Source organism: Daphnia pulex, chromosome 8 (genome assembly GCF_021134715.1).
Source record: "Daphnia pulex isolate KAP4 chromosome 8, ASM2113471v1".
In the NCBI taxonomy this organism is placed as follows: Eukaryota; Metazoa; Arthropoda; class Branchiopoda; order Diplostraca; family Daphniidae; genus Daphnia; species Daphnia pulex.
In genome coordinates, this window is record NC_060024.1 from 4,725,528 (window position 1) to 4,790,905 (window position 65,378).

Here is a 65,378-nt window from a genome sequence, read left to right on the forward strand (position 1 = left end):
GGATGGAAGAAAGATAAGTCCAAAGAAGAAGCACAGATTTTCTCGAACTACAAAATAAATTTAGAAAGATTTGTTGAAACACATTGTGTAATTCACATGTTAGCCAATATATTAACTCACAGACAAAAACATGCATAGTAATAATGGTAGGAGTATAGTATACATGTATGTACCAAGGGAACAAATAATAATGTGATCTTGAAGTACTTATCACAATTAAGTGTAAAAAATCAGTGAGTGAGGAAAAGGATTGACTTACATAAAAAAAAAACCAAAGAGAGAGAGAGGGAAAGCATAAAGAATTGTGTTTCTAAACGGCATCATTTGGTTTGGCAACCAAATGGGTTTACCCAACCGCACATGTTGGAAAATATGTTTCTTATGCGCAAAATTTAATTTCAACAAAATTTCAAAAACAAATTAAAACAATCAAATCTAGAAAACATGAAAGTGACGCGAAGTTATTTGGCTGATGTACCGGTATCTCACTCTTCTTCATTTTACACGAGTTAACAAACAAAAAAATAAATAATTTTCTAAATCCCGTTCACGATCAGTATCTCGCAGCCGATCTTCCAGTGGCATTCCGTATAGGGACAATCAATGCGTAATTGAAATGATCAATAAAAGAAGAAAAAGTAGATACTGAATATGGTTAAGTTCCGATAAACTCGATTAAATGATCTTTTTAAGAGTTTCCCCCAACAACTAACACTACAACTAATAAACACGCTACCGCTGGCTCTCTTCCTTAAATTTTCAATACAAAAACAAGCAACTGTGTTTTCTTTCATGATGAGTTTATGATATGGAATTGGAGAATTGTTGGAGTCCCTATAACATTTTTTAACCAAAAAAACGGAAAAATGACGTATACTGAACAAACACAAAAATGCGTTTATCTCGATTTATTATTTAACTTGATTGGTCTATTACAACATATGGATCTAGATAAATGGCAACGCGCATCCATTTAAAAAGAACATCAACACATAACTACTTCTTCTAAGTTTTTTAGCATAGGATGAGACGTACAGCCGAGTACAGGTAGCAATGGAGGAAATTTGGAAAGGACAACAGTCTAGCCAGTAATGTGATCAAATGATTTGCCCGAGTTAAAATAGGCTAAATTTACTGTAAATTTAAAAGTAATTGAATACAAATTTCTATTAATTTTCAGTTAAAATTTTTAAAAGCATTTTTTTTCTCAATAATGTACCTATAAGTCAACCACCAGATCGCAAATCCAAACAAATCTTTTTATCTCAATTTAACCACCAGTTTAACTTTTACTTTGCAAACACAGCTATTTAACAAGCGATCCACGAATCAAGTAGACCAAAATCCCGGAGCGGCTTTCCAGATCTAAATCCGGAAAAGGCCTTAAAAATATAAAAATAATATAATCATGTTCGTCTCTGCACGCCGGATTTACCTGCGTTTGCAGAAAGACGAATTTCCCACCCGTTTACGAGATATTAAGCGTTAAAGTGTGGGTTTTTTGAATTTTGTCAGAAATGGGGGGTGCTTTGACATCGCTTTTCGGAAAAGCGGGGGAGCTAGAGTAAAAACTAATTTTATAGAAAGATTTATTGCTATGTCAACCACCAAAATCCAAAAGGAATTTTCTTTCCGGATTTTATTGGTTGAGTTATGACTAATTTCCTGAGAGGCTCATTTTTCCCTTTTCCCTCTCTGTCTGGCAGCCATTTTTATTGTACTCTCCTCCGCGCCCCTTGCGGAAGCCAGCTTGGTTCCCCTAAATATGAAGGCCGATATAACTTCTATGGGTCTAAAATGAAGGCCAGCAGATAAAACCTTCTGCTTGCTTCCGCAAGGAGCGCGGCGGAGAGTACAAAAAAATGGCTGCCAGACAGAGAGGGAAAAGGGAAAAATGAGCCTCTCAGTAAATTTGCCATATCTCAACCAATAAAATCCGGAAAGAAAATTCCTTTTGGATTTTGTTAGTTGAGATAGCAATAAACCTTTTTATACAATTAGTTTTTTCTATAGCTACTTCGCTTTTCAGAAAAGTGATGTCAAAGCACCCCCCATTTCTGACAAAATTCAAAAAATCCACACTTTAACGCTTAATATCTCGTAAACGGGTGGGAAATTCGTCTTTCTGCAAACGCAGGTAAATCCGGCGTGCAGAGACGAACATGATTATATTATTTTTATATTTTTAAGGCCTTTTCCGGATTTAGATCTGGAAAGCCGCTCCGGGATTTTGGTCTACTTGATTCGTGGATCGCTTGTTAAATAGCATGACACAGACAACTATCTACATGATTAATCTCTTCTCCCAATCCGTTACATATTTAAAAAACATTTACAAATTACAAACTCCTATCAAGCAATCTGGCAACGTCGATTCCTTCTCATGTTTGGGGTTTACGATATTGTTTACCACTGTGTAGAATTAAAATTGCACTAGTCTAATTAGACTTATTTTGTATACGAACTCAGTAAGAATTTCTAGCACAATACAAAGTGCAAGTTTCGTAAACTTAGTTGACAAGAAAAAGTTTGTCTCAAGTGAAGACGGGTTTTGTTAAAAATATTCCAAACAATGATTTCCGAGAAGCATTTATTACGCCAAGATGTCACCCAAAAAATAACCACCACGACCCAAAATTTAAGTAGGTTAGCTCGCAAGTATAGATTTTTCTACGATCCATAGATAAATGGAATATGGAATATGAAAAACTGCACCTATTCACGATGTTATTTTTCCCGTTTTGTAGTCCTAATTTCCGGTACAAATTGATAGATGATGATATTTACTTTTTGTTGTGCTGATTGCCGGTTCAAATAATCGTAGGCTTCGGCTATATCTTATCTCATCCATGCACCCATGACTATGAGTTTGTCCTTCATGTTTGAAGACAACGCAATCGACAAAAAAACTGCAAATTACAAGTTGGTTTCTATCATTAGCTATCTCGGAGATTCACTCAATTCCGGTAATTTTGCCTATTAACAAATTTTCAATTACAAAGCTCTAAACTGATTTTTTAATGGTGTATGCTATATTTCAATAGACCATTTGGTTGCTAATGTTCTTTGTGAAGACGGTAAATAGTGCTGCTATGAAGATAATTACATATTTTTTCCTTGCAACATTTCCAATTAGAAATGTTCATATCTGTATTTATTTGAATGTGTAATCCTACTTAAACTTTTCCTTGTATTCCAACAATGAAAAATATAGCGTCAACATTCGCTTAACACAGTTTTCTTTAACGCACAATACTTATTACTGTAGCTGTGCATGCAATGACATTGTAAACAACTGATCATAAAAACTTCACATACTTTGGAATTTTCAAATTTCCTTTCAACCGGAATTAAAAATAGTTTGATCAATTACGGCTTCATGTCGGGAAGTTTCGGAACTTGCAATAAGGAACGGCAGACACCTTTCATTCCTAGTGACGGATGTGGATAACTTTTGATTTGGTTCTATGGGTGACGTTTGCTCTTCAAAACCCATTAGACTAAGGGATGAAGAAAGTTTTGAACCTATTTCACCAATATCTGTGCCTGTTTCTTGATTTGAAAAAAACTTTTAATCCATGCCCAACAGAGTAAAGTTCAACACAGTTGCCAGATGAAACAGCCTTGCAAGTTGATAGTACGTCTGACTCAAGTACTGGAATGTGATTCGAAGAAATGGATAATCCAGCAGCATCAAAGAGATTGTTACGTGTCGTGTTAAACTTCTGTTCATCACTATTTGACACGAGATACGCTGATTCTAAAAATTGCATTACTGAATAATTGTTAATGAAATTCAATTAAAAAACATTTCTCCAGTTATACCGTTTTCTATGATTTTTCTGGAAACCACATCAGAATATGATGCACTAAAACCTGCAATGACTTCATCATTGGTTTCGCCTAAGATGTTAGTTTATTCATCTTAAGAGCAATCATCTGGAGAATATTCACCTGAAAGGTATTCGTGAATGTGCTGAAGGATAGTTGGTTCAAATTTTTCCTCCACTCCTTCAGCAAAGACGAAAGCCAATAAGAGCTAGCATTGATTTGGTATCGTCATCTATCACTTTTACGTAATACACGACTAAACATGCGTGTGTTCCCAGCCTTGGCTTACACATAAAGAAGAGGGAATTGAAGAAGTTCTCCCAAATCATTGAAGAAAGCCAGGTAGTTCACAAGAACAGGCAAACATTCGAGTTCCTAACCTAATTTCCGGTTTAGTTTTCTGTTTTCAAATATAAATTCAAAAATTCAAAACACCTTTGTGGCAAAGGTATATCATTTCACTGTCATTTTTTGTTTCAACCTTCTGTTTAATCAATTTTGTACACGCCATCCTTTCTTTAATTACGATTTTCTGCTTCTCCTCTCCAGCAAGGAAGAAGTCGTGTTGAGTAGGATCTGTGCTTTATTTCAGATATTCTCCGTAGTTTTGCGTTATTTCGTCATTGTTGGTAATTGATGATTGCATTGAATTTCAAATGGATGACAATTATGAAAATTACAAATTAAGACAACTTTTTTATTTTTATATTTTTCTAACTCACAAAAAATATGGATCAGTTGCGTCAACAGTGTGGCGTTCTTGAACAACTGTAGGATTCGTGCTTCGGCTACTCACTGGATGAATTATCTTTCTTTGCAAATCAATATAACGGTTAAGATTTGCACATTCCTTTAATTGATATGCGGCAAACAAATTTTTCATTACAGGAAAATCATCACCATCGTGGAAATAAGAAAACCACATCTAAATTGATTAAAATCACGTTTTAACAAACAATTTGTAATATAGATAATACATAAAGTTTCGAATTCAAAGAACCATTGACCATAAACCCTGGTGAGGCTTACTTAACGAAGCCAGATGAATCACATTTGAATCCTTTACAAACTTTCTTCCGGTGAAAAGAATCTAAGGCTGAATTGATGTCGAAAATTGTCTCAAACGGAACAGTATTGCTGGGACAAGGCATTAGTTTTCCAAGTATGTAGAAAGACACAGATTTTAATGTAAAATCAATTGATGTGGCTTTCATTACGAAGGGCTGTTCGGTTGTAGGATTCACCAGCAATTCACAAACTACTATTTTTTTACAAGAAGTTCTTCTTAATTCACCTCGATCCATCCAGGTGGATATTCTATAATCTCTCTGGCGGATATATATTTAATAATACTTGTTCAAAATTTAACACAGAAACAGAATCTATTACCTTGTTAAGTCAGGTTCAGCAACAAGGGAAGGGTCAAGAAAAACCTCCATCATCTCAAAAACATCTATAAGTTGATGGCCAAATAATCGATCACGTGGACTGAAACTGCTTTCCATTTTGCCAAAATGTCGTCCGTTGTTAGCTGTACCATAGACTACGGCTGTACTTGTTCGGATGTAGTCTCATCTCACGCAGAAACTCTACAGAGGTAGCAGAGTAATTTTGTTGATAAATATCCCTGCAATAATGCTATAAATTTTTTTAGTTGGTGTTCAGGTTGGAGATCCTGTTGCAGAACGTGAGAACTCAACAAAGTCTGAGCTTCATGGCTGCCATCATGGCCACAGTGGTTTTGTTGCAGCCAGATGGTGAAAGGCGTGATCTTGTCAAGTTGAGCTGCTGCTGCTGCTGCATGCAGTTTATTGAGCTGGTGTTATCCTGAAGTGTCATTGCAGGATTGCAGGAAGACTTTTTGAAATGGTAAGTTGATTGAATTTATTGGTTGTAACTTGGGAAGTCTTGCGTCTTTTTTTTTTTAAATTCAACTGACAAGTAAACTCTGATCTGATGTAGACAATAAGTGGTGCTATTTCTTGCTTCCAAACAATAGCTTCCGTGAAAGATATCAGATAGCAATCAGCTTCCTTTGAGTTAACAACTTTCTTTTGATCAAACTAGAACAAAAATTTCCTCTCTGTATTGCAAACTTTTTCTAACCCTTAAGAATCAGATGTACAGAATTCTCTTTTCCTGGGATTTAATCTCCATTTAAAATTTCATTGCCAAATGCCAATGGAATCTTGGAAAAATGTCTGATGTCATTTGTTTTACACAATTTCTTTTGCATCTTATGTTTGATCATGGAAAATAATATTCCTTTTTCCCCATAGGACTTGATGATACTTAAACTATGCCTGTGCAGTGGTTTTTCCGCCTGTTTCCAGTTGAGAGATGTGATTATAGCTGATACAGGATTGAAGAAAAAGAACTGAAGTAGCTGTGCTCACTGGTGTTCACCTGAAATTGCTGTGCCACAGGAATTGCAGATAGCAGAGTTGCAGATAGTGTTTGGTTCCTTGTAGAAGTTTGTTTAAAGAGTCTGGAGATGATCAGCCACTTCTGATTATAACTTATGTAAAACTTCAAAGTTGTAAGAAACATACAAGTCAAGTGCTAAACATGATTTTATTATAAGTTATAAGACACAGCAAACAAAAAACTTTAAAAGGAATTGCTTTATTGTCCCACCTCCACCCACAATTCCACCACATTTTACAATCACATAGACACATAGACACATACATACACTTAAGTTAACCCGTTGGCTGCCACGCCATACAACCCGTAGGTTGTTCTCTACTCTCTACGCGCCATGTCTGAAGGATCCATGACCAAGGTGGGACTTGCCATTGCTGACAAGTCCGGGCTGACACGGTGACAGGAGAAGATGGAATGCACAACCTCTAGAATCCATCACCGCATCGACAAGGGGGAAGTCCCTATGGTGCATTGCCTAACGGGGCCTTTCGGCGAATCTGGGGCTGGTGCGACTGTCCGACCCCGCGGCATGAAAACCACGAGACCGAACAGCGCGGCCCGTGCTAAAGAGCTAGGGGAGAACAAAGGCGTGGCAGACAACGGGTTAACTAACAAAACATCATACCAATAACAATAGATGATCTGCGAAGCACATGTCGGATGTCACCGCCAAGTTGATGTCGTAGAGATGTCAACGCCAAATTGATGTCGTAGAGATGTCAACGCCAAATTGATGTCGTAGAGATGTCAACGCCAAATTGATGTCGTAGAGATGCCAACCCCCTTTCGATGTTCACCTCTTGGCTACTACCTACATGGAGATCAAGAACAACAAGATAATAACAAGAATTCAATTCAGGACATACCAACTGAACTTACACATGATGAGTTGACACCAATCAGGTTTCCCCAGTAGAAGTAGTAGTTCCCATTCTCAAGTTCTCCAATAGATGGAATGAATCCAGAGAAAATTACTTTGGTCACAGCTTTCTCTACGACAGAATGTTCAAGTTATGACACAACATAAAGTTTCATTTCTGAAATAAGAATATAATACCACAACACTGCCAATGTGAAGTTGGTTGAAAAAGATGTTGCTAAGGCCAACATTGGTCCAAACTCCAAACTGGGGTTATGGTGATCTAGCGAGCCCAATGAAAATCAGCCGATAATTGTGTTGAATCCTACCAAAGATGAAAAGAATATGTTTTAGCAATACTTTAATAAAGCTAGTGTTGATTAATACTTGTATGCTGTATCATTTGGATGACATATTCAGCAGGCATACAATGATTTTGGCAAAAAAAAGTTGACAGTAGCCTGCAACCTGCAAGCCTCTTTCACGTTTTCTCCTGCAAATTAATGATATTTAGGTTATCCAACATATTCAAGAAAAAGAACACATGCTCAGCAAATTCCACACGAAATCAATCGAATTTACTTACAAATTTATTGGTAATTTACGAAGAAAATAGCTACAGCTAAACTTTTGACAACGAACCGCCATTAGCCCATAACTTACAATCATCACGCCGTCTGTTTGACACATCTAAATCTCAGTATCTAAAGGGCTAACCTTTAGATAGTCACAAAACTTGAAAACATGATTTTTGTTTGCCAAAACCTAGCACGGAATCTTTAGAACTCTACCGAGAACAAAGCTCACTTGTTAGTTTTATGCAAATTTTCCGGAAGTAGACCGGAAGTAAGCGATAGCGCCTTAACCATTGAGCTGATGATCAAACAAACAAAATATTCGTGAACTCCATGAAATTTGGGGTCGAAAAGGTATAATTTAAACGAAATCCAGATTTTGGTCAAAATCGAGAATTTTCCTGAGACATAGAGCTGTATTTCACGACGGCGTGACAAAGACATATCATTATAAGAGAGTAGTAGATGTACGATGGGGAATTTCAATTGACTAGACGAAGGTAGACGAGAGATGGAACAATGGAAATAATATGCAGAGCGATGAAAAACGAGATATAAAACACTACGATGCAACGATACAGAACAAGTACATGCAATACATGCCATATAATTACATGCAAATCCATTAAGGAGCCGGAATATTGGCTTCCTGGTCATCCCCATGTCCGCGGATGTGGCGATGAATGATGGAGACAGATCCCTGGATGGCCATCAGACGGCACTTCCTCCGGAGGCGGCGCCAAGGAGCCGGGGGGATGTTGAGGGCGACGGCCACTGCGTTGTTTGAGGGGAGCCAGGATCCCAAGGCGCCAATAACGAAGGGCAGAGTTAACCCCAGGCAGCTGTATTTCTCTATTTTTCTGGCATGGCCAGCGTCGAGGGACTCGGGAGCGTCGAAGGTGATGGTGAGATCAATTATTGTTGGTGGGTCGGTCGAGGAGATGACTATGTCCGGCCTCAGGGTTGAGCCAGGGAAGACTCTGTTGACAGACGCTGCATGGCCGGCCCTGGTGATGGTTTTCACAATTTCCGCCAGCACGAGGTCGTGTCGGCGGCCAATGGCCGGAAGATTACTGCGGCAGTGGCTGGTTACGTGTGAGGTAGTCTCGGCATCAACCTTGCATCTCCTGCACTTGGTGTTGGGAGCAGAGTAACCAGGATTCCCGAGGAGCGGAAGCAGGCCGAGGCGGCTCTTGTGGATGAGATTCCACTCGTTGAATGAGAGGCAGGTCCGATGAGATGAGAGGCGGGCAATGTCGTTAGATGGGTCGAGTAGTAGCCCCCTTGCTACCCTGCCCTGATGCAAGGCATTTGTGAGGGAGATTGTCCAGCGTTTCCGGATGACTGAGCGGAGGCCCCTTACAGCTTTCAGCGAGAGGCAGGAGACGTCGTCGGCGATCACTTTGGTCGATTCATCGCCGGATACATCGATCCTAACTTCAAGTCTTCGTGCTGATTTCCTGGCACGGGACCAGGTATTGGAGCCACACCTGTAGAAACGGGTGTCGTGGAGTCCGCCTTCTACCGAACCAGAGAGGTAGTTAGAGAGGGGCAGCGGATCAGGCGGCTTGCCGTTGAATCCCCTGGAGATGTTTTGGCTGAGCTGGGCTCTGGTAGTGAGGCGGACCACCGGATCGTTGCTATCGAGGAGTTGAGCGGCACGAGCGATGATCCAGATGTCCGAATCTTTAGCCAGTTGAGAGGCACCTAAGCCGCCAGCCCTGCGATCGGAATAGAGGAAGCCGTTATGAGCAGTGTGGGGGACGTTGGCCACGAAACGGAGGAATTCGGCACAGCGAGCATCCATCTCGTCGAGAAAACCGCGAAGGACCCTCCCTGTGGCGAGATGGTGAGAGAGAGACGGCAGTAGGTGGGCTCTGTAAACCTTCAGTTTTTGCCAAGGCGCCAAGTCTGAATCGGCGACCTTAGTCAGCTTGTCGGGCAGATCACAGACGGGTCGAAATGTTAGACGAGTGCCCATGGGGACTCCTAAGTAGCACTCGCTCTCACCTTCCTCCAAGCAGCGAAGAGAGGTGCCATGAATGTGCAGGAGAGATGAGTTGGTGGCCTTACCCTTGGACAGGGAGAGGAAAGAGCATTTTGCGACGTTGAACCTGAGCCCAAGTTTCGCTGCCACAGCAAGCATGGCGTCAAGAGTAGGCTGAAGCTGATCAGGAGAGGATCCGATGAGGGCGACGTCATCCGCGTAAGCAGTGGCCTTCAGCAGGGAGCCGAAGAGAGTAAAGCCATGGTTGGTAGGAGCCTTGGCGCAGCGGATGAGGGGCTCAGCGGCAAGGTTGAATATGATGGAGCTTAGCCCATCTCCCTGACGGACACCGGACGTGGGTTGAATGGTGACCAGTTCCTTGTTGACAACAAACTGGAAGGTGCTGTTGGTGTAGATGTCAGTGAGGATGTCACGGAGCTCTGTCGGGATCGGAAGACTCTGAAAGAGTTGATGGAGGAAATCGTGGGGGAGCGAGCCAAAAGCGTTGGCAAGGTCAAGCCAGCAGATGGTAAGTCGGCTTTTCTTGAGCTTGGCCTGTTCGATGGCTGATTCCAGCAGCATGGTGTGTTCTTTTATTCCATGGACCCCAGGAAGGAAGCCCTTCTGCTCCAATGACAACCAGTCATTGTCGGACGCGACTGCGGTAAGGCGGGATGCAATGGAGCTCGAGAAGAGCTTGTATATGGTGGAAAGCAGAGAAATGGGCCTGAAATTGCCATAGTCGTCAGTAGGGCCTTTCTTGTATACCGGGATGGTGCGAGCCGATTTCCAACAGGCAGGAATGCCGTAGAGCCAGACCGCAGCGTAGAGGAGCTCAAGCAGCCGCCCAAATGGGTCCAGACGAAGAATGTCTTTGTATTCAACGCCGTCAGCTCCAGGAGAAGTATTGGAGGCCCGTTTGAGCTTGTATGCGACCTCCTGGCTCGATGGTGGAAGAGAGAGCAAGGAGAGGTCGTCATCGGACAGAGGGGCCCAGGAGCATGCGTCGTACGCGGCTTTCGCTTCCATGACGTCCGCTTCCGGAGGGCGAGGCTGCTCATAGGTGGCCTTGAGGAAGAGTGTGGCGGAGTCGATGGAGCCGGTGTAGCACTGCGATATCTCGCCCAGAACCTTGCGTACGGCCCTCTTCGGGTATCTTTTGAAGAGAGCTTGGAGTTTGCTGGCCGCCTCCCATCGCTTGGCATTGTTCTTCTGACGGATCCGCTGTTGTTGCCTGGACTGGTGCCTATTCGTGTTGGACCTTTGAGGTGACGTACGTGGAGGACGAGGAGGACGAGGAGGTCTGGAGGCCTCACTGCTAGATGAGTCGTCCTTCGAAGTGCGAGAGTGCCAGTCGGCAGCGAGATCAGATGCGATCGTGTCCAACTCAGTCCTGGAGGAGCACTCCACGATTATGGGAGCCCAGTGTTCGTAGAAGAGGTTGGCAGGAGTTGAACCGTCTTCGTCGTCAGGCAAGCTGCCGTCCAGATCGTCTACTCCTAGTTCGAAGGAGGGACTGGAAGCGCCGGAGTTCATGGTTGGCGAAGTCCCGAGAGGAGAGTGAGGCGAAGAAGTTGGCTGGTATGGAACGACGACAGGGCCTTGGTGAGGATCGCATGCTGGCAGATTGATGGTAGGTGGAACAGGAGCTCGTCTTGTCGCTGGAGGCGTTGGCTGTGGCCTAACGTGTGAAGGGAGAAGAGCCGGATGTGGAGCATCAATGCCTGCCAGTGGGAAGTTAGCCGTAGGAGTGATGGTGGGTGGAGCAGGGACTCGTCTGGGCCTGCCAGGTCGCATCGTGGGAGGAGAACAGCCCGGATGTGGAGAGGGGATCCAGGAATCATCCCCTGTCTTACTAGAGGATGTGTGCTCAGGCGACTCGTAGTAGTTTGGCGGAGTAGTAGAAGAAGCCGGTGTAGCAGAGGCGGTTCCCGGAGAGACGCTGCCGGCCGCTTCCACCAGGGCACCGTGCTTTTCGGCCCGTTTAGCAGCCGCGCGGATGACGGATGGGTAGCATTGCGTGGAGCAAAACTTCTTGTTTTTGTTGTGGCAGATGAAGGATTTGCTACAGGCGCTGTTGGCACAGGCTCTCTCCATGTTGGCGTGAAGGTAAGATGGTCGTGTCGTGTCGTACGTTCCCGCACGGTTTCTTCTTCTCTTTTACGGTTACTTCATTGGCTGGCATCAGGGGCTGGAGTGTCCGATACGCTAGCTGTGCCACGATGAAAAAGTTAGACGGAAAATTGCCGTATGGATCTGTGAGCTTAGAAAGAAAAGAAAGACAGCTGGCGCCTCGCTGGTCAGTGAGTTGTAAATGGCGTATAAATTGTCTTGCCCAGAGCTGGAAGAAATATTGAGAATATCAAGAATGTCAAATATGGGATGCTTCAGCTGCTTGCATTGGCCTTCACAGTTGATGTTCCCAAACAATCAATTTCGACGACTCAAGTCCAGTCTTCTTATGCACGCGAAACATCGTACAGCGATACCCCGGTAGCAGCATCCATCTAGTGGCGTTGTTGGAGTTCCGAAGAAGTGAGTGCCGGCCACCTGGCGGAGGAATTTTGAAGCTCGAGCCGTATCGTGGTGTAGTAGTGCGAGATCGGTACATGCAAGATAATGAGTGATGAGTAATGAGTATTAAATAGGGTGGATAAAGGCAGGCCCAGTAGAAAGCAATCGATCGATGGCTGGAATCGGGTGGGATCGAGTGATTGACAAGTGACGAGTGACGAGTGCGGGGCTAGAAAACCGCGGGGCCGTTGGACTGCCCGATGAGAGAGTAGGTGGCTGGCTTGAACAACTGCAAGCTTGCAGTTTGCTGTGTTGTCAAAATCGAGAATTTTCCTGAACTATAGTTCAGGAAAATTTTTGAAACCGGCAAACACTTGGTTGGTGGAAGAAGAAAAAGTTGGGAGATGGAAGAATTAACGTGTGATCGTCACGGCTGTGCTGAGCTGACTGAACGCGGCTCGCCACCGCCGTCCGCACCGTTCGAAAAGCACCGAACCGCAGGGCACAACGAAAATAATATGTTATAACGCTTTTTTCCCGTTTCTATTTTCAGGGCAGCAGCGCAGGCGCTGTGTGTACGACTACTTTTTTTGAGCACGTAAAAGGAAATACTAAACAATGTAAGTCAACCTTGAATTTATATACCCTAGATTGACGCGCGACCTAGGAACTTTCTCGGCTTCCTCGACTTTGTGTTTTGTTGCCATTATTTAGGGCTGTGGCCCGGGCCATGAAAGCCCGGGCCAAAGTTCGGGCTAAAGGAAAAAAAAACCCAACCCGACTCAACCCATCGAGGCATTTTTTTAACGGGGCGGGTGATGGGTCGAACCGCCGGGTCCGCGGGTCAACCCGAGATGTGGCGCCATCTATTGGTCAAATAAAGAATCTCACAGCTAGAAAGTGCCAGAAAGATCTGGAGGGATAGGATAGCTTAAATCCATGCATTGCAGATGCAGAGTTGCAGACATTCGATGTTCAGTCATCACGTTTTAAGTAGACGCTGACACGCGCTAGAGCTTCAAAAGGCAGAACACATGAAGTGGTGAAGGCAGTATGTCTAAACGTAAATCTACTTCTAATAATGGCGAGCAGTTATCGCGTAAACCTCAAAGTTTGTCTAAATCGAGCAATTCTGCTGGGAAAAAGAGATGTTTACCAATTAACATTAGCATTGAAAGTGATGATGAGAATGAGATGGATGATGCAGATGCGCTTCCTGCAACAAGCACAGAAATAACCAATCAGTCAAGTTCAGCTCTCATTGAAAGGTATCAATTAGTCTATCTTTTAATTTGCTGTTTAATGACTAGAGATCTCCTCAGCATTCCAGCGACAAGCGCAGCTAGCGAGAGGGCCTTTACTGTTGGCAAGGATATTTTTGGCATTTCGAGAATGAGCTTGAAGCCTGAGACCGTTGAAGCCCTAATCTGTCTACGTTCATGGTACAAAGCAGGATTAGTGGGGGTAAAAGAAGTCTACGATTTCTTGGAAGAAAACTTTGATACCTTACTTTTCAACTTTTGGAAAACGAAGAAGAAGAAGATTTTTAAAAACAATTTTTTGTACTTGTTCGATAACTACAGTTAATTCGGATTTTTGCTTCCAACACTTACTTCCAAGTTTCTTTTCGTTTCATTGATGTATGTTTGTTTACATCAATTCTCATGTATTAATTTTTTTTGGTTCATTTAAAACAGAATAAAAATTCAATTTTTATACGTTAGGAAATTTTGCCATTTATTGATAAACAGACTGAAAAGATGCTGAAAAAGTATGATTGACCCGTTAAAAACCCGGGCCGTGACCCATCCTGTTAATATTTTTTGACCCATGGGTTGGCCCGGGCCGAACCCATTTACTCTGTTGGCCCAACCCGCTCCAACCCGTGTTTGAAGAAAAACCCATCTAGGCAACCCATTAAAAAAAAACCCGCCCAATAAGCTCCGGGCCACAGTCCTACCATTATTACGTATTTAATTCGTTGTTATTCTTTTCTGGAAATTTTCAATTCATTTGGGATAGAGATTATTATGAAAAAAACCGTTAATACGTTTTTTTTCTCATGAAAAACGTAAGTGATTTTTAAATCAATCTGGCATCGCTGAAATGAGCAGACGACGGAATTGTCTTGTCAGTTGTCACATTTTTTTTTTTTACTAACGGATTCGACGCCGTGCCAGGCTTTTTTCGTTCCCAGTTACGGCATGTTTCGGGTTTTGATCTTTTGTTTTTGTTTAGATTAGGAATAACCAATAAACTATTGAAAAATGAGTGGAGTTTTGGAGAGAATTGCGGCTATCGAAGCCGAGGTATGATTACCAAACTTGACACATTTATTTAGGTTACCTGGTAACGATGGACTGTTTTCGCATTTGCAGATGGCTAAAATTAACGAAAACAAGCGACTGCTCAACATCTCATCTCAACGTCTGCTCAAAGCTCGTTTGGCCAAGCTAAGGAGAAAAGTCTTGACACTGAAATCAGGTGGAGGTGGGCATGGTGAAGGTTTCAATGTTGCTAAAACGGGAGATGCTGTATTGGGTTTGTTGGTAAATCCCATCATAGACCCTCAATAAAGTAAAATTTGTCATTTTAATGTGCTTCGTCAACCAGGTTTTCCGTCAGTGGGTAAAAGTACCCTTCTCACCTTAGCACTTTGGCAGGAGTTTATTTAGAGGTGGCTGCCTATGAGTTTACTACACTGACAACAGTCCCTGGCTGCATTCGTTACAAGGGTGCAACAATTCAGGTATTTAATGCAGTTATAGCTCCAATAATATGCAGCTATAATACCAAACATTTTCTTATTGATCTAATTCTTTTTTCTCCATTTAAATATTTTAGTTGCTGGATTTGCCTGGTATTATTGAAGGTGCCAAGGATGGTAAAGGTCGTGGTCGGCAGGTAATTGCTGTAGCCCGAACCTGTAGCCTTATCTTTATTGTGCTGGATGTCCTGAAGCCTCTGCAGCACAAGAAGATTATTCAGCGTGAGCTCGAAGGCTTTGGCATTCGTCTCAATAAACAGCCGCCCAATATCAGCTTCCGCAGCAAGGAAAAGGGTGGTGTCAATCTCCAAACTCTCGTAATTACATTCTATTCAATTAATGAGGAACAGAGTTTTCACGTTTCTTTTTGTTTCAAAGGTACCGCAAAGCGAGCTCGATTTGGACATTGTCAAAACTATTCTGTCCGAGTATCGAATCCATAATGCTGACGTCACTCTCCGCTCATCGCCACGGCCGATGATTTGATTGACATTATCGAGGGAAATCGAGCTTGCATCCCTTGCATCTACCTACTCAACAAAATTGGCACGACATTTTACTCTTATGATATTCTGTAAATATTGGTTTAATTGTTTTTGAAATTTCCACAGACCAAATCAGCATCGAAGAATTGGATGTCATTTACAAAATTCCCCATTGTGTACCCATCTCTGCCCATCACAAATGGAATTTCGACGACCTTCTCGAGAAGATGTGGCAATACCTCAAACTTATGTGAATGTACATCAGTTTGAAACTGTAAGAAAATCTAAACTGCGCGGCCCGGACCGGACCGGTGGGTATATACATCATCACTACTACTACTACTGGTTTTTAGATCTCAAAAAGATACAGGTGGTGGTGCGCCTGAAATGTACCTGAAAAGAAGATTGCGAAAAGGATCATCATCATCAGGATATTGTTTTTCGAGCGGGCTCAGTTTTCTCTCGGCGCCTAGCCTCTGGAGACGCGGAATTAACGGCCAACAGATTATCGACCATCACCGAGCTGATGATGGGCTTGGCGATTTTTGGCGCTGATCTGACCACCGCAAGTAGATAAGATACGATGGGAAAAAGAAATTAAAGTTGAGAAAACTCTTCATCTTTTAATTGTTCTGAAAAGAAAGTCTCAAAGTAAAAATGAAGAAAAGAGCCGCCCTAATTAGTATCGATGGATTGAGCTATTCGTTTAGTCTCTATTCGATTCTTCTTTTTTCTTATATATTTTCGCCCGTTTCTCTGCGGAGAACAACATAAAGATTCTAATTTCATCCGCCTACTTTTCCCTCTTTCTCCCCAATTCTCCCGGTTTATCATCTCCTCTTTTTCTTTCTCTTCCCTGCTGACTTGGAGAAAGAGGAAACTCCCACAAGCTCTAAAGTGGATTGATATATGGACCTACACCGTGTAGAGAGCTATCGTTGCCGGATCGACGAATGCAGGGCCCTCATCCGTAGCTTGAACATTGTAGCATGTATATAACCGCTTTGCTGGAGTAGAAAGAAAGGAAGAAAGAAAAAGAATAGAGAGAAAGAGGCACGTGCCCGATGAGCGCGCGGAAAAATACTTTACAAGTCCCAAAATTGCTCTTCCTTTTCCTGTGGAAGCAAAACACACACACATAAGTGGTTCTCCCAATCGAACTACTCCGAACCCCCCCCCCTCCCCACAGAAAGAAATTACATGAGATGAGAGTGAAAGATATGGTTGCGTGCTTGGACAGCGCACTCGCTGCTCAAGCGAAATTAACCAACAGCTCTTGGGATCTTACCGTATTTTATGGAACGGTGGGCGAAATGGACCGAACAGCACCAATCGGTCATAACTGGTGAGAGGCTGTGAAACATTCCTGTCACTCATCCGGACAATCTAAAAATTTGAAAAAAAAAATAAAATTCCTTTAGACGCCTGTGTACATCACTGTTGTAAATAGAAATGACTGTCAACATTATGGTCCTATATAACTGGAACTCATAGCAATTTTCTCCGGAGCAGGGGTAATGCAGTACGGGGGATGTGTATAAGAACACCCAAAAGGCGAAAGAAAAAAAAAACCGGGGCCCTGAACGCAATTTCTGGAACTTGAAGTAGAAAACGAGACCATAAAAGCATATCCCTCTCCTACTATTACAATTCTTTTTTAGGGGGGTTTTATTGCATTTACAGGGTAGAGTCGGAAGGAATCCCTTGGAGAATGCACCGAGCCCTTTATATGGCATCGACAACATCTTCTTAGGATCTAGGTTAAAAGTTAACGTTTTTATATTTCTGCAAAGCGATTTGAAAACGTTGCCGGATCGGGGCGGATGGAAGATAGGTGTAGTAAAGAAAAATGGTGGAATTCTCCGATTTAGTAATATACTCTGATCCTTTAGGGTCTTCCAGCTCATTTTATCGCCCTTATTCCACCCCCTCGTCTGATTTTTTACAGTCAACATTCGATTTCTCGTGTTTCTTTCCCTTCATTACACAACAACCAACTCTTAGCGGCTTGTTATAATTCCACGGTTCCTTCCCAATAGAAACGAGGGAGAAAAGAAGAAAAAGAGCTTGTTAGTCGTGTGCTTGCTGTCTTTGCGGGGATATTCCAAGATGCCGATGGGCTTGTATTCATTAGAAAAACTCACCCCCTTAACATCTCTTATTTCTTCTTACCTTTTGATGTTGGCTGGCCGGCCTTTCCCCTCAGTCCCTCTCGATAGAAAACCAACCTGGGCAATGTCTCGATTCTGGAAAAAGAAAATAAAAAGAATTGAGTGAGGTAACATTAGTGACTAAATATAAAATAGTACAACAACGAATCATTTACTGCCTGATTTTAGTCTTTAGTTGAAAGTTAAGATTTTATTACGCAACAATTAATCTCGACACTTTTTACAGTTTGGTTTTGCCGTTGTTTGGGTTGTTGGGAAATGTTGGCTCATCTGGTCACCGGCCCGATAAGGACGAGTGCGGACACGACTAACTTGCGACTAACGGCCTAAAGGGCAAGTCGATAAATGTTTTGACGTCTTGATAACAAATAAGTTTGTGAGCTAATAGTTGAAGTAGCAATAACTGTTGCTATAGAAAGACATTTTCCATCCATGATTGCCTATTGGCGCATATGATCGTCAACGCCAGGAATGCCCACCAATTGGGACGGATTCGATCCGGAAGACATGGCTAGTAGGAGAAGAAATCGTACACAAAGAATCAATGGCGATTGTTACAAAATAAATTTCACATCAAATTTAAGATACCCTTTTGAAACAGAACGTGTGAATAAGATAGCTTCAAAAAGTATTGGCTAGATGGCGGCAAACGAGAAGGAAATGAACGAGCGCCGTTTCATGAAATGCCTAAATAGCTATTTAATTTTTATCTAAAAAAAAATGATTAGCTGTACGATGAGATTCATCTTAATTATTTACACGTACCTTACATTTTTAGATTAGAAATGCCGATTGTCTACATCTGGTCTCCCAAAATGGGTAATCCGTATGGCCACGCCGCCCTGCAGACGGACAAGTATCACATCAGCTTCTGGCCCGATGGAGATGTCAAGAAAGAGTTGGGTGTAGTAAACACAGTTACGAATGGAGTTAATGCATCCCTCGTCTTCCATCAAGAATTGGATCTCTTCTACGAAGGCAAATGCCGACCCACTGGCGTATACGAAATCGTCAACGTCACGAATGAAGCCATTAATGGCATCCACGAAGAATTCCTCCATTACAACGGAATCAAACCGGCGGATGTCACATTGAAAGTAGCAGAAGAACACATCGATATTAAAAAACCAGAGATATCTGTTGGTAAAACGCCCTACACCTTTGTGGCCGAAATTGTTGGCCAAACTTCTGTATTGAACGTGATAAGTTCGACAAGTCTCGACGTCAGGTTCGTTACATTCGGAACCTTTCTATTACCGCAAACAGAGTTGCGTATCATTTTGCTTCAACCTCATCCAAATGGCCGATCCCAAACCACAAGGAATTCCATCCCAATTGACAGACATTGTTACGTCACAAGCGTTGGACAATTTCACCGTGCCGTGGTTCCAAAGTTACATTCAAAGATATTGGGTGAAAGATAAACATGCCGCAGATAATGCGTTTGGAAGAATCAAGAAATATTTGCTTGGATAGTTTAAGACAAAGTGTCTTTCTTTTATAACTGGGTTTTAATTATATCACTAGGATAGAAGACTAGAAGAGGAGCTTTGTAACATTAGATAAACATTTAGATTGACGAAATGAGAATGAAAATGTATTTTTTTTTTAATGATTTGATCGACTGCTGGATTGGCAATGTGGCCTTTTGATGGATAAAATTTAAAAAAAAACCAATGCATTTCCAATAATAAAAAAATGTCTTGAAAAAATGTATCAGCTCAACGATTTTTTGCCCTCGAATCTCCAATTAAGTTCGTAACCCTCGTAATGACAAGATATAAACCGTTACGGCCGTTTCCCGCAAAAGTTTTTTTTTTCCTCTTTTACCACTTATTTACCTTAATTGTTATTACATAATGGGGAATCAGAGAGCTCAGTAGGAGATTATGGTATTATTGTATTACCCTGATACGCATAACGATTTTCATCGATAAAATAGCAAATTTTTTCAAAAATATTCAATTCGAGATGGCAATGGTGTGTCATACCTGCAAATTTTTTAGTCCCCTCCCCCTCAAAAAATAAAACACGCCACTCGGCGTCCATGACTCAATAGAATAAGAACTGGAAGTGCTTGAAGTTGAAAATGTCTGACGTTGTTACGAGTGAAGTTAAAGAAGTTCGTCTTGGACTATTCCGAATCTGCTGGAAACACTTAAAGCTTACCCTCCGGAGGAGAGTCCCGACTAGCAAAGAGATTAAATTATGTGGTTCTCAGCTAGGCCGTTCTATAGTAATCTCGTTAGAAGTGTACCCACACCAGTATGTGATTACAGTAGTGACGCAGCCGAAAGTTGTTGACGAGGAATCGATTGACGGAAAAGAGCCAAGCAAGAAACAAAATAAATTGAATGAGTCGCTGGCATCTGAAGAAAACTTGGAAGATTTGGTAGTCAAACAGCCCAAAAAAGGTTTGGATTGAAAATGCTCCAAGTGTACACCACATTGAAGTGTTAGAATTACACAACTACCGCTACAATAATTCCTGGGAAGGATTTTTTCAGCATGAAACTTCTGAACTTGAGGAATGTTCGTTCATGATTTGGATAGATTATGGCACAAATGAAGTAAGACAGACCCACATGAACAAACAGATAGCTGAAATGTTACAAAGTCAAACTCATTGTGATGTCCAATTCCAATTTAAAAATGGACAATCTATTGGTGCCCACATCGTTATCCTATCAGCAAGCAGTCCTGTATTTGCTGCCATGTTCAAACCTGGATTTAAGGAATCACAAACCCGTGTAGTGGTCATTGAAGACATTGATGTGCAAGTGTTCAGACACTTACTGGACTATTTCTACACCAGTGAAGCTCCCCGAATAACAAGGAATGAAGAAAGCAGCATTATGTTGCTGTACAAAGCTGCCGACAAGTACGACGTCAATGATCTGAAAAAGGAATGTGTCGAAATGTTGTTGTTGGAACTGGACACTGAAAACGCCATTGAGTTGTTAATCTGGTCTGAATTCCACGTCATTCCTGAGCTACTTGAAGCAGCCATGAAGTTTACAGTGAAAAATTGCAAAATGCTTTGTTCTCATCCCTCATGGCAGAATTTGTTAAAGAATCACCCTGAATTATGCCTGGAAGTTTTCAAGAAAGTGGCAGACCGGTAGAAAACTGAATAGGCCTACTAAATGATTCAGCTAATATATAACTCCTGTTAAGGTAGAGTAAAAAGAATTTGTATCTCCACAAATATTTGTAAACACTTTGTCCATTCATTATATTATCATATTTGTGTTGATAGACTATTGTCCAGGTTTTTAAAGGAAGAGGCCATTTGTATCAACCTAACCAGTACATCCACTGGCTTATTGCCTGTTAATATCTGCATGGGAGATGCTCAACATTTTAATTTGCTTTCTTGAGTTTATTCATTCTTTCTTTTAATTTGTTTACGAAAATGCTGTTTGTACTTCCATTAAACTTAGAAAGTAATCGTGTTTTATATTCGTAAGCACAGCTACTATTGAAAATTTGTTATACAGTTGCAATAGTAAAGCAGAAATGTCAAAATAAATCGTTATGTTTAAACACTTATCCACACACACATTAAACACACTATCCTCTGACTCTGAGCTTAATGTCTTTCCCATTAGTGGATCTTTCTTCTACTCTGCATTGGTCATCGTCCTGTTACAACGTGAAAATCTAGCTCTCACCCACCGGCAGACGTCTAAAGCCCCTTTTCATTCCAACTTTTGTGACTACCTCGTTTGGAATGGAAAAAATTTCAGCTGTTCCTTTTGAAAACAAGTGCCACATCCTGGATGAACTGGACAAGACTGCTCATCATCCAAACGACCATTGCTACTCAACAAAACGTAATAGCATTGCTTTAAACAACAAATCGATTAACAGATCCTTTTTACATGTTTGAATAGTGCATCAGCATTTACAGGGCATCAGTATTTAGGGAATTAAGATGAGTGACATCGATACTTCTGTTCTGTGGGAACGACACGTAATAGAATGAAAGAACAGCAAGGCAAGTCAAATTTATTGCTGTCTTGTCATGTTCTTTATGCCAACAATAACATTGAAACACAATTTTTCTTTTTTAGTAGATCGCCATCGCGTCTTTTAGCCAAATAATTCTTCATAACGTTAACCATTCGAGGGAACTCGACTGATGAATTCAGAAGAACACTCCAGAACAACACAAGATGTTTCCGTTACTATTTCGACATACAGGTCCAGTCCTAATGCTTTACCAAAGTCATGCAGTTGTATAATCTGTATTATTCTAAAATAGATTGGAAATGGATCAACTTCAACCGACTGAATTCATTACCGTCAGCTGCACTTTGGATCTACTTTTCAAGACGGTGCTGTTCCATCGTCCGGTCTCCAATCTTTAAAATTACGTAAGTTTGGTGGGGGGAATCATCATTGCGTAAATTAATTTGTTCGAAAATCTCTGAACATTGCATATTACAGCAAACGAGCCATCTTCTAATCGAGTCTATAGTCTCAACGAAAACCACTTTAATCGTCACTGCGCCAGTCACTTTGAACGCAAGATGGACTGGGAACGATCCCACACTCATCAGCATCAACCAACGAGTTTGAAATAGCCAACTTCTCGACGGGCAATTTCTGACGGAAATATTCGATATCAATACAATAGCGAGTGGTAAGTTTGTTTTCATTTTCCGCCTCATTACAATATTCAATTGCAATTGATTTTATCAATCTTGCTTAGCACTGAGACGGGCAACTCCATTTGATCCTGATTTAACCTAGAGTTGTACCGCCTCTATCTAGCATTTGCCACTCCAGGATTATTGACAACCTCTTCCCTTTCGTCTTACAATGACTGCAGGTACAATGCCTCTAAAAAGGTCACCTGTCAATGGTCTTCTATAGTCTCTGCTTTGCTACGCCAGCTGGAGTAGCAGTTCTTTGTTCAGCATCGCCGAGAACACCTCTGCTGGATTCTAAGACGGACTCTATCAATTGAATACTACCCTGACGCTGGTATGCACCGGTGGGGGACATGAGAAGATGGCCAAACTGTTTCATTCCAGAAATGCCATCAACAACAAAAGAAACACGCGATAATGAAAACAGTTCACCCTGCTTATCCTGGCAGCCACAGCCGGACAATCAAAAAGTTGATCTAATTCTTGCTCAACCACAGCGTAAAAAATGAAATCCAATCGTAGGGGATGTGTCAACATCATCGGCTAATGAGAGAGAAACCAAGTCAAGGCCCTTGTCTGTCCATCTTTTACACAGCATCCAGCCATCGTCATTTTCACCGTGAAGAAGGTAGGAAAACATTCAGTTTACTTTTGATTCCTATTCGTCAATCGCCAATTGTTTCAAATAGCCGGCAAGCTCATACTTTAAGGTGAATTTGATTTTTCTGTTCAATCGACAGGTATGATATTGAAGTAAGTTGAAATCTTGAAGCCAATTGTAAGACAATTTCTAGTAAATATCAATCTTGGTTTTTGAAACATGTCATCCCTCTTCTGTAAAAGTCACCCTGGAAAGTTAATTTTATATTTATAACACATGTTCTAGTGATACAAATATTTGTTCTTATATTTGGCACTGTTCTGTAAATGTAGGAGACGCGAGCATTGATCATTCTTCGGGTCATGGATAGGCGATGGGATATTCGTTCAACAAGATTTACTTTGTTGTTGAATGGAAGTTAAAACGTAGATCCATGTCTGTAATTGTCGAATTGTAGGACCAGAATTCATCGCTCGTGCATGAGCCAAAGCATTTTCCATGGGATTTACAACGGTCAGGTCCAGGATAATTTTGAACAGGTGCGATGGAATGTCCTGCCACCGTGCGGCTACATCGAGTGGAGTGAGGCCGGCAATGTCTTTGATGCCAACATCGACCACAACCTTTAAAACACCGTTGACATCAGGTGTGGTGTGCTGAAGCAATTGCGTAGCAATCATCTCGGAACGATGAGCGAAAGCCAAATGGAGAACAGTTTTCCCGCGGCTGTTTCGTGCGTTGATTGTGCGCGGGTTGGATTTTTAGAGGAGTCTGCGGAACAGCTTGATGGGAATATCCCTCCAATGACTTGCGGCTGCGTGAAGCGGCGTCATCTCATCTCTTTCTGCATTTGTCGTCGTGTTGACGTTCGCTTCGTCGTTCAGTAACGTGTTGACTTCGGCCACTAGAGTCTCAATCGCCCGCTGGTCGTTAATTTCGATTGCCGATCTGGACTCGATAGTGCGATGCAGTCGAGTTCTCCCGTATTTGTCGCTTGCGTTCAAATCCATTGCTCATTCTGAGATAAATTGCAATTCAACGGAATTATTTGAATATTAATCGTGAAAATTCAAGAATTCCAATTTGAGTATGGCTCGTATGAGTTTACTTACTTGCACAGCTTTTGATTTTTCCACAAAGTCAAGTGTGGAATATTATTTGTGTGCTCTTTTTCAAAGGCGCCGTTATAGCACGAGTCCCACAATTCAATAGGTAAGCGTAAAGAGGCAAGGAATCCTGACGTGAATTCCGCTGAAGAGCAATAGTGTTTAAAATTTATCGCATCTCCACATGGGCGACGTTCAAGTCCTTTATAAGTTAAAGGGCAACCTCCGTAAGAAATCTTATTTGCTTTGGTGTCAAGTTTCTTCATGTGTCATTTGCTGATGTTGAAAGACACTCATCATCTTCCGATTGAAATTATCGGATGACGACGCAGAAAGTGTATACGAGTCATATACTACAAGTTGTATTGTTCCGTACGTTTCTTTCTCTCGTTACAAAAGGTAAGGGATTTTTAAAAAACCCCGGCTTCGGCATGTAATGTATAAGGGACTTCCTCCTATTTATTATTCACGGGTAGAACAAGGGACGTACTGCTGGCTATTTCCTTTTGTTACCGCTTTACATTCCTGCCTTTGTTTGAGTTGTTAATTCTCTAGATATTTATGTGATTTGCCTCAATCAATTAATGCTCGTTTTTTCCATCCGCAGCTTGATTCTTCACCTTGATTCTTTCCACGACTCAGCCAAGTGCTCCCTTGTTTTGGTGGATTGCCGATGCGACGTCAACTAATAGTTTTGTGAGAAATAGAATTTTAAAGAAAAAGAATTTGTCTAACGTTCTTATTATTTTTAATCGCACTTTACTTAATAGGATAATTTAGCATTTAACGCTCAAATCTTTGACAACATCGGATTAGTCATGGTAGTGAAGCAGACGACAGCACTGCCAACATCTTGTGGTATGATCAGATAACACTCTAGAATTTTCAGAACTTGAAGCTGATTACAATTAGACGACCAGTTTTGTTTTTTACAGTATCCTACCATTTGTTGCTGTCATCTCCTGCCCAAGAACTGTGAAAACACATACTTTTGTCTAACCACACCAGGCTTGACCTGCTGCCAAACTTGGGTCGTCAATCCCTCATCATTTATGTCGCCAGTTTTTGCTCAGGTCCTTTGCTTTTGTCTTATTAAGGTTAAATGACTTCTATGGTTGATTTTTGTCTTTATCTATCACACAATTTAAGGGTCAAATTGATTTGCTCATTTGAAGTCATCAACACTAACCTCGTGATTTTATTGTGAACCAAGCAGGTTGGCCTGGAACTACTGTGCGGTGATAGAAATTCATATTTCATAAAAGAGTTTGAAATGATGTCCTTTTTTGTTGGTAATGTCTCCCCAGTAGTCTTGACACTTCTTTACAAATCTCATTACTTAATTATTCTTTTTGTTCTATTTTACCGGATATGTAGCACCAGCACTTATGGCTGCCCTGATGCTGTTGTCGGCGGTGTTCCCCAGGAACTTTGACGCTAATTTTCTTCGTTTTTTATAACTCCCAAGTCTTCGATTGGATTTGAAATTATTCTCGTGCTCTTTCACACATCCAGCCGTCATCACTTTTACCATGAAGAAGGTATGAAGACTTTAAGTTTACTTGTGATTCCTATTCGTCAATCGTTTAAAATAGCCGACAAGATCTTTAAAGTGAATTTGATTGTTATGTTTTGTTTGATTGTTATACGACAGGTATGATGCCCAGCACAGAGCACACTCTCTACTGCCTGCTGGGTATCTAAATAATAGACAAGTGAAAGACAGTTAGATCTAGCCGGTCAATTGACTTTTGTCAATTGATCTTTCCAGGGTAGTGTCGTTGAGTTTTTCAACAAACTAATTTTTGCGAATTTTTGTCGATCAGAGAAACCTTCTTTTGCGCAATTTGTAATTTGAATAGTTTAACAGAATTTTCAACTATTTTTCAAAATGTAGGAAAGTAAAATCATGTTGTAAAGAAACACATCGTGTTTGATTAAAATTCATTATTCTTTCGTTTATTTGGTATAGCGTTGAGCAAAATTTTGGTGCTTGTATAGGTTAATGATTAACTTCTGTTTGTGTTGTCATTAGTCTTATTAGGTAGCTATTTGTCAAAAGAGGATTTTAGAGAAATGTCGGTTATAAAATAGATAATTAGATTTTGGTGTAAATTGATTAACATTAGTTAGTAGAACGATTAGTAAGCCTATCGCTTTTCTTAAATGAAAGTGTTTTATAAGAGAAAATTCGGTGAAATTTCGAAGTTTGTTTTTGAAACAAAAATTGTTTTTCCAGATTTTTAAAATTTACTCTTCTCTCTCGATGATTTCTCTCTCGATGATTTCTTTCCTTTTTATTTCAATCGATATTGTGCACTCAACACTTACTGACACTGAAATAATCTCCGACGCGAACATTTTTGACCAACCTGTCAGACGGTCGAGATAAAATCAAGTCGAGGATTCCTCCTTTTTCGTGTGTTGATTCCTTGACGTGTTGTACAAGGCCGTGCGATTTGATTAAGTCGAGAAAGGCTCGATCATTCCTATCGGGATTTTCGACGTGCAGGTTGAAGTCGCCTGTGAAGATTCTTTTGTCTCCATTCGACGATTCCAGCATGGATTCGAACTCTTGTATGAATTCATCTCTGCTGTTCCCCGATAGTCTGTAGATGGTGACGATTCTAATCTTTTCACTTGAACCGATGGTAAGGGAGACATCGAGATATTCGAACGATTTGTAACTTTTGTGGTAATTCCTAGTAATGTCGATGTTATCCTGGCAGAAAATAGTGACCCCGCCACCTCTACGACCTATTCTCGGTCTGTGCAAAGCTTGAAATCCTTTCGGACATGCGTCGTTTAAATCGGAATTATTCTCGAACCAGGTCTCTGTGACAGCGACAACGTTCAATTTCGATTGGACTATTAGTTGTTCCAGCTCTTCCCTTTTTTTGCCAAGCGATCGCACATTTACAAGTCCAAATTTGACTTTTCCTGTGACCACCGTTCCCGTCTTGTTGATTTCTTTTGCAGTTTTCTGGTTTTCCGCCACTTTATTTGCTTCTCCTTCGGCGACATACTTTTTGTTTGCGGCAAAGCGCATGTCCGGCTGTCCATCTGCTCTTAGTGGCCCGGGAGGATTTAATTTCTTCTCTACTTTGTTGCACTTGAATCGCATGTCTGGTTGTCAGTCTTTTCGCAAAGGAACAGATGAATTGGTTGGTTTTGTGAAGATAGTTGCCGGAATTTTCTCTTGAATTTTACCATGGTTTTCGGAGATATAGTTCTTGTTGACTGCATAGCGCATATCTGGATGTCCGTCTTTCCTTAGTGGACCGGAAGCATTCCAGTCCGGTGTTTTCTTGTTTCCGGCTACTTTATTTGCTTCTCTTTCGGCGACATACTTCCGGTTAACTGCATAGCGCATATCTGGTTGTCCGTCTTTTCTAAGTGGACCGGGAGCATTCCGGTCGTAACTGTCGTCGTCTGACGAAGTGAAGGTTTCGCTAGTGACGGCAGATTTTCGAGCGACATGATTACTACTGGCACTCTCGCGATTGCTCTTGTATCGCATGTCAGGTTGGCCAACCTTTCGTAACCGACCTCCCATTTCAGACGTTCTACAACTTATAATGTCACGAAAAGACTGTGGAAATGATCAAATCGCTTTCGATACTCTTTACTCGCCCTTCACCTTGGAAAATGAACAAATGTTGCAGTAGAAGTTATGTCGCAACAGGCGGAATTGCGTGAAATATAGACACGTTTCGATCTTCACGCCAATGTTAACAGTTAATTTTCTTTGGTTTAGTTTTGAAGAATGGAGTTGGATTTGGTTTCTGAATATTCTGGGGAAAAGTGGTCGAATATGAATGAAATGTTAGACATACTAATAGAATTCGATTTATGCTTTTTCTGTTGCTCACCTGTTTGCTCTTTGGTGGAAATGGAAAACGCGATTTCAGGAGATTCTGAGGCGCACACTAATTTTAGAATTCGTTTGTACTTATTTAGTAGTTAGCTTTTGGCTCGACTCTTTGGTGAAGTCAACTAATAGCCATACAGTCGAGAATCGCCTCTTTTTATACCTCTTGGATGATATTGCAGATATAGAACCAGAAAGAGTTCCGTTCATTGTTTGAGTTGTACGGTCACCAGCTAATGACGTGTCTTTTTTCTTGTTATCTTAATAGGTAGTTCCGGTCAACAACATTTCATTTATCGCGTTTCCCCATGGGCGTCATTCCTTATGGTGAATTTCAATGACGTATTTGTCCATAGACGGCGACCAAGTCCTTTTGCGTTGGTGTAAAGCTAAGTGCCAGTTGCTGCAATTATTAGATTACGAGTTTCCGCTTGTAAGGTTTCCCTGTTTATGTCAAACAAATGACGTGGCTATTTCGTTAGATTCTTACTTAAATTTCCTTTGACATGCCAAACGAAACAATGACTCACTTTTTACTACGTTATTTACGACTCACGTTTATCCTATAGAAAAGAGGTTAATCATTTCTCAATTATGTGTAGTGGTCGCGTTCTTTATAAAATGCTATTTATGCGTGGAATGACGGATCTAATGAATGTTCCAGCCAACATGTAGCTAGAATCTCTATAGTCTACTACAAATTTCCTTTTGATTCTACTGTATTGAATGTAAAGCCCATCTTTGATATTCGAAATTCCAACCCAATCAACCGAATCGATTCCTAATGGGTAGGCAACATCAGCTAGCAGTATTTGACAAATGTGAAGTTGTAGTTGCGTCACATGTCGTTACGAATCTACGGTCAAATATTTTTTAAAAATTATGTATTTATGATGCATTCTATTAATTAGTTAATTTTTATTTTACTAGATTTTGCTGAGGTGAAGATGCACTGTAGGAAGGTAATTGACAATATGTATATCTTTGTCGTTATGCAGCAGTCTCCGATTTGTTATCTTTGCGATAGCCTCAATGCATAGGTATGTATTTGTATAGGAACTCTCTTGTTGATACACAGATAAGCGTCAATTTTCTACCGTCCTGATAACGGAACGTTATAGACGGAATGGATCCCTCAAACCAATCAAAAGTTGAATCTTTTCGTTTGAACGAGCCACTAAATCGATTCCATTAATTGGACGCAAGAATGGAAAACATTTCTGTTGTAATTTTCTTTGTTGTCATTTCAGTTGCTTTTTGCTGGACCGTCCGTCACGAAAACCCAAATCGTTCATTTGATGTCAATCCTCTTTCAGCTCGGATCCTGTTGAGCAACAACTTTGAAAGTGGATCCGCCGATCCTTGGAACGACAGTTCAACGCCCTCCAGCGTCTATTGGAATGTCGAGGATTTCTCTACTCCGACTGAAGTGAATTACCCGCCGCCGACTCTCTCAGGCACCAAATACCTTCGAGCTACCCGCAACTCGCAATCGTCTGCCGGTCTTGTCATATTGCGTACAGTGACATTCACGGCCTTTCCCGGTGACACGATGACGTTTGACTTTTGGATTCGGTCCCGATACGCCAGCGGCAACGCTTTAGAGGTAAAAATGTTATGGTTGAAAAATTGTTAATCCTAAAACCAGTTTCTTTTTGCAGGTTGTGATGGCCGCAGTTGCGTTTGAAACGACGATCCTGACATTGACGAGTTATTCTACGGCCGAGAATTTTGATTGGCGCCCAGCCTCTGTCTCCCTCCCCGTGTCGGAACCGACTGGTGTGACAGTAAGGCACTAGTTTCCGTTGCAAACTAATTTCGTTATTTTTAATGTGATGGGTTTATCTGTTCAGTTGATATTTTACGGGTATTGTGGGTCAAACATAGAAGATGCCATCGCCATTGACAACATTGTGCTAGAAACCCAAGACATCTCTACAACCGAGATGGTGACAACGACCACTACTACACCGACGACGACCCCCCAGTCACCTATTAAGAGGACGGTTGTATTCATCTACAAGGTGACGCAAGTTGGGCAAGATTTGTTATTCGTGGAGGAATGGACGTCACATTCGTTCACCCTATTTGCCAGGATGACGTTAACGCAGAGACCTCAGCATGCGCCGTTTCTATTCAAGTAAACACTTACTGCTAAATTGTTCATGCGCATGTGCCAGGTTATTATTTATTTATTTTTTTTTACATCAAACTCGACTGGTTTGGGGCTCAAGCAGGACAAGGAACCTACATGGGTAGTCCTGCTTTCGGTACTCCTTTGGCCTGGACTACAAACAACCCTGCGAAACCCCAATATCAGGAACTCAACAAGTAATATACCGATAAAAAAGAAGTCGCATATACCTTTGTGAAGTTTCCAATGTTGTGTGTTACCTAATTTTTTTCTAGATGTGGAGATGCCTATTTTATGGTGGATTTTTGACATGGATTGCTCGGAGACGGAAAACGGCTGGTTTGACGTCAAAGCTTATCTCACTAACTACGGTAAGTTGTTGAGCTCCCATAGTCTTTGGTGTCGATGCATGATTTTAGTTTCACATTTTCGTTGTATATTGCATCAACAGCACCTGGATGGGAAGCCGACATTTCCCAATCAGCCTGCACTAGGACAGAGGAGGAGAATCACGAGATATTGGGCTTGACAAGCGATTCTTTTAAATCTGGTTTTTAACTATTACTAGGATAGAAGAACACTTTTTAACCTTTTTATAAACATTTACATTGACGAAATAATAAGAATGAAAATGTGTTTTTTGTTCCTGAAATGATATGACTAATGAAAAACGGATCGACTGCTGGATTGGCAATGTTGCCTTTTGGTGGATAAAATTAAAAATATAACCAATGCATTTCCGATAATAAAAAATGTCTTGAAAAAAATGTATCAGCTCGACGATTTTTTGCCCTCGAATCTCCAATCCCTTCAGCCCTCACAGCTGAATTTGTTAAAGAATCACCCTGAATTATGCCTGGAAGTTTTAAAGGAAGGGGCAGACCTGGTAGAAAACTGAATAGGCCTACTAAATGATTCAGCTAATACGTAACTCCTGTTAAGGTAGAGTAAAAACAATTGTATCTCCACAAGTATTTGTAAACACTTTGTCCATTCATTATATTATCATATTTGTGTTGATAGACTCAAACCCACATAGCACACGGCAGTCCCACGGATGTTCGCCAGATGTCGTACTGGGACATACAAAACATCCGTTGGATGTCCGAGGGATCGCCGCATATCCGCACAGGAGGGCGTTCGGAGGTCGGAATAACTTTAGAAGACCTACCCAAATCGGCGCCCACGGACGTAGAACGGACATCCAAGTTCCACTCCGTAGAAATAAATATTTATTTCCTGTCTCCTATCATTTCTTTTATATTTTCATTCTTTATTTCATATGTATATTTCATTTGAAAGCTTTTTTTCATTGAAAGAAGTTCAGACTTTACCGAGATTCGAACTCGGAACGACTGGGTGGAATCCTAGTGCTTTACCGTCACGCCATTAATTAGATGTAAAAATTATGCCAGTCTTGGGACATATTCTTACGAGTATTCTTATAAGTCTTTGAAATCAGCCTTCGTTCGCAATAAAGGCACATTTTCATGAGAATCCGAATAATTCTTTTTTAAATTTCAACAATGAAACGTTTACGGAATCAGTTAAACTAACGTGTCTGATGTGATATCTTTATTGCCTGAAATTTGTATGGTAAACTTATTTCGTTTATGAACTCATTTTAAAAAACAACCCGATTACGCAAATTTAATGTTATTTTTAACTTTATTTAAAAAAATAAAGTTTCTTCTCATCCATATCATGTCTGAAGGCAAACAAAATTTCGAAAACAATTTTTCTACCTAAAGGAATTTTTAAAATCGCGCCTTTGCGGCTGATATTTTTCATATTTTTTTTTTAAACAAGTTAAAATTCAACGTCTTCAAAGAAAATTACTTTAAGTGATATCTATACTTGGATGTATTATGGATGTCAATAGGATGTTGTTTTTGCTCATCCCAGGGACAACCAATACGTATAGCCATTGGACATCCATTTAACATCCCGTACGGGACATGGCTGTCAATCGGATATGCGGCTCTCATTCGGACATCCGACGGATGAAGTGTGCTATGTGGGAATAGGCCATCGACTTATATTACCAGTTGTCTTTGATGAATTAGTGCAGTCTTGAACACCCACTGCTGCAGGAATATCCAACAACACATCAGAAATTAGAGCACCATGACCGAAAGTATTTCCTTTTAATAAATTCATGTTTTTAATGAAGACACGATAATCTTTATGTTTAATAAATGAATATATTTACCAGTAGTGCTGATTGGTGCAATAGAACTGTCTTCTTTTGAGATGTCTGCTTTACCATTCAACACCACTTTTGCTGACAGATCTGTAGAAGCAGCACGGTAGACAAATGGTAATAGAATAGTTAGGTTAATCAACAGACAACTGTATCGGCATTGTTTAAGAAATGATTATTACCAGTTGATAAATCAGTGCAGTCATGAACATCTGCTGCAGGAATATCCAACATGAATTCAGGCATTGGAGCAATCTGACTGACAGCATTTCCTTTAAATCAATTCATGTTTTTAATGAAGACACAATAATCTTTACGGTTATAAATGAATGTTTTTACCAGTAGTGCTATTTGATGCAATAGAACTGTCTTCTTTTGAGATGTCTGCTTCAGTATTCAACACGACTTTTGCTGACACATTTGTAGAAGCAGCACGATAGACAACTGGTAATTGAAAAGTTAGGTTAATCAATAGACAACTGTATCGGCATTGTTTAAGAAATGATTATTACCAGTTGATGAATCAGTGCAGTCATGAACATCTGCTGAAGGAATATCCAACATGAATTCAGTCATTGGAGCAATCTGACTGACAGCATTTCCTTTAAATCAATTCATGTTTTTAATGAAGACACGATAATCTTTGTGGTTAATAAATGAATATATTTACCAGTAGTGCTGATTGATGCAATAGAACTGTATTCTTTTGAGATGTCTGCTTTAGTATTCAACACCACTTTTGCTGACAGATCTGTAGAAGCAGCACGATAGAAATCTGGTAATTGAAAAGTTAGGTTAATCAATAGACACCTGTATCGGCATTGTTTGATAAATGATTATTACCAGTAGTGATAGATGAATTAGTGCAGTCAAGAACATCTGCTGCAGTAATATCCAACATGACTTCAGACATTGAAGCAATCTGACTGACAGCATTTCCTTTTAATTAATTCATGTTTTTAATGAAGACACGATAATCTTTTTGGTCCAAGCTACTTCCGCGTCCCAAGAATGCAAAAAATCGTCGATACCTGATGTATTAGGACAATAGAAATACGAATAGAATATTTTCATTTTGAATTACGATCGGAAGCGAATAAATCGATTGTAAAGTTTTATTTTTCGTTGTTCCTTTGGAAAGTTTCTTCGTTGACTTAACAACTCGTCCGTTTCAACGGTTTTCGAGTCATCGTATGATATCTTGATTCGGGGGTCGTTTTGTATTCAATAAATTGAAATTATTCTGATGTTGAGCCTCTTGAATCGAATCATGATTTGGTAAACCTCCTTCTAAATATGACTTTTTCCTGATTCTTTTATTAAAAAAGCCGCCATATTTTGGCAATCAGTGAGCCAATATATATTGGTAGCTCTGTTTGTAATCTTGCCCATTTATTCCAACGTTTTTGTGACGGCAAATAGTTCTCGATGTCCGGACGATAGAATTATCTCGTCTTTGCTAAACGTTCCACGGAAATAAAGATGATCTCCTTTGATGTTTGTCTATTTTTACATTTTTGATTTACACGTGTATTGTAATTTGATCTAATTTTACAAGATATTTTGAGAAATGAACAAAATAAAAAAATGTGTAAACTGGAGAGCAATGTAACCTCCATCAAAAATTTAATTAACTGATTCCATTTTCTTCAAGATTTCTTTTTCCCATAATTTTGTACATTCTGGTTTTCTTGCATTCATAATTCGGGCATCTTTTTTCTTCAGAACATCTCCGGTTATCAAAGGCCTTTAACAACTCATCTTGCTAGTTGTGTCCGATTACTTCTTTCAATCGCGCTCAAGCAGTGATCAACCATCCAGTATTTATTCGTCGAGATCATATAGTTGTTCGTTGTTTTAATCAGAAAATGGCTTTTTCGAAGCTTCCCTCTAGTGATAATACAGAATCAGGTTGCAAAAGTCGTGGTAGTTAAACTGTTTCCAGACAAATTGAAAGAAATTCACAAGCGGTTCTACATTTTCGAAACCAAGTTCCTTCAAATCATGCGTACTTCGCAATGCTCAGAACTGAAAAGATTCCTTGCATATTTAACTTTCATTCGCTCAAAGTTTGTCGGATCAACATGTCTTCTGGTTAGATATCAATCCATTATTTTTGCAAACAGTTACTTTATCAAGAACAAATCAATCAATTCTCAATTGCATTTCAAGTGACGGTCTATCAATTCATTCCTGGTCTTTTTTTCAGAAATTGCGTGTGGTCGAACAAAACAAACAAATATCTAGATGAATCTGCAGGATCCGTTACTTTTCTATCAGTTGTTCTTCTTAGTAACTTAAACAGCTTTACACGAACGTTTGCATTATCTCCAACAATTATGTCAACTTTAAATCGTATTTCTTCAAGTTTTTCATGACGTGAATTCAAAGGCAAAATCTTATCGTCTTCCATGCAGTTAGCCTCACCAATGGCCAACAGCCAGCTGGTGAGGAGTATCTCTTCCTTAATCCGGTTATAACGAAATTCAGGAGACTCTTTGCTAGCACTCATTGTGCTCTAATGGATTGTCTTCTTGACTGAACGCAACATTTTCTGAAATATTTTCTCCATCTATACCTCTACCATGACCAATTGTTTATTTTGAATTCTCTTTGACATATGTTTCTTCTTCTTCACATTCTTCGTTTATGAGTTTATTCTTATCACAATTCATTGACACGTTGCCAAAGTCAATCTCGCCCACAAACTGCTGCCTAGATTGAATCCACAGCAAAAGAGATTTGCAGGCCATTTTATCGACCTAAAGCTAACTCTCTTTTTTTTACCTGTTAGATCATTGACAATCATTTTTCGTCTTGTCAGGTTGACGTTTGTTATTCCGGCTGCACACTTGGTTGTTCCGGTGTTACTAATAATGATATTTTCACAGGGAAGTGTAAGTAATTCTTGCTCTCTAATAAACCGAACCGTTGGACTTCTTTCTTGGATAGCTATGGGACATTTTAAGGTCCCATAACAATATCTTCATTGTTTTGTGGTTTTCTTGAAATCCAGAAGCTAAATAAATAATTAATTCGTCTATTTTAGGGGATGTTAAGGTCTATGTGGGAGCATTAAATTTTTTAACTGGCACTGTTAAAAGGATGCTCGTTTCTCAGAATGATTATTATTTCCCGATCGAAAATTTCTATTAATGACTCTACAGATCATTCCATGGGATTTTCAGATTTATAGAAAATGGTCGTTTGAAATCCAACAACATTTTTCAATTATTGTTCAATTTTTCAAGACTGTGCGCTCTATGACGAAGTTTTCTCACAATCGTTCGGTTATTTTGTAATGCATCCCTCAATAACTTAGATTTAGAACACATAAAAATTTGTTCGTGGATGGACGATTCAGTATCTCTTCAGATCTATTGGGAATTACAACTTTCTTGTATCCTTCTTGTTTACAAACTGAGAGAGACCAAACAAATTCAATAAGTCATCGTTCAATAGACAAGCAATTTTGCACTGCATTTTAAATTTTTCCAGTTTACATGTCGCATTTGGTATCAGGGAATTAATTGTATCCAAATCATCTATTATACACGAAACATACTAATTGCCAAATTTAGTTTAATTAAGAGATTACCAGGACCATGAGACCTTTAAAGATTGTTCAAAACAAACAATTTTGTCTTCGATTAATGCATGTAGCTTTACTAGACTATTTTCTATTTTATTCGTTGAATCAATGGCTCAAATTAATATCTCGTATATAAATTTATGATGGAGTGTAGGTTTTTGTGCTTTTATCTGGTGGGCAACTGCCTCTTTGGTGTAATCAGATGTAAAATAGTTGTTAAATATTTGTACGATAGATTAGCCAAAAGATCTTGCTAAATCACAAAGCATTTCTTCTGAACTATGTAGGAATAAATTGTTTTCCATATCAATAGACGACGATCGAACAGTGGACTCTGCCCACTACGAAAGCTGTTCAATTTTAGAATCGAAATTTAATTGTCGTAATTGTTGATCGAACATTCACATTTGGAACGGCTCATAGACGAGAATCAATAAATTCGAGTTTAAGTTTTCTCGGCAAATTTTTTTTGTGTATCGACCGGGAAAGCTTCTTCCATCGTTCATGTCATTCATCATCATCGTTGGAGCGTTTGTAACTTTTCGTGTTTTATCTGTTTTTTGCTGCCGTGTTTCTGTTGCTGTTTGGCCCTTATCTCCCACGTTACCGTGTTTGCTATTTTCCCTGTACGCACAATCACTACGGCAAAGTGAATTCAGCTCGTAATCGTCATTCCGGTCTTCTTCATTCCGGCTTTTGGTTGCTGAATCGTGGTGGCAGTGCTCCACCTATTTTTCCTTCACAAAATTCTGAGTATTTGTTACGACTGATTGTCCAATCTATGGTGGTTGGTCAATCATGGAATCGTGGACAACTTTTTAGGCACGTTGATTTTGAAGTTATTTCTCTTCTCTCATCGTCTTAATTAATTTCATCTTTTTCATTCTGCTGGATCGCCACGGTAAAGCTGATCCAGACCGTAATCGTAATTTTTTCCGTAACAGTGTATAACTTACAGTTCTGCGGAGTCTCAAGTAGAATCCGCTTAAGTACTATCTTAATCTTAAGTACAATATTTACCTTTGTCTAGCATCAAACTAACATGGATTGTGAGTTCACTTTCATTAAAATTCAATTTCATCTCAAACGAAATTCAACAATTCGCAATGATTGTGGAATTTTCTTCATTAGTCTTGCTAGCCGAAAGTCAAGTATTGGAAATTAGCGGAAAAGGTCACATTTTTAAAATGGATTTGGAAAATCCTGCAATCACACCCTCATCGTTGATTTCAAAACTATAATCATTATAATTATTAATTAACTTTTAGAAAGAAAACGTCTGTGGACAAGAAGTTGCTACCATGGTTCTGTAGGTTTTGGTCGTGAAGGAATGATGCATTTACGCACTAGTTGTGGAAGTTAGGCCAATAGATAAATCTGTTTTACTTGCAACTTTTTAGGTAAAGTTCCAGAAGAATTTTCTAAATTTATCTCGTCCCCCTTGTTTGATATAGGCAAGAGATAAAAATTTGTCTCTGTAGGTCTTATTTCTACTGAAACAACGGATTAATATTCTGATTCAGTAGATTCGTAATCAGTTTTCTATTAACATTTCGTAAATAGATCGAGAGGCGTTACTATATTAGGTTGAGTTAGAAGCAAAGCTGTCGAGTGTCGACGCGGATTCATCCCTGTTAATAGCTGAACTATCCCTGTTAATACAGCTTCAAAAAGAAAACTCAATGTCAAATACTGGTAATACATAAACATAAATAACAATATCCATTTGCTAGAATTAATGATTTGTTAATATAGAATGCGATTCTTATGAATGTAACACGCCAAGTAAGGAAGTGGTAGACATTGACCAGCTTCAAGTTCTTCAACGGTTGTTTGATGACCTGACAAGAAAACTAGACGATTCCTTACAAGAGGAAGTTTTACTACGACAAAAAGTTGATTAGCTGGGAAAAGTATTAGATGACGAAAAGCTTATTAACAAAATTAGGAACAATGACCAGATGACTAAGTACTACACGGGATTACACTCGTGGTGCCTATTCGAAATAATCTTTGAACTTATTCTACCAGGCATAGAACATTGCTCAATGTTGTACAAATAAAGTCTTTCTTACGAAGAGCAGTTTTTGTTGGTTTTGATGCGATTAAGACTTAACTTAGGGCAGCAATATCTAGCATATAGATTTAAAATATCAGTAGGTACAGTGTGTAAATATATCGGTAAATGGATTGATGTAATGTATGACCGACTTTCAAAGAACTTCATGGTGTGGCCTGACCCTCAAACTAACAAGCGCACAATGCCATCTTTTTTCAAAAGAAAGTTTCCAAACTGCATAGCTATTATTGATTGTTTTGAAATTCCAATTGAAAGACCAAAAAATTTACTTGCGCGTTGTTCAACCTATTCTCACTACAAAAGTCGTCCTACTGCGAAGTATTTAATAGCAATTACACCGCGGGGAGCAATTTCTTACATTTCAATGGGCTATGGTGGACGACAGACTGATGTTCACATCACTTTAGACAAGAAAAATGTTGCTCTAGGCAATGACGAAGGTTTCATATGTAAGTTAGAGAAAGGTGATGAAGTTTTAGCAGACAGGGGTTTTTTGGTTAAAAATGCAGTAGAGAAAAGAGGGGCAAAGCTAACTACTCCATCCTTTCTCTCTAACAAAGTCAGATTGACTCGCCGTGAAACCGCATTTTCACGAAAGGTGTCTAATGTTCGTATCCATGTAGAGCGCGTGATTGGTCGTCTTCGAGAAAATTTCCAAATTCTGACACATCGAGTACAAATTCAATATTTGCGAAGCGGTAAAAGCAAATTTGCTTTCCTCGACAAAATTGTGTTTGTTTGTTGTTGCTTGAACAATGCCAACCCAAGTGTCGTTCCCCCTTGCTAAAGTGTAATGTTTCTTGGTGGAAATAAAGTAAATATAAGTCAACATACCATCTCATGGTATTTTTATTCGGCTTTCTTATTCGTCCGGATCGACTAACAGAACTTACAGTACACACAACCGGGATAGAATCTTTATTATGATACACCTTTGTTCTCTTTGATTGACTGTGATTGACTAATGTGTTGAGCTGTCCTAGAACGGACACAGAGCTTGGACTTCCTCTTTTTGCAGTAGATGTAACAATTTGAGTTTCCATAGGTGCAACATTCTCGTCGTTTACAAGTTCCACATTGCACGGTTCCACAAACGATTCTGATTGCACTTGGTTCATTAATATCGGTACAGAGATCAATTTTGTTTTGGGGGGTCGACCACGCCGAGAAGTGGTAGAATGAGATCGATTACTGCTCTCAAGTTGATGAACGACGGGACCAACATCACCCACAGTTGGATTTTCAATGTTACTTGTTACTGTTAAACAAATTGTGAATTAGATATGGTTATACATTTTTTGGAAGCCGGAGATATAGGCCCGGTCGAAATAGGCCCCGACGAAATAGTCCCGGCAAATAGGCCCGGACGAATAAGGACCCTACGAAATAGGCCCACTTTAAAAATATTTTTAAAGCGGTCCTATTTCTCCGTCAAAGTGGGCCTATTTATCCCAATTATTTCTAAGTTCCATAAGGTACTCTGAAATATTTTCATAAAAAAATTCGACCTACTCTACATGAGCGAGAAGGCGGAATAATCTACGAGAGATCCGCCACCGTATGTATTCATTGCCGTAGCTCAAACCACGATGAGTGATTTCACATATTGCCGTTTCGTTTTTCACATGTTAGGCAGCTGATTCCCGTCTTTATTTTTTGATGAACGTATTCCCCTTGATCTTAACTGTAAAACTCATTTGTTCAAACGTCGTTTTCACTTATTGTCAGGTCTCACAAGTGCTTTACTCTTAATTTAACAATAACATAACAAAAATTATTATCTAACTTGTCTCTCATTTATCCTAAAATTTTTTTCATTGATTGATTGTTTCTCTCTTTTTTTAAAAAAATAATTTGAACCCTCATTTTTCCATGTGCTGATTGATCCCCCGTCAAGGCTGTATACTGTTGATTGTCGATCCAGTTTTAAAGCAAAACAACAAATTTTGCGTCCAGGAAAATGTAAAATTGATATTACACCTGATCTGAATTGATCGCTTGATAACATATGCTTGAAAAAATCAGCCGCAATCAGCACACCGCAGTTTCATTGATTGTAGGCTACCTAGATTTTACTTCCAAACATGAATACACTGGTCAGTGGAGCATGAGGCAAAACTGACATTCGACTGCCAATCTACGTCGAGTGCTGGGGCGGAATGGAAAGCAAACTGCTGCGTGCACTGACTCGTTGAAGCGTCCCAAATGGTCGTCTAATGAAATAAATAAATTAATATCAACAGTTTTCGTTTTAAAAAATGAAATCTTAGGTCTACTTTGTCGAATCCAGCACTGAGGATATAGTTGCCATTTTTGTTCCATTTTAGTGCGACAGTAGGTCCTTTATGCTGTCCCAAAGTGCTAGCTAATCTTCCATCAGTTGTCCAAATGCGAGCGTAATCATCGTAAGAGCCAGTTGCAAGCAGAGTTCCATCACACTAAAAAAAAAAGAACTCTGTTATTAAACAGCAAACTATTTGGCACTTAAGTTATAAGAAAAAACATACATACCAGTCAAGTGAGGTGACATTTTTGTTGCTCGGAACTTCAGTTCCACCCTTCTGAATGAAATGCCTAATAACAAGTTGAGTTGGTGAAGACGAGTTGTCATTCATGTTCAAAATTCTGGCAGTACTATCACCAGAGCCAGAAGCCAATAAATCAGTTGTTGGGTTCAGGCGCAGATGAAAACTTCAGATTCATGGCCACGAAGTACAGTTGATTTGCTGGCAGGTATCTCTACTCCTGTTTCCTCTTCCCAGCCTTCATTAAATAGTTGAAGGGAAAATAAGTCACAAATAAGACACACATCTTCAACACTGATCTCAGACCCTTCTGTATGATGGAGAGAAGGGCTGCTGTTGGTACCAATTGATGTTGGATTGTGAAATATGTGACTCTATGCCAAAGGTGTAAGCAGAATGCTGAAAACCTGTTTGAAAGGCAATCAGCAGCGTGACGCCATCAGGGTAGGCCAATCATGACGCTACCTATTCACACAAGTTGATAATTACAATAGTAGCAACTTAAGATTGAAAATAACATGATAGAATTCTCTAACATACCCGAATTGAAGGTAAACAACTTACTCCAGCGATAGCATTGCACCATAGACCACGCTATTGATGACGCTTGATGTGTTGGCGTCTGCTATGTGTGTGAATCAATTTGAAATGAAAATGATTCAGAATCGAATTCTTAGTTTCTTACAGATCAAATGTAACGAAAATTGCAATTCAAATTTTAAAATGATTAAAAATAAAATGTACACATGTTGAAGCTATTTTTATTTTTTTATCAATTACAATTTACTCAATTACAGAAAATTCATCAAAGGTTTCGAGCAATTTTTAATTGATTCTGCTGAAAGTGAATAATCAATGTACGTCTTATAATATGACGTGTTTTGAAATAATACAATCAATCGATTAATTAATCGATTCCAACAATCCCATTTCCATCTGAAATTTCAAAATTTAAGTATCCAAAAAATTAAGTACTTCCTGGTCCCCGTTTAAGTACCACAATTAAGTACTTTACCACCGCTGTGTAGTTGCCGTCCCAAAAAAGCAGGGCGGCATTCGCTTCTTCCCTTACTATCAACCGATAAACAAATTCCTTATTGGCTCGAAGTTTGACAACCCGACGTCTTTCCAATCTGTGCGTTCCATCCTCCAAGGAATGATTTTTTTTACGGTGGTGGATGTACTAAAGGGTTATCATCAATGCGTGCTCGACGCGGAATCCATGGCGCTCACCACGTTCTCCACACCGGAGGGTCTCCATCAGTATACGCGCCTTTCTATGGGAATATGCCACGCCAGCTATTATTTCGGACGCCGATTTTTCGACATTTTTGGACATATCCCCAACACCACCCGAATGGAAGACCTGGTGATCTATTTGCGCACCCATGAAGAACACGTCGACTTCCTTACTACACATCCTTTTTTAGCAAGAGATCCACGACCCAAGTAGACCGAAATCACGAACCGGCTTTCCAGATCTAAATCCGGAAAAGGCCTTAAAAATCTAAAAAAATATAGCCATGTTCGTCTCTGCACGCCGGATTTCCTGCGTTTGCAGAAAGACGAAATTCTCACCTGTTTAGTAGTTATTTGACTGTAAAGTTTGGGTTTTTTTATTTTGTCAGAAAGTGGGGGGGACTTTTACATCGCTTTTCTGAAAAGCGGGGTAGCTAGAGCAAAAACTAATTTTATAGAAAGGTTTATTGTTATGTCAACCACCAAAATCCAAAAGGAATTTCTTTTCCGGATTATATTGGTTGAGATATGACTAATTTCCTGAGATGCTCATTTTCCCTTTTCCTCTCTGTCTGGCAGCCATTTTTTGTAATCTCCGCCGCGCTCCTTGCGGAAGCAAGCAGAAGGTTTTATCTGTTGGCCTTCATTTTAGACCCATAGAAGTCATATCGGCCTTCATATTTAGTGGAACCAAGATGGCTAATAGAACCAAACTCGCCATAGACGACACTGACGTTCGTCTTTCCACGATCCATGGTTAAATAAACGATCCAGACACTCCTTGGCGTACACCAGGGCGCCTCAAAAATGTGCCAACGAGCCCGGGTATCGCTCAACTTGCCCCATATGGACGTAAACATTGCCAACGCCGCAGTTTCATGCGTCAAATGTGTTAGCCGACTTCCTTCTTTGCCGGCGGAACCTATGAAACACCAAGAACCAGCAACTCGGCCGTACGAATTTCTTCATGCGAACCTCGGCGAGGTAGACGGCCGTCACTTTTTGGTCAAAGTTGACCAGTTCAATAGTTGGCCGGCCGCCATCATTGAATGTTCTCAAACAAAAAGAAACCACCCGACGTTTTATCAACGCTTTCCGTACATTCTTCATGGATACCGGGGTTGCCCCATTAAGATTTACTGTGAAAACAGCCAATTTGGAGTAGCTGAACTCAAATATTTCCTACGAGACTGGGGCGTGGCGGTCGGATCTTCCTTCCCAGACTATATTAAAATAAAACGGCAGGTTGAAAGCAGCCTCAAATCGAGCAAAGTCAACGGCTCCAGACCGAAAGAACCGGGGGACAACCAGATCTGGACAAACTAGCAAAGGCCATTCTACTATTTCGAAACGCCCGCCTATATATTGGGACCTCACCAGTAGTATTTAACAGGCTCATCCGAGACAATTTGCCCGCCCACCAACGATCCTTCGCCCCCGAGTGGCAGAGAGCGGCCGAAGTTTTGGAACAACGTATGCATCGCGCATTAGCGCTATTAACAACCCGATACAACGCTTCCACTTATCATTTAGCCGCATTCCCGCTTGGCGCTCACGTGCTCGTGCAGCATCACGCGACAAAGCGATGGGACACCCCTGTCGTCGTCGTAGAAGTTGGCGACAACAGAGACTACATTTTCAAAACGGCATCAGGACGCTTATACTGCCAATACCACCGCCTACTCCGCCAACGCGTGGTGGTCATGCTGGGAACCGTGGTACTGACGAAAGTCCCAGCCCAAATTGCCCCACCTCCAGCCCTAGAGCCGCGTAAGAGACGGTAGCATTGGCCCGGCGACTCGACTTTCATCCAGAACGCACAACGCCCCGCTTCGCTATCCGGCCTGACGCCAGAAAATGCGAGTCGCGGCACGGTTTTCAATCTCCCCCGCTATATGCCCCCCTTCGTCTCAACAAACCAGAATTCTCATTCTTCTCTTTTCATTATTCATGCCCCTACCTTAAATCTTGTAAGGCTACCAAGTATCGAATGTATCCAAATTTCTTTTTGTCCTTCACAGCCATGCTCACCCTCTTTCCTCGTCAATTAAAGCCCCGGAAACAAAACAAACACGGAAAAAGGGCATGTTTTGACTCTGCGGACGGCGAGTCAAGCAGAGGACGCACATGGGAGCAGGAGAGTCAGTCTTGCCTAGCTAGTTTTTTCGTAACGTTGTGCTCTCGTCCTTCTACGATCGATCTAAGGTAATACACTCTTTAACCCCACAATATCAGACTAAACAGAAGCTGCTCGTTGACTATGTAGTAAATGGGATTCTTGAAGTGCAAGATTGATTTGTACATTCAATTTGTTTAATAATTTCATAGAAGAAGTTGATTTAGGATCTTTTGCTGTTTCTTTCAACTGATCAATAAATGCCGGATCATTAACTCACTTGGAAAAAGTGTCAAACGATGTTGGATTGCACTTAACCCTGGAAGCGATTACGCGTGAATCTGCGTGACGTTGAAGCTGGTCGAATAAAACAAAGATGAGACGAATACATGATGAAACACTTCCGGTAACTGTAAACATCATGTGTCTTACGTAAGATGAAGACACAGTACCACTTGATTCAAGCCCACAGCCCAAAATGAAGAGAAATGGCAACGATGAGCAAAAACAGCCTGTCATTTTCGTCAAATTCAAAAGGGTGAAGCTTCCCTCTCGATATGGATCGGAAAAAAAAAAGAAAAATATGATAACAGTAAAAGTTGTGTTATAAAACCGGTATCGGTATCCATATCGATTTAATTCCGCTAGTGATATAGTATCGTTTCAGTATCGGCGTTACTTTTAAGAGCGTCTTTTTAAAGTATCTCCAGCCAGCAAAACAATATTTTATAGGTTACGTGGCTTTTATGTTGGTCAATCTCTTCATTAACGTTTTCGGCATTTAAGGGTTCTCTATTTGACGAATGTAGAACATGATGTATCATGTTCTACATGTGTGTGTTGGAAATAGGAGGCAAGCAGAGGCTTCCGCCTGTTACTGCCCGTACTCCTTCTGTCGTCTGCAACGTCACCTTCACCTGCACGTAACCACGCAAAATACGAGTTAGGAGAGAAACGGGCAATTGGCATGTCTGGATTTTCATCCAAACTTGATTTTCGTCTGTTGGCACATCAGACTGGAGTTACCAAACGATCAGTTTTAATTTCTGTTTCTGTGTCAACTATTATTTGAAGCATTTTTGATTAATTTTGCTAAAATATTTTGCAACTTCATATGCATTGCGATACATAAGGTTGATATGTTTAAGAGCATAAAGCAAAAGATAGGCAACTTCGACTCGTACGCGCAATTCATTGACGTCTCCAAAACGAGTTGGAATAAAAGAGTCGAATTGTAGTCGGGAACCGATAAAACAAAGAGAGAGAAATTCACCGAAATTTTCCGTTCTAGGATACTCTCCTCCATATCTAAATAATGAATACAAATTTAGATTTAAAAAATGCCTTTGAAAAGTTTAGGTTCGGTTTAGATGGGTTAGTTTAGGTGAGTCCAACATAGTAGTTATAGCACAACAAATTACGTATTACCAAAATTTGAATTCAATCTCTCAAGTTCCGTCAATTTTTTAGTGTCATCTGGATACGTAATCACGTGACATTTTTTTCTTTTTTTCGTTCGGAAGAATTATATCCGAAAAGTTTCAAAATTGAGACATATTGACTACTGCGACAAATAAAAGAAGTTCTTCTGAGAGAGTTAATTGCGGAAGTCCTAATCGACCAGGATATCAAGTATGATCAGGGACATCCATTTTTCATTCGAAATTGGACGTCTATCGTCTATCCTATAGAGAGGCGGATTTTACTTCGTTGTAAGACGTCCATAAAAATCTATCCATTGGATGGACGATGACGACCAGGACTTGGGAAGATTTTTTTTATCATTCAGGCAGCGTTGGCAATATTTGTGTGTTAAAATTGTGACGATGTTATTCACTTTTAAAATATGAATATTAATTTATTAATTGTTTCATCATAATTTTTTATTTCATTTTAAATTATTTTTAGTTTATATAATAATTAAAGAGTAAATTAATTTCGGAGCAGTTTGAATTATTTGAAATCTGGCATCTGGCATCCAACGTCTTGCACACTGGCAGCATGAAAATGACAAGCGATAGTCGCCATTTGATTCAACACGTCAATTCAACGCTGTCTTGTACCGAGATCGGATTAAAGGCTCCGTTGACTTATTTCCTCGCTTCGGCGGATGTTCTCGTAGAGTAGATTAAACAGCTCCTGGGCCGATGTCCCGGATGCTTGTTTCAGCTCACCCAGGCTTGTTATACGAATTGTATATAAGAATATTTTCTTTCCGAGTTCTTTCGTCGAGGTCTGAAGTCTGAGGTATTTCGAGCGAATTCAGCTCGTTGCGGTCAGCTTTCGCAGGACATCGTGGTATATGTTGCATATAATTACTTTTACTTCCATTACTAATTATGTAGTTTACCAGGCAATATTTACACTTTGCCTTCTAGAATTGAAAATAAAGATAATTGGAAATGCAGAAAAAGTATCAAAGAATGCAATACAAAAACTTAGGACTTTCGGTTTTTCTCCTGGCTCTTCAACTATTCTTGGGGGATAAAACCACTCTTGTAGTTGACAACGAATTCAAGCATTCTCGGCAGACTCCAGAATTGTTCCTATTTCTTTCTTTTTCTGAGCCATCATAGATATCGTTTCGGCTGTAAAAGAAATTAGATCTGTTTAGAAACTTGGTTTGTAGGTTGCTGATGAAGAACAACTGGTGAACTGGGTGAATTAAAGATTTGGCTGAATAGCCAAAGTCAATATACAAGTCAAGTATCAAACAAAGTCAATACCGGCAGCGATATAGAGTTTTGGAATCTTCGATTTACTACTTGTGATGTTTCGGTGGCAATTCGAGCAATGTGAAGCAATACCGTCTTTTACCAGCCCAGAATGATGATGATAAAGTTTACGTGTTGAAACAAATAAGTAATTCAAACCCCGAAATTAAATTGACGACCTATGGTAAGGTAAGGTTCGGTTAAAGAAAAATACTAACCTGAACTCTAAAGGTATACTTTAACACATAGTTTATATGGGTGGGGTATTGCGTAAAACCACACTTTACGTTCTCTGTTCAATTGAAGCAAATCTAATTCAGTGATAGGAACTGGGTGGTAGAGTACTTTATTCATTTGGAATGCTCTAATTGCGCAGCAAGCACAACGAAACAGAAGTGAATCTTTATTGAAACACTGCTGAAATTCATCGACGATTCTTCCGCAATCAACGATATCAAAATTTAGTTCGACTACACGTTTGAGTTCTTCAAGTAAATTTATTTCTTCTTCCGGGGTAGATCCATAAAGCTTAGCTGACGCAGCAAATTTTTTTTTTTTTGAATTTACAGCCAAAGCTAGTAAAGCAACTATGGGGTCTTTTTCCAAATTCACGAGGTGTTGAGCAGATGGTGTCTCTTTGGAATTAAGGTTAATAACTGGGACTTGACAACTTGATGACAATATTACTTCAATTTCCATTGGAAGATCTTGGTTTTCTTCTGTAATGATATCACCGAGTTCAAGAAAACCTTCACCCACCCAGTTAAGATAAAAATAATAAGAGTACACATAGTTCAATTTTTCTAGAGACTTGAGTTCGGTATACGCTTTGCATATAAGTTGGGTATCTCGACCAATCCCGATAACAAGCAAAAATAATAAAAACCCTCAAACTTTTAGCTCAACTTCAATATCAACAAAATCATGTCCTGCAATCCTAAAGTAAAATTTTAAGAAGAATTTGAAGCAGTCTAAATATTAAAAATGAGAAGCAAAATTAAAATTAATTTGGTAAATTAAATAATAGAAACAGGTATACATTTTTTTCTATAATTTTTATAAGGGGTTTTCCCTTTCTGGAATCTATTTTATTTCTTTGTTTTGGAGGAATTTTCAGGAAAAGCTTCTAAAGAAACAAAATTGAAATATAATATATGAAGTATCACTAAAAATAGGTACAGAATCGCGACAAACTCGTTCGTCTATCATTCGTGAATCTGAACGTGAACAAGTGAAACGTGAAGAATTAAGACAACATCAACCAACTGATAATAATGGAGCTGAATTTTAAAAATTCCGTCCACCACGTCATCTACGAGGACAAGGTGATGTGGTAGATGAGATTCTTAACATGCCTGGGCAGCAGCAACAACAAATCAACGTCTTGGTAAATGGTGGGGGCCTTCACGAGCCCCTTGAAGAAAATCATTCCCTTACAGTGAAGTCCACTAGTTTGTTAAATTAAGTGGAAGAACTTGAGAACCAGCTTCAGAATGATAACATTCAGAACATTTTTTATTTCGCAACACAAATGTTAATGGTTGATACAAAATAACTATCAACGATCAATCGATTTTTCGTTGTGGAAACAGGATTTGCTGGATAATTTAATAATACAAAATTAATAAGATAACAGGCAAAATATATAACATGATGTAAGTTATATAATATATAATATGTAGCTTAGTCCTATACTGAACGACTCTGGATGAACACGCTTTGAAGTTGAAGGCGATGGTGTCGACCACATTGCAGCTAAATCCTCAACACCATCCTTGTCAGCAATATGATTGAGCCGATCCTCGTCGCTTCCGGTGTACGGATCTTCCATGATTACCTTCTTAACAGTAGCTCGTCTTGGTCTAGTTTTCTACTTTTCCTGTTCCTGAAATGTTTTGGCGGAATCGGAGACCTCCGTATCAGCGCAACCATTTAGTATCGATTCTGAGTGGCTAACCGCATCTCTGTAGGAATCTACATTTATAGAGAATAATAAGAGTAAGAATTATAATGATTAATAATAATGAGTTACTGGTGAAGAAAATATCAAATAATAGACACTATTACGTACCATGTGAAGAAATTACTTTGGCGTCATAGCGTGGCCATCTCAGGTTGAAGACTTACTCCCTCTCGGCACGTTTTGCAGCGTCTCTAATCGGCAAAGCACATTTATTGTCGCTAAACTGAAACCAATGCACTGGCACTACAACTTTTTCGTCATCTTCCACAATTTTTACAATTACCAAGCTTACGCAAAGAAAATTTGCTTCTGAGAAATTTGGTTACCTTAACTCTTTAAAAAAATACAGCGTTGCAACACATATCGGTGAAAACGCGTTCGGTTTTACGGTACCATTGTACCATTACTTTGTTACAAAATTGGAAACCTTTCAGTGACAGATTGACAGGTTGGATATACACCTCATTATTAGTTTTATATTGTGGCTCATCGAAACTAAAATTATCCGGCCAGCTCTGTTGAACAATTCTATCTTCCAGAATAATATTTTCTTTTTTAAAATTGTTGATTATGAAGTCCAGACAAGAAAGAAGACGCAGACGTGATTATGTTGAATATTTACTTACTATTGGCAACTTACTTTTCGTACTTACTTTACTTTTCTATTGGCAAAATAAGTTAGATTTCTATATTTTCAGGTGGAATTCATAAGATTTCAGGGTGGTGCAATCTCGAAGAATGCTTTTGAAAGAGGCTTAACGGCTATGTTTAAAAATTGTCTTGTACAGCACATAGATTGGGAAGGTAATTTGAAATTTGAAAAAAATATTTTAAAGGTCATCATCGTTTGCAAAAAATCTTTTTACACATTTACTACAATTTTTATATTTTTTAGTGACCATCAAATCAAAAAATGCTTATTCAAAGTCTGACAAAAAAAATGACTGGATACGTGAAAAATATTTTACGCCATGCACCGACAAGAGTCAAAACGAATTCCTGAAGACCGGAGGAAATTAATTTGAAGAAGATTGACTTAAGTTATTTATGTGTGCAATTTTTTTTTTTGTTGAACACGCAATAATGTCTGTTTTTTATGTTTGATTTTCGAACAAATGTAACTGTTTTGTTTCCTTAAAACGTTTTACGGGTTAAACTAATGGCAAATTAAGCGTACTGTTTTTATTATACCCACCGTTAATTATATGTTAATTTCTGTATTTTTAAGATATTGTCCATGTCCACACCAAATCTATTAGATATCAATTCAATATCCAAAGATATTTTTATGGATATCTTGTGGATATCCTACATAGACATCGAATAGGCGGCAAAATGTTAGTCTTAGGGATATCCATGCAACATAAAACTGTATATTGCAAATATCCAAACGGATATCCTGTTGATATTCGAACAACTTCACTGGCGCCACAAAGTAACAACGTCACAACGTGCTGGCTGGGGTCTTCCATAAAAAACTGGACTCACCTGGATTCACCTGTGAAATTTTTATAGGGACAATAAACAACGAAAGCCATTAAAATCAATGGAAACTCAAAATAAAATACAAAGGAAGAAGAACCACATCCGGCTACATAACCAGAAATCCCTGCAATGTCCAAATGCCGACGCTTAATTAACGAAACGGAAATTCCTGAAGGAGAAATGAATTGATTGATTTTAATTTTTGCGAAGGCATTTTTCAATTAAGTTTCATTTTGTATATAAAGGCACCAGTAAATTACAATAACTTCATTTCTCCTAAAAACACTAAGCCTTACGCAGAAGATAGCCAGCACCAAAGAGGAAATCCAAACTGTAAGTAAAACAAAAAACAAAAATTACTTAAAAATTTCTACTAATTTAGTATTATTATTTTAGATGCCTAGTCAAATGACTCATAAAGAGCTGCAGGAGATGCTCCTAAAATGAAAAGATAATGAAATGTTTTAAACACACGTAAGTTTACTCTAAAAAATTTTAATACATATTAACTAACCGTTTTCTTTGTAGAAATCTTGGGAGGATCACACCTTGGTGCCATATTTGGAGAAAAAGGTCATCCCAGCCCCGTTAAGCAGCGTAAAGGATTCGTGGTTCAGCAGCAGCGAAGAGGTAATTGTAAAGAAAAAGAAAAATTCTGACTGTCTTGTCCTCCATCTGCATTCTGTTTCTTTTCTTCCTCGCCGTCAACTTCTTATCCTTTGAGATCTTCTCCCAAACTTTCTTCTTCTCCCCCTCAGCTCTCTCAGTTTCAATATTTCCAATCACTGCCTGTCTTACTTTCATCACTATCCAACTTTTCCACCCAGTTGGTCTTTCCTTTCCATTTTGAAAACATCTCCCTGTTAAAGTGTAATCATTGCATCTTCTTAATTTCTTCTAAAATTATGGAAACCAGACAATAAAAGAAATATGACTTAAGCTATGTTTGGTTTTTTTCCCAGCCACTTGTCTTGCACCTTGATGAAGGATGGGTATTGCACAATACTACGACAAGTTATATGTTTGGCCCCTAGATAGTTTTAAAAATTGAAATCGCTTTCTGATTTTTATGCAGGGTACTGTACAATGGGATAGAGCGGGAAGTTTTCCAGGATGATAGAATCCCCAGTCGCCATACCGAACCGTAAATCACCTCCAGTTTTCGACCTTCGGAATCCAGATGGAGGAGTGTTGGATACCCCCTTCAACTTCCAGACTGAGGGATCTTCATCTCCTGTCTTAAGGGAGGGATAGCAAGACAGCTGGTTTCCTCTTCAGATGATTGAGACCAATAGAAGTCGGCACCGTTGGTTTCCCGAATAGAAGTAGGCGGTTGGACGAAGTTATTCGTAGGCCCCTTTAAGGAAAGAAACTGCAGCCTCCATTTATCCCGTGTAGCCCTGCGAAGATCCGCCTGGAATATTCCGGGTGGCCTGCTTGGAGAAGTGTTTGAAGAAGTTTCTGGCCGCATCCCACCGCTTGGGGTCGTTCTTTTTTCGAATGGTCTGCTTTTGCGTGTCCTTGGTTCGTCTTTGGCGAGAAGGGCTGCTAGTAAGCGGAGTAGATGGTCGGATAGCCTGCTGGTATTAGGAGAGTATGTATTTGGCTTCAGCGTGACCCTGTGCCACTCGGTGGTGAGGTTATCGGCCACAAAATTCAAATTTTCCATGGAAGAACAATTGGAACTCACGTCGGTGACCATGGTTTCTTTACGGGTGGTCCCGTAGGGTTCATTCTCTGAAGGTGGAGAAGCCAGCTTGTCGTTGGAGCCAAAGTCGGGAGATCCGCTGTGAAAGGACGAGGAGGTTATCCTACTGGTAATTTGCCCAAGTGTACGCAACGGACTGATCAAGGACGGTGTTGGCAAGGTCGCAGCATAGAACAGTCAGGAGTTGAAGCTGTGATACATAATACTGGTAGGTGGGCCGTGACGGAGACCAAGCCAGTCGCGGCTATTGAGAGCTAGAGAGCGAGACGGAGACTCCGCAACGTAGTTGAAGGAAAAAAGTGCTTGTATTTACATGGTATTATTTGTTTTAGTAAATAATATTCATTTGTGATCCAGATTATTGTTGGAAAATTTGAATTTCTGAAGTCAGATCTTGATGATAATAGTGGAAAAAAGGGAAGACGGTCATTCAGCTGAAAGGCGTCAAGATAGTGAAATGGGACTTCGCCTTGAAAGGACGAGATGTCTTTCAAAATTCAGTGTTGGGGTTGCTATGTCTATTGCATTCCAGTAATATATTTAACATTTTGTGAGAGTGTTTGTTTTAGCTCAATCCGTGTCCAGCAGACATCCCTATTGCTTTGCGGAATTGTATGGCATTGGTCATTGACAGCGACGAGTCTAAATCCAATTTGGAGAAAAACTTAGACTAAGAAAAAGACGAGAAATAAGAAAGTTGAGAAATATTTCGTTTCGAATTTTTGAACTTTCAATCAATTTCAAAAATATTTTTTATTCACAAAAAGAAGTTTCACAAAGAAAAAAGTGGTAGAGATTGTTGATTGAAACATTGACATTTTATTCGGAATTGAAGACCTCTTGGAAAGCGTGCTATCCATTTTTTTGAGGCCTTGATTTCCGACTAAATTATTTAGGAAAATGGTGATTTTATCAGGAGCAATGGAACTGCCGAAGACTCCAAGCAGCTAAAATTGGAAGACGTACCTGATCATAATCCATTGCCTCTCGATCTTCGTGCCAAGCCTTTGTATTTTCGTGCCATCCATCTTCTTTCTTTTGCCAGTCAGCCAAACCTGTCTTTGGGCAACGCGCCTAGTCTACCGGCTGATTTGCCACCCGCTCAGTTTTTTTTAGTCCGTTGGAAAAACCAACTGTCGTCGACGAGGATTTGGAAGAATCTGACCTAAAATGCGAGGTGAGATTTCAATTTGTTTAAGTACAACGGCACATATATTAATGCGTTTTCCTCCATAAGTGCAGTGTTAAAACTGGCTTTTCTTCACATAAATAATAAATACTTAGAAAGGCGCTAAAACACTTTTCTTTGTGCCATAAGATTTGGCGTCATTTATTTATTCGAATAATGAATTTTTTTATTTCAAAATTATTTTTTGAAGACTTCGTCTTCCTTTTTTTAACTCTATTGACCATACCATCTCCAACATTTGCTGGATATTAAAGAATTCATTTCGGTACTGGTGAATTATTTCCCGTAACATCCTATCCTATCCTAACCTAACTAACCCTATCCTGGGTTAGTTTCAACTTTCAAGCAACAAAAAATTCTCGAGATCAGGTATAATTTTTTTGTTTTTTAATCGAAAAAAATTATCAGAGTTTCGAAAATAACACCATGCAATATTTTTGTTCGTCATCGCGATCCGGTAATGTCATGATGAGCATGTCCAACACTTGTCGACAAAATACTTCAGCAATTAAAATTTAAAAAAATTGCTGTATTGACATAAGTAATTGCCATATTTATTCCATCAGCATCCTCGGGGAAAGCTGAATTTAACAGCCAATCCTTACATCGAGTACTCCAATCACGCAAGTGGTCAAATAATTTTACTCTTGTCTTTGGGGTCTTTACAGAAAGAAACATCCTCTCAATCTCCTGTTACAGATAACAATTTAACATCAATCGAAGTGTTAGATATAAAAAAACACCCCATCTAAATTCCTCATATGCAGAGAAATAGTAAAAACCATCGAAAATAACATAGTTGGGTAAAATATGTCCTTGTTTACTAAAAAAATTGTGTATTTCAGTTTCCTTATTCATTTTTGACTTGTAACTTTTGTTTTAATTTTCATTTACACAATGATTAACTATTAAGTTATCTTTTGTCGTTTTCTCGGTCGTGTCGTTTTCTCTCGGAGGAAAGAGAAAGTGCCATACGAACTGTAATTCGCCACTAAGACAACATACAAAAAGTCATCTAAACAATCAAAATAGTCATCTAATCATCGTAGATGTTCTGTTTTTCTGTAATATACAGTGTGATCTGACCTGTTATTTGCATTCGCACCTCCCTCCAAATTGAGCCTTGGAGAAAAATCTACTGGTCTGACTTCCTGGTCACACTTGGTTGGATACGAGGAGATACCAACTGATGGAAGCCGAACGTCCAGAACCAAATAAAATCCATCCGGAGATTTTCCAACACGGTAGAGACATTCCCCGGATTCGAGAATCAAGATGAATTCGCTTCGCGGAGAGCGCCAGCGCATACGCTGGTTGAATCAAAATTTTGGTGGTACTCTCTCGACATTCATCTGTCGATCCTCCTAAGAGCTAATCATCCTGTCGTAACAATGCTAATAACTGATAAAAATTAATTCATTGTACAGTTGTAAACACAGTAGTTAAAACAACTTTATCTGAACTTTAATGAGAAGATCCAACGGGCGAGCTTGTCTCGAATACGACGAACTAGAAATGAGCCTAATCGAGACGGAAAGCGTAATAAATGCGAGGCCGTTAAACTAAATTAGAGAAGGAGTAGATAAATCCTCTCAATTACTCCCAATAAATTCATGAACAATGGTCGCTCAACCTTTGCAACACTGGAGTCAGCAGTGAATTTATTCAAGCCCATCTCAACAAGTGAAGTGCTCAAGAAGATGGGACAGAATCGACGTGAATACGCCAGTAAATTTTGCTTGTGTTTTGTGTCCGACTACCTAATGCAACTGGACAACTTTCTTGCTAAGGGAGCATCGGGCCGAAAAATTCGTGTTGGAGAAGTAGTTTTCATTCACAACAAACACTCAAAGCGACTTATGTGGAAAACGGGGGTAGTAAAGGAGCTGCTCCCCAGCTGAGACTCGTCTGATCCGCCATTGTCAAATTCCCAAACGATAACCTACTAAATAGAGAAAATATCCTACAGAACTGCGAGAGGACCAACCAGAAGATGTGGAGATAGCGGACGGCGCACAGGATCTGGAGCCAGTTGAAGAAATTGCTCCAAATATTCAGATCGAAAAACTCAGCGAACTCCACAGGTAGGTTTTGTAAATTACATTTGTATCATAGCCTACTCTAGTAATGACCACGGTGTACAGTTCCTTCTGTGTATTCAGGGTAGTTGAGCCACACACCCACCCTCAGCTGCCAGTGGCAATCATACCCAGATAAAAGCATTGTGGAATGCAGATTGCGGGTCCTTACTTCCCTCAATCTTTACTGGGGTTCAAGCCTGATATTAACAACAATTTCTTTAACAAGAAAATCAATTACAATTATAGCCTACTCTGATAACAGATCAATCCCTATAGTGTAATCATGGAAGTCGAGCCACCCATCCACCCTCAAATCTGTCCAAATAAAATCTTGCATATTTACTTATGAAGTATGCTCTAAGGTAACTATTTGCTATCTATCCTCTCTTACAGATATCTCTCTAATAATTTGTTTACGTACTTTCAGTCTTTTATTAAATCCTCAAGCTTAAGGAGTCATCGTATTGCACACTATAGGAAGAAAAGAAAACAGTCCAAGGAAGAGGGTGATGGATGCGAACCAACAAAACACTTACCAACATGCAAAGTTAGAGAAAATTTATTTTATTTATGAACAAATAACTGTTAACTTAGAAGAAACTTAAAAAAGAACGTTTGCTTCCGGTTCAACTCTAGTTAATACACGCTGGCTGATCAGATACTTCACATTGAAATGTTTCCAAAAGCTGTTCAATTTTAGAATCGAAATTTAATTGCTTAGTCGTAATTGTAGATCGAACATTCACAGTTGGGACGGCTCATACACGATAAACAATGAATTCGAGTTAAAGTTTTCTCGATAACTTTTTTTGGTGCATTGACCGGGAAAGTATTCCCTATCGTTCCTGTCATTCATCAATCATCATCATCGTTGGAACCTTGTAACTTTTCATGTTTTATCTAGTTTTTGCTACCGCGTCACTGTTTCTGTTCGGCCCTTATCTTCCCCGTTGCCGTGTTTGTGATTTTCCTGTACGCTGAATCGCTACGGCAAAGCGAATCCAGCTCGTAATCGGCATTCCGGTCTTCTTCATCCCGGCTATTGGTTGCTGAATCGTAATGGCAGAGCTCCACCTATTTTTTCTTCACTAAATTGTGAGTATTATTTTACGACTGATTGTCCGACCTATGGTGGTTGGTCAATCACGGAATCGTCGACACCTTTTAGGCACGTCGATTTCAAATTTATTTCTTGTCTCTTCTCGTCTAAATTAATTTAATGTTTGTCATTCTGCTGGATCACTACGGCAAAGCTGATCCAGGCCGTAATCGTAATTTTTTTCCCTAACGGTGTATAACATACAGTCCTGTGGAGTCTAGGTTAGACTCCTCTAAATACTGGTGGGATGCTGACGTCGCTGTGCCTTTCGGGCACAGACTGGAGGTCAGGTATGGAACCATTACAGTTTCCTATGTAAAATGAATTAAACCACAAAAATGTATCAGTAGAAAAATGTCACACAGCAAAGTAATTTACTACCTTGCGAATAATAAATCGGTCCAAAAGAGTTTCCATTTCCTTTGGTAACCAAACTTCCCTTTGTTTAGTTGTTTTCAGTATCCAGTCATTTTATCTCGTTAAATATTTCACTCTTGTTCCACAGAAATCATAACTTATTCACACGTGTATCAAGTCAATCAACAACACGAGTGAAATGTTTATTTTCTGTTGAAATTGCCTTGAATGATTTGAAAACTCTTCTGTGATTGGGTAAGAGCCTACAACTTAAGCAAAGTATTTTCCTAAGTCAAGTTGGGTAGAAAACTTATTGAAAGTCAAATTAAGTAAAAAGTGTCTTGGATTTTTTGGTTCAGAATAAGACTTAAACTTGAGTTGAAAAAATTTAGACTTGGGCAAAAAACTTGACTTGACTTGGACTTGACTCAAGTCACCGAAAGTCAAGTTTCACACTAAGTCAAGTCATACGTTCAGAATTTGACCCGACAGATGGAACAAATAAAGACCACTGGTAACTTATATAGATTTTGTTTCTGAGTTTGGATTACTCAATAATCATCCCCTTTCCTCAGAATTCGTGTATAAAATGTACCACAGACTAGGCAATATTTAACTGTTAGAGAAATTTAAAAAAAATAACAACTTCAGGAGAATGGTAGGAGTTGGCTCAATCAATCTTATCCAATATCTTTGACATATCCTCTTCTAATTCTTCTGAGAAAAAAAAACCCGAAGGTGTCAACGAAAAAAATTGAATATAATTGGCCGGGAAATAGATAGCTCTCAAGGCAAAGTGAGTTCATGAAGAAATAACGAAATTGAATTTCCGAGAAACTAAATAAGAAAAGGATTCAAAGGAAATGCAACATTATCGGGTAAAACATCGTCAAAACTTTGGTTTTGATTTGATTTATTTGTTTTAGAAAAGGAAACGTTGGAAAAAAACGTTTCATTTTACTGATCGTGGATCCTCTTGAATTTGTTGTGAACAAAAAATCCACTTCGTAACTTCCAGTTAATTATCGAAAAATTAATCATCAATTGATCACCGCTTTAGTGTGTCATCACTGCAACACCATATTTCGTGACTATTCGCCATTGCAATACTTTAAAAGAAATAACTGTTTTCCCCCCTCCCCCTCAAATGCCCGGTTCTGTTTACCTATGTAGACAGTATACTAAGGCAAAAATTCTTGAACTAAAGTAATTTGACCTCAACTCATTTCCTCTAATTTCTTTAAAATCGTTAGAGCGATGATGGATTTCCGATTCGAAGTCCTTCTTTTGTTTTCCACACAGGGACCAACAACCAGCAACCGTCGACGAGGATGGAAGAAATATAAGTCCAAAGAAGAAGCACAGATTTTCTCGAACTACAAAATAAATTTAGAAAGATTTGTTGAAACACATTGTGTAATTCACATGTTAGCCAATATATTAACTCACAGACAAAAACATGCATAGTAATAATGGAAGGAGTATAGTATACATGTATGTACCAAGGGAACAAATAATAATGTGATCTTGAAGTACTTATCACAATTAAGTGTAAAAAATCAGTGAGTGAGGAAAAGGATTGACTTACATAAAAAAAACCAAAGAGAGAGAGAGGGAAAGCATAAAGAATTGTGTTTCTAAACGGCATCATTTGGTTTGGCAACCAAATGGGTTTACCCAACCGCACATGTTGGAAAATATGTTTCTTATGCGCAAAATTTAATTTCAACAAAATTTCAAAAACAAATTAAAACAATAAAATCTAGAAAACATGAAAAAGACGCGAAGTTATTTGGCTGATGTACCGGTATCTCACTCTTCTTCATTTTACACGAGTTAACAAACGAAAAAATAAATAATTTTCTAGATCCCGTTCACGATCAGTATCTCGAAGCCGATCTTCCAGTGGCATTCCGTATAGGGACAATCAATGCGTAATTGAAATGATCAATAAAAGAAGAAAAAGTGGATACTGAATATGGTTAAGTTCCGATAAACTCGATTAAATGATTTTATTAAGAGTTTCCCCCTTCTTTTTTACAACTAATAAACACGCTACCGATGGCTCTCTTCCTTAAATCTTCAATACAAAAACAAGCAACTGTGTTTTCTTTCATGATGAGTTTATGATATGGAATTGGAGAATTGTTGGAGTCCCTATAACATTTTTTAAACAAAAAACGAAAAAATGACAGCATTTCAATTTCAGTTCGACAACTTATCATCTTTTGGCTGAGAGCACACTGTACTGGAGCATACGTATACTGAACAAACACAAAAATGCGTTTATCTCGATTTATTATTTAACTTTATTGGTCTATTACAACATATGTCTATTACAACATATGGCAACGCGCATCCATTTAAAAAGAACATCAACTATAACTACTTCTTCTAAGTTTTTTAGCATAGGATGAGACGTACAGCCGAGTACAGGTAGCAATGGAGGACATTTTGAAAGGACAACAGTCTAGCTAGTAATGTGATCAAATGATTTGCCCGAGTTAAAATGGGCTAAATTTACTGTAAATTTAAAAGTAATTGAATACAAATTTCTATTAATTTTCAGTTAAAATTTTTAAAAGCATTTTTTTTTCAATAATGTACCTTTCTTTTTATATACCATCTTTTTATCTCAATTTAACCACCAGTTTAACTTTTACTTTGCAAACACAGCTATTTAAATAGCATGACACAGACAATTATCTACATGATTAATCTATTCTCCCAATCCGTTACATATTTAAAAAACATTTACAAATTACAAACCCCTATCAAGCAATCTGGCAACGTCGATTCCTTCTCATGTTTGGGGTTTACGATATTGTTTACCACTGTGTAGAATTAAAATTGCACTAGTCTAATTAGACTTATTTTTTATACGAACTCAGTAAGAATTTCTAGCACAATACAAAGTGCAAGTTTCGTAAACTTAGCTGACAAGAAAAAGTTTGTCTCAAGTGAAGACGGGTTTTGTTAAAAAAATTCCAAACAATGATTTCCGAGAAGCATTTATTACGCCAAGATGTCACCCAAAAAATAACCACCACGACCCAAAATTTACGTAGGTTAGTTCGCAAGTATAGATTTTTCTACGATCCATAGATAAATGGAATATGAAATATGAAAAACTGCACCTATTCACGATGTTATTTTTCCCGTTTTGTAGTCCTAATTTCAGGTAAAAATTGATAGATGATGATATTTACTTTTTGTTGTGGTGATTGCCGGTTCAAATAATCGTAGGCTTCGGCTATATCTTATCTCATCCATGCACCCATGACCATGAGTTTGTCCTACATGTTTGAAGACAACTCAATCGACAAGTTAACTGCAAATTACAAGTTGATTTCTATCATTACCCATCTCGGAGATCCACTCAATTCCGGTAATTTTGCCTAATAACAAATTTTCAATTACAAAGCTCTGAACTGATTTTTTAATGGTGTGTGCTATATTTCAATAGACCATTTCGTTGCTAATGTTCTTTGTGAAGACGGTAAATAGCGCTGCTGTGAAGATAATTACATATTTTTTCCGTGCAACATTTCCAATTAGAAATGTTCATATCTTTATTTATTTGAATGTGTAATTCTACTTAAACTTTTCCTTGTATTCCAACAATGAAAAAATAGTGTCAACATTCGCTTAACACAGTTTTCTTTTACGTTCAATACTTATTACTGTAGCTGTGCATGCAATGACATTGTAAACAATTGATCATAAAAACTTCACATACTTTGGAATTTTCACATTTCCTTTCAACCGGAATTAAAAATAGTTTGATCAATTACGGCTTCATGTCGGGAAGTTTCAGAACTTGCAACAGGAAACGGCAGACACCTTTCATTCCTAGTGACGGATGTGGATAACTTTTGATTTGGTTCTATGGGTGACGTTTGCTCTTCAGAACCAATTAGACTAAGGGATGAAGAAAATTTTGATCCTATTTCACCAATTTATGTGCCTGTTTCTTGATTTGAAAAAAAAACTGTTAATCCATGCCCAACAGAGTAAAGTTCAACACAGTTGCCAGATGAAACAGCCTTGCAAGTTGATAGTACGTCTGACTCAAGTACTGGAATGTGATTCGAAGAAATGGATAATCCAGCAGCATCAAAGAGATTGTTACGTGTCGTGTTAAACTTCTGTTCATCACTATTTGACACGAGATACGCTGATTCTAAAAATTGCATTACTGAATAATTGTTAATGAAATTCAATTAAAAAACATTTCTCCAGTTATACCGTTTTCTATGATTTTTCTGGAAACCACATCAGAATATGATGCACTAAAACCTGCAATGACTTCATCATTGGTTTCGCCTAAGATGTTAGTTTATTCATCTTAAGAGCAATCATCTGGAGAATATTCACCTGAAAGGCATTCGCGAATGTGCTGAAGGATAGTTAGTTCAAATTTTTCCTCCACTCCTTCAGCAAAGACGAAAGCGAATAAGTGCTAGCATTGATTTTGTATCGTCATCTATCACTTTGACGTAATACACGACTAAACATGCGTGTGTTCCCAGCCTTGGCGCACACATAAAGAAGAGGGAATTGAAGAAGTTCTCCAAAATCATTGAAGAAAGCCAGGTAGTTCACAAGAACAGGCAAACATTCGAGTTCCTGACCTAATTTCCGGTTTAGTTTTCTGTTTTCAAATATAAATTCAAAAATTCAAAATACCTTTGCGGCAAAGATATATCATTTCACTGCCATTTTTTGTTTCAACCTTCTGTTTAATCAATTTTGTATACGCCATCCTTTCTTTAATTACGATTTTCCGCTTCTCCTCTCCAGCGAGGAAGAAGTCGTGTTGAGTAGGATCTGTGCTGTATTTCAGATATTCTCCGTAGTTTTGCGTTATTTCGTCATTGTTGGTAATTGATGATTGCATTGAATTTCAAATGGATGACAATTATGAAAATTACAAATTAAGACAACTTTTTTATTTTTATATTTTTCTAACTCACAAAAAATATGGATCAGTTGCGTCAACAGTGTGGCGTTCTTGAACAACTGTAGGATTCGTGCTTCGGCTACTCACTGGATGCATTATCTTTCTTTGCAAATCAATATAACGGTTAAGATTTGCACATTCCTTTAATTGATATGCGGCAAACTATTTTTTCATTACAGGAAAATCATCACCATCGTGGAAATAAGAAAACCACATCGAAATTGATTAAAATCACGTTTTAACAAACAATTTGTAATATAGATAATACATAAAGTTTCGAATGCAAAGAACCATTGACCATAAACCCTGTTGAGGCTTACTTAACGCAGCCAGACGAATCACATTTGAATCCTTTACAAACTTTCTTCCGGTGAAAAGAATCTAAGGCTGAATTGATGTCGGAAATTGTCTCAAACGGAACAGTATTGCTGGGACAAGGCATTACTTTTCCAAGTATGTAGAAAGACACAGATTTTAATGTAAAATCAATTGATGTAGCTTTCATTACGAATGGCTGTTCGGTTGTAGGATTCACCAGCAATTCACACACTACTATTTTTTTACAAGAAGTTCTTCTTGTTTCACCTCGATCCATCCAGGTGGATATTCTATAATCTCTCTGGCGGATATAAATTTAATAATACTTGTTCAAAACTTTAACACAGAAACAGAATCTATTACCTTGTTAAGTCAGGTTCAGCAACAAGGGAAGGGTAAAAAAAAACCTCCATCATCTCAAAAACATCTGAATCTTCAAAACTAATATGTTCATCACTCGGGTCTGTAAGACAATTTTTCTTTGGTTGTGAGCTAGTTTTCTCGTTATCATCAGGTGTTTTTCTCTTCCTTTTGTTCAATGCTAACGGATCAGGATTATCAGCAGACTCAACATGAGAGTTGGGACAGCTTCTCTTTTTCGGAGGTTTCCTTTTTCGGTTTCTTCTTCTTCAACAGATGGTTTAGGTATCCTGAAAAGAAATAAATATATGAAAGAATAAGCCTTTTAAAATTGTTTTAAATATAACCATAACTTACCAGGCCATAAAACAGGAACAGCACCAGGTCTCACATTTTTCTGTACAGTTGCAGTCCAGTAACATCAGATGGAACTCCATTATACGATCCAGAGTATGTGTTTTTTACATCCTCTGACAAAGAGTTGCCTCGCGCCTAATGACAATTCCGTGACTCGAGTTCAAAGCCGCCGTCCTGGCAGTTCAGATCTCAACAATTATCAAGAGGGAGCTTCGGCTCATCATATCCGCGACGGAGTTTTATTCTAACTGCTATATCAGTTGCGCACCAGCCGCCCTCGTCAAAAAACGTTCGTCACGGCAAAAAATATGAAATTCTTTCACATTCCTAGGCAGACCAATGGCATTATGTCTAAAGCGCAGACAATCCAGCGGACGCCTGCACGCAGGGCGTTGTTTCAAAATATTTTGGGCCAGACTGTCAATGGATCACCTTTTGTTTTTGTCAGATCGAGCGTTCATCCCAGAACCGTTCCATCAGCCTACCGTTTTGGACGATGATGAGACGGAGAAAGTCGTTAGTGTCGGTCAGATAAGCGTGGTTCAACCATCTCGTCACTTGTCATTTCTCGTCGTTTCTAAACTAATTGCTCAGAACACCCAGCTCAATAACTTTAAACGTGACTTCATCCAAGCGCTACGGACTGACTCGAATTCCGTCAAGGGACCAACTGCCAACGAGCTTGTTAATGCTTTTCGTCTCTGCCTAGCTATCTCGTAAGAAGAGGCATTTCCGCACGAGAGTGATGCTTTTGCAAAGGGCGCCTCAATTCCCAAAAACTCTATCTTGAAGCGAGTAGGACCAAACATCGACCCCATTGACGGTTTATTGAAGTTGGATGGGCGGCTTCAACACGCAGAGCTTCCTGTCCGTACTCGTCACCCAATCATCATAGCAGCATACCACCACGTCTCGAAGCTTATAATCGAAGATTTTCATTTCAGAGCCACCATTCCGGCGTGGAACATACGCTGAGTGTCGTGAGGCACAATTTCTATCTTCTTCGGGGACAAAGAGCGATCCGCCGAGCGTTGTAAAGTGTGTGAAATGTAGAGTTCTTCGTGCGCTGCCACAGGCTCCTTGAATGGCCAGTCTACCATAGAACGCCTCCAGGCATTTGCCTGCGTATTTAAAAACGTCGGCTTGGATTGTTTTGGTCCCTTTCAGGTCGTCGTCTGTCGGCGAACAGAAAAAGATATGGTTTATTAATAAATAGCCTCTCCACTAGGGACGTGCACCTGGAGTTGCTAGATACAATGGATGTTGGCTCTTTTATAATGGCATTCCCGTACGCGACAGATAGGTTAAAAATGCTTTTTTACATTAGCTTATATTTCATATAGTAGCCCAAGAAAATGGTTTGTCTTGTTTTATTTAGCTATATTTTTTAAATTCCGTCGATGGTGTTTGTCTTTCAAGCTTTATTAAGCTGAATAAAATTACTGATATTTTACCGAGCAGCCTTATATTTTTTTTATTAAGCTTGAAGATACTTTTACTTTTTCTTCCTTGGTTTTGATTCACCTTAAAGTTACTTGGAACAATTAAAGTAATGGAAGCGAAAGCTTGGACAAGCTTTCTTTTTATCATCTAGGGATAAAATAAGCTGAAAACCGCTAACATTTTCTTTTTGATTTAATGCTATATAATTCTTAATAAGTATTTTTTTAATGTAAGCTCATTCTATGCTATGATTACAAAAGTAACGAATAAATAAGCAAAACCAGCTAAAATTTTCTTTTTGATTTTATGCTTTATATAATTCTGAATAAAGGTTATGTTAATGTAAGCTTATTCTATGCTTTACTTAGAAAAGTATTTAAATATAACGAATAAATAATAAGCTGAAAGTTGATTAAATTTTCTTTTGCTTGAATAATCATATATTTTATCAAATATTTTGTTCTAGCTAGAATATGATATTGTTACAGTTGCCTTCATTCAGCATTATGCTTGTTTTTTATTAAATATAAACTGTATATCTTATTTCATGATGTCTAGAAAAAGTTCAAGATGCAATGGCTTATAGCCTCATAGGTTTTTTTTTATTTTTCTCATTTTTCAATTTAATCATTCTCAAAGTTGTTCACTAGAGCCGTTACAACATACATCTGTGATATTTCATTGCATGAAGCTATAACACATTTTGAGACAATTTCAGTAGGATCAATTGCGATTAGGGAACGGCTTAGTCCAAACAGTTTCATAGTTTGGCCTGGCAGATATGAAAACACCGTGCTTCCAATCGGAGAGGGCACATAATTATTTTTTGAATCAACTCCCATTTCCCTCCCTATTAAAATTGACTGTTTAGATAAGTTGTTGTTTACAAGTAGAATGGACTCAATAAAGAAAAACATTCCATTGGTAAGCAAGGCGCAATTATTTAAGCGCTTGGTAGAAAGTGTATATTTACTTGTAGTAAAAATGGATTTTATTGACTGCATTTCCAGTCTGGGAAAAGCTTCGACGGTAGAACGATCAATTTCTTCAGCTCCAATTTTCAAAAAGTTCATGAAGGATATTTCTTCATCTAAATTCAGTACTCTAGTTTGCGAGGATCCCAGAAGTTTAATTTTACCCTCTCCGATTGTAAAACTTGTTTCATCATGAAATGACTCAGGTAAATGAAGAGATTCATGGAGAAATTTCTTTACGTCAGGGGGGAAAACCTGACCATCTTTTTCTAAGCTTACAACTTTTTCTCTTACTGCCATTTTCAAAAGGTAGTTGTTGGCCATTTGCGCTGCAACTGCCTGTGATCCATGTTTCAGAGTCAGTAATTCCCCGTTCAGCCATTCAGGTATAAAAGTAGAACAAGACCACAAACATCCCCAGTCCAAAACGCATTGAAACAAATGAGTGAGAAAATGTACATTTATCCCGACTTGCTGCACCCCATAGATTTTCTCCGTGTCCTTTACAAACTTCTTGAATAATGCTTCGCATTTTTTTACATTTTCTATCGATACCTTTTCTTGCAGTAAGACATTTAAACCATAGGAAAACATGCAGAAATGGTTAAAGTATTCAGCTGGTAAAA

General features: G+C 39.1%; 4 protein-coding genes, 6 long non-coding RNA genes and 1 pseudogene across 11 annotated transcripts; 7 read left to right on the forward strand and 4 right to left on the reverse strand.

Annotated features, from left to right (window-relative positions):
- Positions 1-5,301: 5,301 nt before the first annotated feature.
- LOC124199332 lies at positions 5,302-6,398 on the forward strand. The gene is made up of 2 exons (XR_006876784.1): positions 5,302-5,428; positions 5,486-6,398. It is a non-coding gene; the product is annotated as an uncharacterized LOC124199332 (long non-coding RNA).
- A 934-nt stretch (positions 6,399-7,332) lies between these two features.
- Positions 7,333-7,790, reverse strand: LOC124199333. The gene is made up of 3 exons (XR_006876785.1): positions 7,704-7,790; positions 7,505-7,610; positions 7,333-7,442 (listed from the first exon to the last, which is right to left on the reverse strand). It is a non-coding gene; the product is annotated as an uncharacterized LOC124199333 (long non-coding RNA).
- A 527-nt stretch (positions 7,791-8,317) lies between these two features.
- LOC124200549 lies at positions 8,318-11,776 on the reverse strand. Its single transcript, XM_046596817.1, has one exon. The coding sequence runs from the start codon at positions 11,774-11,776 to the stop codon at positions 8,318-8,320; it is 3,459 nt and encodes a 1,152-aa protein (XP_046452773.1).
- A 1,134-nt stretch (positions 11,777-12,910) lies between these two features.
- Positions 12,911-13,794, forward strand: LOC124199335. Its single transcript, XM_046595148.1, has 2 exons — positions 12,911-13,461; positions 13,516-13,794. The coding sequence occupies exons 1-2, from the start codon at positions 13,247-13,249 to the stop codon at positions 13,778-13,780; spliced, it is 480 nt and encodes a 159-aa protein (XP_046451104.1). The 5' UTR covers positions 12,911-13,246; the 3' UTR covers positions 13,781-13,794.
- Positions 13,795-14,393: 599 nt separating this feature from the next.
- Positions 14,394-15,706, forward strand: LOC124199334 (annotated as a pseudogene).
- Positions 15,611-17,692, reverse strand: LOC124199336. The gene is made up of 3 exons (XR_006876786.1): positions 17,618-17,692; positions 16,734-16,831; positions 15,611-16,001 (listed from the first exon to the last, which is right to left on the reverse strand). It is a non-coding gene; the product is annotated as an uncharacterized LOC124199336 (long non-coding RNA).
- Positions 17,693-20,037: 2,345 nt separating this feature from the next.
- Positions 20,038-21,168, forward strand: LOC124199337. The gene is made up of 2 exons (XR_006876787.1): positions 20,038-20,793; positions 20,876-21,168. It is a non-coding gene; the product is annotated as an uncharacterized LOC124199337 (long non-coding RNA).
- Positions 21,169-28,984: 7,816 nt separating this feature from the next.
- LOC124200550 lies at positions 28,985-29,996 on the forward strand. Its single transcript, XM_046596818.1, has 3 exons — positions 28,985-29,458; positions 29,514-29,639; positions 29,706-29,996. The coding sequence occupies exons 1-3, from the start codon at positions 29,060-29,062 to the stop codon at positions 29,994-29,996; spliced, it is 816 nt and encodes a 271-aa protein (XP_046452774.1). The 5' UTR covers positions 28,985-29,059.
- Positions 29,997-30,058: 62 nt separating this feature from the next.
- Positions 30,059-30,912, forward strand: LOC124199338. The gene is made up of 3 exons (XR_006876788.1): positions 30,059-30,183; positions 30,262-30,357; positions 30,438-30,912. It is a non-coding gene; the product is annotated as an uncharacterized LOC124199338 (long non-coding RNA).
- A 6,507-nt stretch (positions 30,913-37,419) lies between these two features.
- On the forward strand, positions 37,420-38,690 carry LOC124199339. The gene is made up of 2 exons (XR_006876789.1): positions 37,420-37,476; positions 37,537-38,690. It is a non-coding gene; the product is annotated as an uncharacterized LOC124199339 (long non-coding RNA).
- Positions 38,691-39,708: 1,018 nt separating this feature from the next.
- LOC124199340 (F-box-like/WD repeat-containing protein ebi) lies at positions 39,709-40,646 on the reverse strand. 2 transcript variants are annotated; one of them, XR_006876790.1, is made up of 3 exons: positions 40,373-40,646; positions 40,138-40,299; positions 39,709-40,074 (listed from the first exon to the last, which is right to left on the reverse strand). XR_006876790.1 is itself a non-coding variant. In XM_046595150.1 (3 exons), exons 1-3 carry the CDS (start codon positions 40,474-40,476, stop codon positions 39,934-39,936), a joined length of 411 nt encoding a protein of 136 aa, XP_046451106.1. In that variant the 5' UTR covers positions 40,477-40,646; the 3' UTR covers positions 39,709-39,933. The 2 variants fall into 2 exon arrangements, 1 of the variants encoding a protein (XP_046451106.1); XM_046595150.1 differs by having other exon boundaries at positions 40,369-40,646.
- Positions 40,647-65,378: the final 24,732 nt, after the last annotated feature.

Excerpts from the sequence above, each read along its gene's own strand:
- LOC124200549 (XM_046596817.1), bottom strand. The coding sequence starts at position 11,776 with ATGGAGAGAGCCTGTGCCAACAGCGCCTGTAGCAAATCCTTCATCTGC.
- LOC124199335 (XM_046595148.1), top strand. The coding sequence starts at position 13,247 with ATGTCTAAACGTAAATCTACTTCTAATAATGGCGAGCAGTTATCGCGT. Across the intron at positions 13,462-13,515 it reads AGTTCAGCTCTCATTGAAAG|CATTCCAGCGACAAGCGCAG; the intron begins GTATCAATTAGT and ends AGATCTCCTCAG.
- LOC124200550 (XM_046596818.1), top strand. The coding sequence starts at position 29,060 with ATGGAAAACATTTCTGTTGTAATTTTCTTTGTTGTCATTTCAGTTGCT. Across the intron at positions 29,459-29,513 it reads CCAGCGGCAACGCTTTAGAG|GTTGTGATGGCCGCAGTTGC; the intron begins GTAAAAATGTTA and ends TTCTTTTTGCAG. Across the intron at positions 29,640-29,705 it reads CGGAACCGACTGGTGTGACA|TTGATATTTTACGGGTATTG; the intron begins GTAAGGCACTAG and ends TTATCTGTTCAG.
- LOC124199340 (XM_046595150.1), bottom strand. The coding sequence starts at position 40,476 with ATGAATGACAACTCGTCTTCACCAACTCAACTTGTTATTAGGCATTTC. Across the intron at positions 40,300-40,368 it reads TCACCTCACTTGACTGGTAT|TGTGATGGAACTCTGCTTGC; the intron begins GTATGTTTTTTC and ends TTTTTTTTTTAG. Across the intron at positions 40,075-40,137 it reads TCAGTGCTGGATTCGACAAA|ACGACCATTTGGGACGCTTC; the intron begins GTAGACCTAAGA and ends TTATTTCATTAG.